The sequence below is a fragment of the Apodemus sylvaticus genome, chromosome X (genome assembly GCF_947179515.1).
Source record: "Apodemus sylvaticus chromosome X, mApoSyl1.1, whole genome shotgun sequence".
Lineage (NCBI taxonomy): Eukaryota > Metazoa > Chordata > Mammalia > Rodentia > Muridae > Apodemus > Apodemus sylvaticus.
This window is the reverse complement of record NC_067495.1, coordinates 128,283,981-128,356,069: the sequence shown is the minus strand read 5'-3', so window position 1 is coordinate 128,356,069 and position 72,089 is coordinate 128,283,981. Positions and strand designations below refer to the sequence as shown.

The following is a 72,089-nucleotide window of genomic DNA, read 5'->3' as shown; positions in this document are numbered from 1 at the left end:
GGGAACAAAAAAAAAAAAAAAAAAAAAAAAAAAAAAAAAAAATTCTACCAGAATGAGAGAGAAAGGGCAGTGTTTGGCAACCACGATGTGACTGACGACAGAGTCCACGAAAGAAGTTAACAGGTGCAAAATAAATTTTTAAAATATGTCAGGATAGAGTGCTGGTGTGTTAGAAGATGGATGGGAGGCTGTTTGAAACTCTTTTTATTTAGATTTCAAAAACCTCTGACAGGATTGTATTTTCAGAACTTGAATGGCCTCTGATGAGAGTGCGCCCTCTAGTGACTCAAACAGTGACTGACAATTGCTTGGGCACTCAGCATAAGAATCTAAGAAATTTTATTTCCTCTAAAAGTTAAAAAAAAAAAAAAGAAAGAAAAGAAAAATGACTTCCCTTACTGTAGCTTAAAAATCACCCTCCTAGAGTGGCCCCTGGTTCTGGAAAGACTCAGTGAAACAGTATTCAGCAAAACCAGAACGGGGAAGTGGGAAGGGGTGGGTGGGAGGACAGGGGAAGAGAAGGGGGTTTGCGGGACTTTCGGGGAGTGGGGGGGCTAGAAAAGGGGAAATCATTTGAAATGTAAATAAATTATATCGAATAAAAAAAAATCACCCTCCTATCAAAGGCTTACACCATAAAGAATATTCGATTTTAGTCATTCATTTGTTATTAAGGAAATACACTCAGTGTCACTGTTTTTAGACAAAGAATTCTTAAGTTATTTAATGTCATTTTTCCCTACAATAAGCATATATTCCTGTTAGTTCTTAACTGTTTTTATATTGGAATTTTTAAATTACATACAAAATTATGAGTATCATCATAATAAGAAATTGTGATCATACTACACAAGTCTCTAGAATTATATTTTACCAAATTCTATTTTGAAATGTAAAAAAAAGTTGTAAATATAGTTCACATTGTTTTACTGGCTTTTTTCAGTTTGACACTAGTACCACCCAAATCCTTCAATATTTAACATGAGCAAAAATATTTTCCTATATAAACCCAATTTTCGCAAATCAAAACAACCCTGAGATTTCACCTCACACTGGTAAACCCTCCGATTCACCAGTCAGAATGGCTAAGGTCACAATCTCAGGAGACAGCAGGTGTTGGCAAGGATGTGGAGAAAGAGGAACACTCCTCCACTGCTGGTGGGGCTGTAAGATGGTACAACCACTCTGGAAATCAGTCTGGCGGTTCCTAAGAAAACAGGGCACATCACTTCCGGAGGACCCTGCTATACCTCTCCTGGGCATATACTCAGAGGATTCCCCGGCATGCAATAAAGACACATGCTCCACTATGTTCATATCAGCCTTATTTATAATAGCCAGAAGCTGGAAAGAACCCAGAAGTCCCTCAAAGGAGGAATGGATACAGAAAATGTGGTATATTTACACAATGGAATACTACTCAGCAATTAGAAACAATGAATTCTCAAAATTTTTAGGCAAATGGTTTGATCTGGAAAATATCATCCTAAGTGAGGTAACCCAATCACAAAAGAATACACATGGAATGCAATCTCTGATAAGTGGATATTAATTAGCCCAGAAGCCCTGAATACCCAAGGCACAAATCGCATAACAAATGACTTCCATGAAGAAGTAAGGAGACAGTCCTGATCCTGGAAAGGATTGATCTAGCGTCGGAGGGGAGTATAAGGACAGAGAAAAAGGAGGGAGGTGATTGGAGAAGGGATGGAGAGAAGAAGGTTTATGGGACATATGGGGAGGGGGGAACTGGGAGAGGGGAAATCAATCATTTGGAATGTAAACAAAGAATATATATATACCCAATTTTCAGATCTTGGCAAAGTCCCACCCACTGTCCCAGATGCTCTGACAGATGCTAGGATAGCTGAAAATGCAGTCAATTTCTTCACCTTCCACGGACCTCGGCGCTCTATGAAAGGTCCCCTTTTTTTCATAGATGACTTTTCCCCTTTACCTGGGCTCTGAAAACTCACAGGAGATGCTTAACCTTCTCCCATGTATAACAACGACTTGCTCACTCTATTTAGGCTCAGAGACCTGACAAGCTTCTTCAAGCATGCTCTTCCTCCTCTGCCCAGACTCCCTCCCCAAGATTTTCCAAGCCTAAAAAGATCTAGCTTCCATTGTCCCATGCTGCCATGCTTTGTTTGAGTGTCCCATGCTTGGCGACCCACCTCACCTGATTAGGCTCTTTTGTGTGTTGAGAAATATAGAAAACCTCAGAACATTGTGGGTATCATTGACTGCTTTATGGTCATATTGGAGTATGGCAAGTCCTTAGACAACCAGTCGTGATATTTTGATAAGGCACTACATGAAAACCGACATATATAGGCAGAGTTTCATGCAATGAGAATTTTAAAAGGCAGCAAAACTGGGGTTATACAACAGTAAAAAAATGAAACATAAAGATTGCTGGTGAGTCTTCAGATGCTAGGGAAAGGCAATGTCCTCACCTTACAAGTTTCAGACGATTGTGGCCTGCTTGATTCCTGACTCCAGAACTGTGAGACAAGAAATCTCTAATAGTTTAGGTCAGTCACTGTACAACACTACATTTTATGACAGTGTTAGGACACTAACATAGATTGGGAACAGGGATAGCACTGTAACAAATACTTTTCAGTGTGGAAAGGGCTTTGGGATTAGGTACAGTTTGGAGGCTATAAAAAGTTCACAATAAAAGCCAACACTGCTGTTGTAATTTGGGTGTGGAGTGTTTGAATAAAAGGTTTATGTTGAAGGCTTGCTCCCCAATTAATAGTACAACTGAGAACGGACCCAAGAATGCTAACTTCATCAATGTAGTAAATCTACTGATGGCTTTATGACTGAATGGGCTGTTAGAAGATGGAACCTAGAAGAGTAAGTCACTGGAAGTGAGACTAGAAGTTGAGGAAAAGCTACCCCATAGGAAGAGCAGCAGTCTCAACTAACCTGGACCCCCAAGATCTCTGAGACACTGAGACACCAACCAGGCAGCATACACCAGCTGATATGAGCCCTCCCCCCTCTGGACACATATACAGCAGAGGACTTCTGGATCTGGCCTCAGTGAGAGAAGATGCACCTAACCCTCTAGAGGTTTGAGACTCCAGGGAATGGGAAGGTCTGATGGTGTGTGTGGGAGTGGGTATGAGGACATCCTCTTGGAGATGGGAGAGGAGGAATGGGATGGGGAACTGTTGAAGGGTAGAATAGGAGGGGGGTGACTTCTGGACTGTCAAAATGATTTACAGATAATAATAATAATAATAATAATAATAATAATAATAATAGGTATGTCTTGTTCCCAGATTCTTCTTTTCTTGTTCAGTTTCTCAAACACCATGAGGTGAGCCTCTATTTGTTATATCCTCTCTAACCAGAACACTTATCACAGTACCATCATGATGGGGGCAAAACAGCTATGAGCCAAGACTTTTGAAACAATAAACCCAAATAATCCTTCTACTATATTATTTATCTCAGATATTTTGCCATAGTGATAACCACAATTGTCCTAAAGTTATCACTTACAATATGAATGTTAGTGGTGCTTTTCCTGGGGCCCTAGGCAGAAATGAGGACCAAGTTATTGGGCACAGGAAGAACGGTTGTCCTTGTAACAAAGTACAGTGTTATTTTCCTTAACTACTACTAGAATTTCAAAGCAAGGATCCACTGTGTGTGACTGAGGTAATATGACCGCTGCCTGGGTCAGAAGAGTTCAGAGTCACAGCTAACACCAAGGAAGAAAGGCCATCATTTGAGTTCCAGAGAACAGGGTCATTGCCCTGGGCTCATGCAAGGAAAACACTATAATGTTTAAAGTCAGATGCCACTGCCCAGGCCTGGATGTGTGGAATCATTGACTGGTTTCCCGAAGACAGGTCTACTGTCAAGACCTGAGGGGTTGTGATTACTGACTGGATTACAAAGGGCATGACCCTTGATTTTAGAAAATGAAATGGGATCATTGCCACAGTTGAAAGTAAAAATCCAGGGCTGTGGGGATAAACACATTGACAGAGTTCCAGAGGCCATGCCATAGAGACAAGACCTGATCCTCAGGGTTCAGGGGCAAGGATCACTATGTGAGTTCCAGAAAGGAGGGCCACAGCAAAGGACAAAGAGGTTTTTGAAACAAAGCTAAGGAGAAAAGTTCCACTGCCCAAATCTGAGCAGGTGAAACCATTACCCAACTTCCAAGCAGAGGAGCCATTGCCCAAGATGAACAGGCTGAGATTACTTCTTAGATTCCAGAGAAGGGATCAGTCTCCCAGGATGGATAGATGAGACCACTTCCTGAGTCCAGAAAGAAGACTCAACTAGTGCAAGTGCTTCCAGGGTGGTAGAATACTTCCAGGATTTAAACTAAAGAGTCATTCCAGGGTTTAGGAGTGCAGGGATGCTGTCAGAGTGGCACGGGAGTGAGAGGGGTGGGTCTAGTGCCTAAGTTGCAGTGGGTAGAGGAAAAGCCTAAGGCTCTAGGAGGATTGCCACGTCCAGGCTCTCAATGGGTGAGGCCACTGCTTAAAGTCAGGTCCAGAGTTAAAACTCACTAGAAGACTGAAAGACTGGGACCAATGTCCAAGTTCCAAAGAAGGAAGCATTGATCAAGACAGAGATGAAGAACAATGTTTGACAGTTGTGGGGGATTACTCAAGGTTGAGGTTATGGAACCACTGCTGCAGTTTCAGAGGGAGGGTCCACTTCCCAGACCTAGGGGGAGGGGAGAGACCACCATCACAGTTCCAGAGGGAGGAACCACTGTCCAGGACTGAGTGGACAAGACCATTACCAGAGTTCCAAAAGGAGAGTCCACTGTCGCATCCAGAAGGGGTGAGACTTACTAGGGGCACCAGAGGAAGGGTCCACTGTCTAGGTCTGATGGGGGGAGTAACTATCAGGATTCCAGAGGAAGCATCCACTGCCCAGAGATGGAGGGGTAAAATAACTGCCAGAGTTCCAAAGGGAGGATCCATTGCCCGAGACTGAGGGGATGGGAGTCCATTGACCACAGTTCCAAAGGAATAGTCCACTGCCCAGGGCTGAAGGGGGAGAGACCACTGTCTGAATTACAGAGGGATTGTCCACTGCTCAAGGCTGAAGGAGATAAAGCAATACCAGAATTTGAGAGAAAGTTTCCATTGCCCAGGGGAGATGGTGTGTGGGGACCTCTTAGGGATAAGTAGTAAGTTCAGTGTCCAATAATGAGGGAGGCCAAACACTCTATCCAAAGCACTCAGAGAAGCAGCTTACGAGAGGAAAGCTTTGTTTTCCTTCCCAGTTTCAGAGGATTTCTTTCTGTCCTGGTTGGGAAGGCAATTAAGTCATGAGTCCAGGATGGCAGAAACCCGTGGCTGAGGCTGTTCACACTGTGGTGGACCCTGAAACAAAGAAAGACACTGGAACCGGAAGGGCCATTCCTTTATGACCTATCTCCACCAGCAAGGCCCCACCTATTAAAAGTTCCATAATTTCCCACAAGGGAACAAGTATTTAGTGCATTTGCCTAAGGTGAACATTTCCGATTCAAAGTGTTAACAATCTATTCCTGGTCATTTCATAATGCCAACTTCATTGTCTAGATTCCCCAAAGTTGTGATAGTTACAGTAATGTGGTGGTTAGGTTTTATGGTTGTTTGTTGTTTTTTTTTTTTAATTGTTTGTTTTGGGGACAAAATCTTACTATACAGCTCTGGATGGCTTGAAAATTGCTAATTAGATGTGGCTGACCTCAAACTCATGGAAATCTATTTACCTCTTCCTCTGCCTCCCAAGTGTCCCAAAAGCAAGCAAGCAAACAAACTAAACAGATTCTGGTTAGTGTTACTTGGACATATATACTTGCTTGGCTCTGACTTCATGTGATTGAGTTATCAGGAGCTTCTCCCCACAGAAAACTGACTCTCCCTTTCTCAGCAGATATTAATTGCCTGTAGCTCTTCATCTAGCGGTAGAGTCTTGTGAAATTTGTAGAGGGATATTTAGGTTAATTAATGTGCCCAACCTACTATGTGCAGAACCATTCCACTGGCTTGGGAGAAAGCTGGAGAATCACTAGCATTAATCCACCGTGCTCTGATCTCTGCTGTGCATGTGATGTGACCAGTTTACTTGAGCTCCTAATACCTGTGACTGCCCTGTCACAATGAACTCTAACCTGAGGAGTCATTCTTAATTCAATAGGGAGCAAAGGGAGGACAACAGTAGACAATAGAACTAAAGGCAGAATCAGGGGCCAGCTCTGTGCCCTAGAGCTCCATAGCCTGTATCTGGGACACATATTGGCATCATCGGAGCTCCGACAGGCTTGAATAGATTTACCTCTTTGTTCTTATAATTTGTAGCACATATAGCTTATCTCTTGGCAAGCTATAGTAACATATGCATATTTCTTCTGCAGATATTTTATTTTCTTGTCACCACCCTGAGGTCATGCTGAGCCTACACCCTTTACAATATAGACTTCACCCACTACTTTATGCCTCTGCCTCCCAGGTGCTCCTTGCAGAGGATCTGATTTAGTAACAAATTGCTTGCCTCATAGACATCCTTAAATATCTTGAGGCAAGACTCCAGAAGCCTATAACTCTTGTACTCTGCATGTTTGGAAAACCAGAACCATGTAGATGATGGCAAGTTCTACCACCAGCTCAAGTATTAGTTGTGTCTTCTTGGACTACAGCTGTAGTGGTCTCTTGTAGACTTTAATCCTTTAGGGGTTTTCCTCTGCCTTTGAACCTGCATAAATGCAAGACACTTTTACACATGCTTTAGCCCATTGTAGTCCTGAATAATGGGCACAGAGACCTGGTATTTTTATTAACAAGCTTCAAGACGAAACTGGGCAGCTTCTCAGTCATTCTAACCTGACTATGATGTTAACAACCAGATAAATACACTGTTACTTTCCATCTGATCTTGTGTCTGCTTGCTCTGTCCATGTATGCCCTCATAGCCGCTCTCTCATCACAACCTCATAGAGAATTCCATGGTAGTTTCTCCACATCTTCCTCTTCTTGTGGTTCTTCCTCTCCTCTTCTCTCTCTCTCTCCCTGGGACCCTGGCTGGGATAGGACATCCAGCCTTCCTATCTCCTCTACCCAGACATAGGCTGAGTCAGCTCTTTATTGGCCAATCAGAGATGGTGAAAAACAATTTTTACATAACATTGAGACCAAGATGCTTGACCATCATGCCATTGTCCAGACTGTCCACAGATATCCTGGCATAGAAATTCGCATCTGAATACACAGTACCCAAGACCAACCCCCAACACTCTCTGACCATCTTATTATGTCCTCCTGGAAAAACATTTTCATAGGATTCTCTGTGAGAGTAGGAGATCCCAGGGTTCACTTTCTAAAATTTCCTTCCAATGAGGGTACTGAAGTACAAGCTAAGAGCAGTTGTTCTTGGCATCGGACCCAGGTTTGGTTCCAAGCACCCACAGAGTGGCTCACAATCATCCATAACTCAAGTTCCAGAAGGTACAATGACATACTCTAATCTCCATGAGCACCAGGCACTCACATGATGCACATACATACATACATACATACATACATACATACACGCACATACATACATACACACACACATATACATACATTCAAGCAAACTATTCATACACATAAAATAAAATAAGTCTAAAAAATCTTTCAAATGAATTTATATTTCATTCCCTGCAGCCTGTGACAGGTATAGGTCCCCCTAATGAAGTACTTTCTGTTAAATATAAAAAAAAGAAGTTAATAGAAACTGTCAATCTGGAAAGAAACCTGGTACACAATTCATAATTCCCTTTAGATATGACATTTATAAGAATGAAAGGGACATGATTGAGGGTCAAAGTGGGAAGAAAAACATTAGATAGAATATATGGCTATTCAAACATGATGATGCCTTAAAAGGAAAGAGGGGTTTCCTTTAAAGCCTAGAAAGAAACTTCATACTGAAGGAGCTGAAGGGGTTTGCAACCTCATAGAAAGAACAACAGTATGAACCAACCAGTACCCCCAGAGCTCCCAGGGACTAAACCACCAACCAAGGAGTGTACATGGAGGGACCCTTGGCTCCAGTCGCATATGTAGCAGAGGTTGGCCTTGTTGGGGACACCAACGGGAGAAGAGGCTCTTGGTCCTGTGGCGACTCAATGTAGGAGAATGCTAGATTGGAGTGGGTAGGTGGGTGGGGCACACCCTCATAGAATCAGGGGGCAGGGGAAATGGGATAGGGGGTTTCTGGAGGGGAAACCAAAAAGGAGGCTAACTTTTTAAATGTAAATAAATAAAATAACAAATAGAAAAAGAAGAGAAAGAACCTTCACTAAAGAGAGAGAGAGAGAGAGAGAGAGAGAGAGAGAGAGAGAGAGAGAGAGAGAAAGAGAGAGAAAGAGAACACTACAGGGAATCAAGAAGTCTTTTCAGACTACCTCTCCCAGCAATTCTTCCTGAGGAGTCTCTCAGAACTAAAACCCCAGAGCAAAGAAAAGATCTAAACTTTTATAATCTTTTAGAGACATTAAAAGTTTTCACACCATGTGATTCAGTTCAGTACACAATATGGGACACAGAGTATGGGGGAGCCACATACTGGTTAGCATCATGAATAAGACTCTTCTGTTAGGCCACAGAACAAACAGCTTCTTAATGCTCTCCCAGAGAAAATTGTGTATATACATACCACCACAGTCCAGAGAGGAAGCCAGTCACAGTAGCAGAGAGGAAGGCCAGAATCAGAGTCTGAGCCATAGTTTCAAGGCCTTTCCTAAGTGACTTAGCTTCTGCTAGCTAGATCCCACCTTCTAAAAGTCTCACAGGCCCCCAGAGTAGCATCACTGGCTAGGAAATGGATGTACCAAAACATCAGTCCGTGGTAGAAATTTCAGAGTTGAACCTTGACACTTTGCCTCAATTCTAGAGGCAATAAAGCCTTATCTATTGATGAAAGTCTGTAGACAGGACAATGGGAGGATTACCACCTAAGACTGATATAACAAAATGTGTTCTAGGGTACAAGGGTCAGACTCCCAAAACATCAATTTGTCTTTCTACCTTCAAAGAATCAAGACCAATGCTTGTGTGGTTGTTCCCAACATCTCATTATAGCCTCTGTCCCTGCTCCAACTTTAGTCCCTGGGTTCTTCATCAAAAGAATTCAGGTGAGACACATTGTAGTAAATGAAAATGTCCCCATTAGCACATAGGGAGTGGCACTATTCAAAGGATTAGAAAGTGTGACCTTGTTGGAGCAGGTATGCTCTTGTTGGCAACTCCTTCTTAACCACTATGCCTGCATGGCAATGGCTTTCCCTCTGTGAGGATAACAGACTAAACCTCCAAACCTGTAAACCAGCCACAATTAAAGGTTTTCTTTTATAAGAGTTGACTTGATCATAGTGTCTCTTAACATCGAAAGAAACTCTAAGACACACACAAAGTATAGTGAAAAGGATAGGCAGAGTTTATTACCGAATACTATGAAATACTCTCAAAGGGTAAATGTGGGCAACAGCTATCTTTATATAAGCTGTGTACTAGTTTCTATTGTCACTGAAAATAGTGGCTTTCTTGTTCAAATTGATGATCAATAAATAGGTTCATTTGAATTAACTCTTAAGAAAGGGAGGACTTAATTTTTTACCATAAAAGTCTCCTAGATCATGATCATAAAATTCTTGAGGATGTTCATATCTCCACTCAGGGTCAGAGATGCAAGTCAAATCCTATTCACTTAGCAAAAAAATCATATAATGGAGTAGATTTTGTAATAATAAGGAAAGTTGGGGCTGGAGAGATGGTATGGCAGTTAAAAGGTAGTTTTTCTTGCAGAGGACACAGACTCATTTAAATAACATCATCTGTGTGATTGAAAGTTACCCCAAAGAAGCCATACTTTACATTGAACTATCTATGAGAACAATTCACTGACTGACTAGAACTTGTTGTAGGTCCAGACTCTAATGACAAATTGTCTTGGGGCATTTTTAAGCTCTTAATAGCCATTGCTTGCCCATGTCATTGTCTTACCAAACTTTCTTGTGACAATCAGGTGATGGAGCATACTAACCCAAAGGGCCACAAGCTTCCACCAATCCAAAAACTAAGAATGTTATCAGATAGCATCTGAGGCCTTATAGCAAAGGGTTCCCTGCTTTGTGGTAACTTCCCCCTCCCTGATGTTTCTGATATATGTGTCTTCATTTATGATATTCTTTGATCTGTTACTACAAAACATCATTAAATTACTGCCAGAATGAAATATAGAATTTAGGGACATACTAAGCCTGTATTTCTAGACTATCACTTCTCATATTTGGCTCTAGTATATCCCCTTTGTGGAAAGAGCTGTATTTCTTGCATAAACAGTTATGACATCCAATCTTATGGCTTAGGAATAATCCACTTTTCACTGGAGAGTTATCTCAACTGGAGACAGGTACAAACATGTGCCCCGTTTCCAAACTGCCATGCATTGCCCACTGTGAGTTATTTCTAGGGCTCTAGATTATTAATCATCCATATGGTGACTCTGAGTTGGTTATGTATAGAATACTTGTTTTTAGTTTTAGAGTTGGTTATTCAAGTTCCTATTTATTGAATTTCTGGTTATGGTTTGCTTTTAAAGTATTTATGGTATCTATATTGTTTCCTTTGAATTGTTTTGGTTTCTGGCCATTTAGTTTATTAAGTTGCTAACATTCAGTCTTTTCCTCTGAAAATTCCTCCAGTATCTAATAAGGAAGAGTTCCATGTTTGGAGACAAACAACAATTTGGTACTCTGCCTAGTTTTATATCTGATAAGTATGTTAAGCCAACTTGTATTTTTAATGGAAAAATATGACTAATGATAACTTGGTTTTGCATTTCCCTCAGTGGATAATATTTTTGGTTTAATTTTTCATGGTTAACTAAAAGTCATAGGAAATAGAATCATAACAAAAATCATAACTGGGCAGCCTGCTTTAATTAAAAATACTTTTATGACATCAGGTTAGTTAAAATTCCAGCATGACCAGGGAAGGGCTTTATGGGGGCCCCAGCCCCCAGACAAGAAGTTATGACAGTAGACAGAGGGACTTTGGGACTGTGACCATTGTTAGGTCAGCCATGCTCCAGTGCATGGCCCCATACCGTACACATACAGGCCATACTCCTTTGATGTAATGGGGTAAATGAGAGGAGCACTAAGTTGGGAGGAGTACACTTGAGGGGGAACTAGGGGGAATATGATAATAATCCACCACATACATGTATACAATTCCCAAAGAAGATATAGAAACATTACATAAATGAATTTTTTAAAGTTTTAGATGTGAGGACTAAAGATAAATTCTGAAAAATATTATCTCCATCCCAACCCTTCATTCTTTACCTTTCGTCAAAACAAAAATCTATATTGAAGGTAAAGAGTGTGGTGACTTGTTTTAGGAAAAAAAAAGCTGCAGGGGAGAATTTCTAAACTGTGTTAAAACTTCCAATTTAAAATGGCTACTCTCCCTCAGGACACACAAATTCCTACTTGGATGTGTCTAACTTTCTTCTTGGGTATTTTTCTGCCCCCTAACCCTTATATTTACTTACGTATGTGTTTATATGTACATGGCTAGCAGAGGAATTTGGATCCACTGGAACTGCGGCCATGAAGCAAGGTCAACTAAACAATGGTCACAGTCCCAAAGTCCCTCCCTCAACTGTCATCAACTGCCAACAGTTTTTTGCCTGGAGGCTGGAGCCCCATAACCCCTTCCCTGACCCCTGACCTCTGACCCCTGACTGTGCTGGAATTTTAACTGTTAAAGGCAGTTGTGAACCACTCAGTGTAGTTGCTGAACCCAAGTTCTTTGCAAGAGCAGAAAGTGCCCCTAATAGCTGACCTGTTTCTCTAGTCCTAGTTTAAGGGAATTCTATCTTTGAAGCCAATGACAATTCTTGAAGAGTAAATGGTTTCCTGGTCAGAAAAAAAAAAAAAAAAAAAAAACAGCAAGAGACCAAAGTAACATGCAACAATATCAAACTATGCTTATCGGGGAGGATCAGCCAAGCCATAGTCAGGGAAACTTGCCAAAAATGTTTCAAAAATGAATCCTGGAATCAGCCTCCAGAAAATGTCAGCAGTGGGGACCAGAGACATGGATATATACTGTCACTCTCTGCAGCCTGAAGAGGTACTTTAATTCTTTAGGGACTTTGACTCGGGCCATACTGGGATTTATTAAGTGAAGAAATCCCCTATACTATCCCTATCCCATTCCTGGGTCACAGGGAACAGTACATGGCTTTTCTGATCCTTCCAATATCCTATTCTATTCTCTTCCCTTCAAGAGAGCATTCTGAGACACGGGCAGAACTACTCTCTCTCTCTCTCTCTCTCTCTCTCTCTCTCTCTCTCTCTCTCACACACACACACACACACACACACACTCCCAAAGTAGATATATTTTGGATCCAAAACACATTCAAAATGGCCACTCAAACATCTATACTTTTCTTCAATCTAAAATCTTAATGAAGCTGATTAGGAAAATGGGAATTCTTCCACTGTGCCAGTTCTACCAAATTTCCGTTCTCACCTCAAGCTTTTTAATTGTGTGTCTCCATCTTCTTCTTTTGCCTTTAATTCTAGATCTTCAATAGACAATATTTTGAGGAAAGAGCTTCCATAACTCACATAATAAAAGGTTCAAAATTCCAGCTGCTATGTATGTAACTATGCCTTTAAACTTTCTCTTGGGGCTGGAGAGACGGCTCAGAAGTTAAGAGCACTGACTGCTCTTCCAGAAATCCTGAGTTCAATTCCCAGCAACCACATGGTGGCTCACAACCCTCTGTAATGAAATCTGATGTCCTCTTCTGGTGTGTCTGAAGACAGCTGCAGTGTGCTTATATACATAAACTACATAAATAAGTCTTTAAAATAAAAAATTTCTCTGGACAGAAGTATTTCCAATGGGGAGCTGATTCACCAATGGATAACTTTTCCTTGCTTCTGAGTCAAGGACCTCCAGGGATCTTCAGAGAGAAACCAGATATACCTGAGCTTTTGTGGTGGCCAGATGCAGTGGCTGATATGAGATGGACTACATTGCCTGACTCAGGAAGGGAACTATATTCCGGATTGCCACAAGGCAGACAGATGACCCAGGAATCAGTATTTCTTTTATGGACTTCTTACCATTTTTTTCTTTCAGATACAAAAACAAGCATGGAAAATACAGTTTGACCTCACTATTAATTGAAAGAGTAAAAAGTGTTAGCCCAATGTGATGCTGCAACGGAGATTTCATCTGTAGGGCGTCTCTTCTCCTGGCTATTTAGCTCTGGAACGAGAAGGCCTATTGCTTTAGATCTGTGTGACCAGCTTCACATTTTGATTTTTATTCTATTGATGCTCAGATTATACTCTATATTTCAGATATAGCTTTTCTTCCGGGTTTCTTAAAGAAAAAAAAAGAAAAGTAACACAGGTATAACTTAGTTAGTTATAATCAAAAGTTATTGAACTTTTTTTCAAGTCAAAATTTAATACTCTGAGATAAAAGCAATGCCAGGTTCTCTGCTGACAATAATATTTTCCTTAAAAATGGATCTGTTCCTGCTCTTAGTGTTTTTTTTTAAATAAAACTGGATTTTAAAAGGATTTTGCTTTATCCTTTTACTAAATGAGGCATTTAACACTTGTGATTAGATTTTATAGAAATGCTAAGTTTCTATGTTTTCCCATTGGGTGAAGCCTTCACTTGCTGCATAGCCACTCACATAAGCAGAAATAGGACTAACGAATGTAGACATAGGGGCACGCTGTTAGAATTGCCCCTATTCGGAGCAGTGCTGCTGAATGACACAGTCAACATGCAACTCATGCTAATGGACTACTGGTTCAACATATTTTAAAATTTGTGGTCTATTAAATAAACAAGTGACACTGACAACTTGTCATAATTAACTAAGGTTTTGACTTACTTCCAAACTCCTACTCATTTTGAAAGTTTTTCTTATAGCTTTATAAAATGAGTACTTCACATTATATAAAAAGTAAAAAAACTATATAAGTCATTTCCATTAATGGCCTGCATATACTCTAGAAAGTGATGTTTCTGTTGGGTTTTTGAGACAGCATCTCTTTACATTGCTGTAACTGTCCTAAAACTCACTATGTAAAGCAGGCTGGCCTCAGACTCACATAGATATACTTGCCTCTGTCCCTGGGATTAAAGGCAGCAACCCAAACACCCTCAAAAGAGTGTACTAAAGATAAAAAAGCTTAAGAACTATGCTATCCTCAGATTCCCCTTGACCCCCAAGTGAGCCATGAAGAAGACAGAGGACAACACACTTGTGTTCACTGTGGATGTCAAGACCAGCAAGCACCAGATCAAACAGGCCGTGAAGAAACTCTATGACACTGATGTGGCCAAAGTCAACACCCCGATAAGGCCTGATGGAGAGAAGAAAGCGCATGTTAGACTGGCTTGTGATTATGATGCTCTGGATGTTACCAACAAGAATGAGATCCCCTAACCTGAGTCCAGATGGCTAATTCTAAATATACACCTTTTTCACCATAAAACCTTAATACTGAATAACTCAACATTTCTCTCCTTAAGTCCTTTGAAATTAAATATTGATAAACTGTTTAAGATAATCAATATTTTGCTTGGTATTCCTAAGGCTAAAAATAATTCTTAGTTTTAGTGAACTTACGGATGAAGATGATATTGTCTTTTCATTGATCATATTTTTGTTATGACTGCTTATCTAGCCCCCTTACTTAAATCAAGTTTGCATTTCTAAAAAGATTCAAGAGTTTTCACCATCTTTATAAAATAATTTTCTCATTATTCAGTATAATATAGATTTTTAAAGATCTAGTTGTTAAATTGGCAAAAAGAACTTCCAAAATCTTCAAAAAGGAATTCCATTTGGGAGAATACTGTAATTTTAAATGCAAACCTTAAATCCAAAAATACATTTAAATTTTTCCTACTAACAAAAAGGAATATTAACGGAGACCAAGTAATTCTATTGCCATGCTTCTAATAATATTTAAAAGATTGAGGCACAGGGCCTGGAGAGATGATTTAGCTATTAAGGGCACTGGACCCCTGTCTTAGTTTAGGTATCTATGGTTGTGATAAAACATCAGGTCCAAGACAACTTAGGTAGAAAAGGATTTATTTCAGTTTACAGCTTTCAAGACAGCATAAGAAGTCAGAGAAGGACGTCAAGGCAGGAACCTGGAGGCAGGAGCTGATGCAGAAGCCATGGGGTAGTACTCCTTACCTGGTTTGTTCGTTATAGTTGACTCAGCATGCTTTCTGATAGTTCCCAGTACCAGCAGCCCAAGACTGGCCTCACCCACAGTGAATTCCCCTTCAATATCAATCATTAATCACAAAACTGCCCTAGAGTTGCCTATAGGCAATTCCTCAACTGAGGCACTCTCTTCCCAGATGACTCTTTGTGTCAAGTTAACAAAAACACTATTCATCATCTGCTAGTGTCACTTCATTAGGCCAGAATATACTCTTGATTACCTTTATTGTAAGTGGGATATTTGTATATGTCACATGTAAGCTATAGAAAAAATAAGAAAGAAAAATCAACCTTGGATCATGATAGCTAATGGACTTTGAAGATTGTTACAGTTTGGATATAAAATGTCCCTTATATCCTTATGTGTTTGAACACTTGGTCCTCAGTTGATGGTGGTATTTAGGAATGTTGAGGAACTTTTAGGAGGTATAGTTTTGCAGTAGATGTATATCAGTGGAGACCCTGAGGTTTTACAGCCCAGCTTACTTCCTCTTTTCTTCCTCTGTTTCCTGACTGCCAATGTGACCAGCCAGTTTCAGGATCCTGCTGTGGTGCCTTCTCTGCCATGATGGACTATATCCCCTTCCCCCAAGACTATAATCCAAAATAAGCCCTTTCTCCGTTAAGGTTATTTTTATCAGAGTAGTTTATAACATCAGCAGGAAAGTAACTGAGACAGTAACATATACAGAAGTTTCTTCCTTATAATGGCTTTATCAGTTATTCTCTACTGAAAACTGCTTTCCTGTCTTCTGCTTAGACTCATCTACACAATGAGTTCCCAGAGAAAAAGCCACACTTTACATTGAACCTACTATGGAGCTGGTTAACTGTCTAGAACTTCGGGAAAGGTGGCAGTTGAAATATTGCAGACCCAGACCCTAACTGCAAATTTTTGAGCTATCTGCTGTTCCTGTATACTCATTCCTTGCCCAATTCTTAGTCTGACCTAGCATCTTTTGGGCCATCAGGTGAAACCTTTTAGTACATATTAGCTCAATAGACCATCAGCTTCTACCAACCCAAAAGTTAGAATATTATCAAGCAACACCTGAGGCCTTTAGCAGAGGTTTCCAAACTTTCTCATAGCCTGCACAGCTGCTGTTTCCACTGATGTACTGTACTGGTCAAAGGGTCTTGATTTGAGACTGTCTTTGTTCTGTTAATAAGAAACATCCCTTTTGCCACACTAAAATACTGAATTTTTAAGATTTTTATTTTATTTTGTGCATGAATAATTTGCCTGCCCACATGTATGTATGCCATGTGTGTGTCTGGTGCCTGTAGAGGTCAGAGGTGTTGGTTACCCTAGAAATGGAGTTCCAGATGGTCATGAGCCCCTTGTGGAGGTAACAGTGGCCGGGTTCTTCAAGAGCAACCAGTGCTCTTAACCACTGAGCCATCTCTCCAGCCCTGAAATACAGAATTTGAAGTAATCTAATTCTGTGTGCCCAAGCCATGGTCACTCCTATTGTATCCATAATAAAGAATCTGAACCCACTAGGGTGAGAGTCGAGTTTCATGCATTGACTGCCTCTCCTTTCAGTTGCACAGTGCAATCCCTTCTCAGGAGGTTGCCCCACTGCAACCGTCTCTCAGTGTAGTTAATAAACTTTCTAGCTGTCCTTATTTCCTAGTCAAAGATTTTTATTACATATAAGGAAAATACAAAACTGATGCAATAGCTAAGTGGAAAGCACTGAAGTGCAATTTTTTAACAGTTATTTTAGTTTAAGATTTGTTCTTTGTCATTATAAGCATGCTGTGCTTCTTATAAAAAAAGAAAACACTGTTGTAATTAACATACAAGTAAGAACAACTGGTTCTAGGTTATGTTAGCCCTTCAAACCTTTGTCCTGTTCCAAACTCAATGCATCGATCTCCTGCATAGTAGAATGGCCATTCTGAAGCCATGGAGCTTTACTTAGGGTTTTACGTTTTCACTGTCAGTTACATTTTTTATGGTGGTATCTAGAGTGTCAAAGAAAGATCTATGATAGAGTGAAAAATAGAAAAAAATGGTAAGCTTTATGCCCTCTTTCATGACCTCTTTTCTTCTATCCTTCCTTATCATGTAATATTAACCTTTCTTGATATCCTTTCTAAATGTTTTATACCATACTTAACAGCTGTATATATATATATATATATATATATATATATAATATGCTAGGATCTACACACAAAGTTGAACATGTTGGTTTTTTGCTTTCTGCATTTGGGGATCCTCCCATTATTATATAAGTCCATCTAATTACCTTAAGTTTTCTGATTTAATTTTTCTTTACAGCTGAACAATATTCCATTTTATACACATGCTACATTTTCATTTCATTTGCTGATGGACATTATGCTGGCTAGTTTTATATCAACTTGGCATAAGCTACAGCTATCTGAAAGGTGAGAACTTCAATTGAGAAAGTGCCTCCATAAGATCAGACTCTGGAAAAACCTATAAGGCATTTTCTTAATTAATGATTGATGGAGTTCCTTAATTAAAGATTGATGGTGTGGTGCCATCCCTGTACTAGTAGTCCTGGGTTCTATAAGAAAGTAGACTGAGCAAGCCAGGGGAAGCAGACCAGTAAGAAGCACCCCTCCATGGCCTCTAGGTCAGCTCCTGCCTCCAGATTCCTGCCCTGCTTATGTTCCTGCCCTGACTTCAATTATGGACTACAAAAGTATAAAGCAAACTCCTTCCTCTCTAAGTTTCTTTTGATCATGGTGTTTCATAATTGAGACAGACATCTAGATTGGTTACATTTCATGGTTATCATAAAGCAGCGATTAAACACCAGTGTGTGACTATCCCTGTGGTAAGATATAAAGTTCTCTGTGTATATGCCCAGAAGAGGAAAAGCTGCTCAAGTAGGAGCACTGTGTGATCCAGCTTTGTCTTTTTTTCATAAATCCATTTACATCTCATGCTTCACCACTGTAACTATTGTAATTATATAGCATTTTGGTGGCCCATATGGAGTTGCTTTCAAGAAAGAAATAGGCAACATGATTCAGACTCTATCACTAACTTTGGCTTAAACTTGTTTCTGGCTCTTTTTATGGAGATCAAATATACAATTGCCATACCCTATGGTCACTAAATGGGGAAACAAAAGTCTCTATGGACTCCGAACATGAGAAGAGTCCCACCATGGAACAAGACAGAAACATTAGAGGAAGCACTCCAAACATCAAACTATGCTGCTTAGTTTTGTTCTTCATTTTGTCAGCCTACAGTCAAATCTGTAGAATACTTTTTTTCATAGATGACTGAAGTGGAGGGTCCAGATCACTAGGGATGTGTTGCCCCTGGGAAAGTAGTTCTGGGTTGAATTTTTAAGGCAAGCTGAATGAGCCAGAGGGAACAAGCCAGTAAGCAGCACTCTTCCATGGTCTCTGTTTCACTTCCCGTCTTCAGGATCCTGCCTTGAGTTCCTGTCCTCATTTCCCTTTATGATGTACTTTGTAAAGTTTTAAGGTCAACCTGGCCTGATCAATTGGACATCTTTAAAATAAACCCTTTACTTCCCAAGGCCATTTTCACTTCTATATCTTATCACAACAACAGGAACCAAAGTAGGACACAAAGTAAAACCTCTGAAATAGTCACTCGAGAACAAAGTGAGTGGCTATCATTCTTCTAAGACTTCTTGTATAGGATGCAATCTTCAGCTGTTTATTCTGCGGTTGTGCCCCAGATTTAGAATCCCCTTTCTTCCCTGGTCTGCCTCCCTGTCAACTCTCTCAGTTTAGGTTTGTTCTGCTGCCCAAATCATTGGAGACATTTTTGGGACACTTCTTGATTACTCTTGATTTTTTCATGGCTTCCTGGAAAAGATGAATGAGGGTAGCTAAGAAAACAAAGAAACAGGCATCTGATCAAGTGAGGAGAGCGCTTATAGCCTGCCCACCTGCACAGGTCTACCTGTGTGTGGCCTGCTGGGACTGTGTGCCTGGGCAGCATCTAAGGTTTTCCCACACAACCACCATTTATCTGCCCTCAGAGCAAATGCCTTCAGATCCTACCCTCTGCAAGACTTCTTCCCCTCCAACATTTGCCCCCTAGACAGGGAAGGAGCACATGAGTGGTATTTGCCTGTCACAGCTCTGTCTCTAGTCACACTTCCCAGTCTGAAAACATATGGGAAATCACGCTTGAACAGAACACTGCATTTCCCCCTTTCTCTTCTAACAGTTTTAGTTTGTAAAGTTTCCCTTAAGGTCAATCTTGCCTGATCAATTGGACATCTTTAGCTTTGAAGTGAAACAAGTTTAATTTCTATGGACTGAGAAGGTCCTTTTCCTAGAGATTCTCAGGAAAATAAACATTCAGGACTTACGATGGTGAGACTGGGTTCCACTTTGGATAATGAAAGCGGGTCACAGTCAAAAATGAATAAATATTCTACTTTCAGTAGGACCAATGTGAGAGGTCTGAGGCCCTATATCCCTTCTGATTCATACCTGAGACATATTTGTGAAAAGCTGGTCTAAGCTTAAAGCCAAGATCCTGACCTCAAAATGTTATCACATCTCTCCCTACCAAATAAGAAGGACCCAATTTTAGCTCACTGGTTGATTTATTTCCTACAAATACTTATTTAACCCATGTCTACATATGCTTACCTTTCAAATGTTTGCCATCAAAAGGTCTCTCTAGATGTTTAAGATCAATGTATTTACGATATAAATTGTCTACCTTGTTTCTATTGACTGGTCGGTATCTGACTAAAGGAAATGCTGTGTGTTGTTTGAGTTTCTTCTTCAAGTGTCTATGTAATTGTTTGTATATCATTTTGTCTGCTTGTCTATCTAGTCTGTATATATTTTTCTATCATACAGGTTTTGAGACTTTTTTTCTAAAGAATTATTTATTTATTTTATGTACATGAGTACACTGTCTTCAGACACACCATCAGAGGACACTGAATCCCATTACAGATGGTTGTGAGCCACCATGTGGTTGTTGGGAATTGAACTCAGGACCTCTGGAAGAGTTGCCAGTGCTCTTAACCACTGAGTCATCTCTCTAGCCCAAGATGCTTTCATATATGTGAAGAAATATCATCGTATCTACCCCAATTACCCCTTGCAACTCCCCAGGTATCTCTCAACTCTTTCTTTCTTTCTTTCTTTCTTTCTTTCTTTCTTTCTTTCTTTCTTTCTTTCTTTCTTTCTTTCTTTCTTTCTTTCTTTCTCTCTTTCTTTCTCTTTCTTCCTTTCTTTCTTTCTCTTTCTCTCTCTCTTTCCTTCCTTCCTTCCTCCTCCTCCTCCATCTTCCCACTAATCACATACACATACACATACACATACACATGGATTTGGAGATATTCTATTAAGGGAAAAGCACCCACAGTCTCTTATGCTCTGAGTTATGAGCCTCTGTACAGCAAAGAGAAGTCTCTGCACAAGGCTGTGAAAAGCCCGTGCCAAAAGACACTAATATAAATATTTGGATGGAGATTTGACAGCATGACCCTTTAGCAAAATAACAATAATGCTTTTACAGTCTATGACCATCCAAACCATGGACTTTTGGCCACTGTTATAGAATCAGGTATGATATTCCATCCTGTAGAAAAGAAAACTCAGATATAATCAGAAAGTGGTCAGTTACCCCAATAACAGTACTGCCTCTTTTGGACCAGTGACATATTTGCTTGGCAGGTCAATATTGTAGTTTGCAGTGCTGAGTAAGACCATTGATGTCTTTTCTTCCCCACCACCCTGTATAGCAATTGCCATCACTATAAAAAGACTTACTGCAAGTCAGAAATTTCCTAGTCAGTTTAATACTGTTTTCTTCTATGTTCTGCTAAAGTATGTGGTATCTTTAGCACTAGGATCTTACCATGTAGTTATATAATTTGACATTTTTGTGAGCACACTGTAGACATAAGCTATATAGTATGTTCACTTCAAATCAGTCTATAAGTAAACAAAAGTAAGTGAAAATTTAGTTCAAATTATTTTTTAATTCATAAGACTTAAATGAATCTAATGAATTATTTATTTTACATGTAAAATGAGAAGATATTGACTTGGCTTTATACAAACAATGTCACAAAACAATTTGTTAGATATTAAAGTAATATTACTAACAATTGACAATTTAAGCTTTAATACCTACCCAGGTAGCTCTCTTGGTTAAAGATTAAATATTGATGAGATATCCATCTTCCAGTTGCCATTTGAGAATGGCACTTTCTTCAGACTTCATCAGGCTTTCCTCAGGCTTCTTACTACAACAGCTGTCCAACATGCTGAGAATTAGTGATGGCAAAGTGCTCTGCCCCAAGTGGGACATCTGTACCATGCCATCCACAGTTCAGGGAACATCAGGAAAGAGGGCATGAAAAGGGAGATATGACATAGCTCCTGTACTAATGAACTCACTCTAGCTATGTTTATCTGCATAAGACTGTTCCTGTCAACATCTAATCATCAATGGAGGAAGGCTCCATGGGGTCTCACCCCTCCCTCATGGTCTATTGGCAGTTGATCGTTGCTGGGGGGTCACTATTCACAGTCACTGACTGGTTACAACTCTATTTTAACTCCGTGGATCACACTGAAATAAGACATAAAAGGAGGGGAAGGACTTATTGGGGAGAAGGATTTTAGCAGCAGAGGAGTGGGGCATGAAAATGACCCAAATTTCATATGTCAAAGAATTTTAAAAAGTAATCAAATGTGTCCAGACTTGTATGGTTTAAAAAAATAACCCCAAATTACATAAATAATTTTAAGGAGGGGAAGAAGGCAAAAAGGAATGGATAGGTATAAAAATGAGATATAAACAGTTATAGGTATGTAAATACATTTCTGGTTAGAAAACAGACATACTCTTTTGACTGATTGGTAGGTTGGATGGTGTTGATTTGTTTGTTTCAGGGAGATTGTTTTGCTTTTGGCATAGTGTCTCACTGAGGAAACTTGGGTGGTCCCAAATTCACAGAGCTCTTCCCACCTGTCCCTCTAGGGCAGAGATTAAAGGATGTACCATCATGCCCTGCTGTACCAAGTAAATTTTAAACTAGTGCTCATTTTAAAGACTGGTGTAACTGATCTGGCCATATATCAGTCATATTTGGAGGCCAAAGCCAATGAGGACAGAGTAGCTGAAAGGACAGGTACCACTTTGACCTTTGCCTCCCTCTTTCCTGGCTTCTCCAGGTCCTACAGGAACAAGTGACCATACCTCTAAAAGAACCTTACATGTCTGTTAAATTACATGCCCTCATGATCAGGGGTGCTGGAGAAATGACAGTGGTTGGATTCTGGGAAATGCAAACTCTCCAAAAAGGAAAGTCATTACAGAGGAAAATGTCCTCAAGGCTTCCAGAGGAAGCTGTGCGGTTAACAAGACCATGATCCATTCCAGAAGATGGGACTGAGGATGCTGCCACCATTTAAAGATACCTCACTTCCAATACTGAGATGACAGAATCTGTTTTCTGTAAATCATCTAGTTTGTGGTCCTACTACAGGCCCTGACACTCCAATATTTTCATACTTTGAATGTATATATTATATATCATAAAATAATAGACATTAGTGCTGAGCTGTTCTAGGAAATACAGGAAGAGAAAATGTATAGGAACTAATAAACTCAACTTTTAACTTATTTGCTGTGCAAATTTTTCATAGACATTCTTATGTGCTCATATATGTATGTGGATACATATGTGTGTATATAGTTGCCATGTTGCTCATATTCCATACACCAGCACTCTCTGATGTCCTAATTGCCCTCATACTCCAAATAAATAGTCCTCCTTCTGCTTTCATGCCAAGATTAGGTTTATGCACATTGGGAATGTGTATATATTAAAGAATAATGTAGGAGTTGGAGGCCTGGCTCAATAGGTAAGACACTTGCTAATCTTCCAGAGGATCTGAATTTGGTTCCCACTACCCACACTGGGTGGCTCATAACTGTCTATAACTTCAGCTTCAGGGGATCCAACATCCTCATCTGGCCTACTTGAGCATCCACACATGTGTGGTATATACACATACACCTGTGCTCATGTGAGTGCGCGTGCGCACACACACACACACACACACACACACACACAGAGAGAGAGAGAGAGAGAGAGAGAGAGAGAGAGAGAGAGAGAGATCCCTTTCTCTTTAAAAGGGGAATACAATAAAACAAAATCAAGGTTTCCATATCTTCTTAATGATTTCATTCATCTCTCTTTCTTCCTAGGGGGTACTACTGTTCTAGATTATTTCTACTTTGTTAGTTTTTCATCATTGTAACAAAATATCTGAAATATGGCAACTTAAAAAGAACAAAAGTTATTTTAGATTATATTTTCAAATACTTCGGTTCATACTCAATTGCCATTGTTGCTTTGGGGACTTTATTGAAGTAATATATCAGGGCATGTAGAAGATGAAAGAGGTTCATGTCTGGAATTGTTTCCAAGAAGAAAAGTACTCAAGGTAAGGACTGGGCTAGTTGTAGCCTTCAAAGGTATGACCTCAGTGACCTCATTCCTCACCAGACCCAATTTCCTGACTTTTTCACCACTTCCCAGTAGCACTCCAGTCTGGAAGCCAAGTCCTTAACACATGTCCTTGGGAGGAAATTTAGATCTAATTATTTTATAAACGAGTATCCATAAGCATGATTTAAATGTCGAGGATATCATTCCACAGCTTCTTGGTTTTCATTCAATATTATTGTTTTTCTGAGGAACACATTATATTATGTAGGTACAAATATTTTAAACTGCTGAATAGGCAATAGTATAATCTAAATTTTATTTGTATATTCTTCTATTGGCAGGTGTTTAAAGTATTTCTGTAACTGTAAATGTGTCTACGTCTCCTTTTATCTCTACTATTTTCTGCTTTATGTATTGGGAAGCTCTATAATCTAGTATATAGACACTTAGAATTATGATATTTTCCTGATGGGATGATCTTTTTGTCATTTCAACTGCCTTTAACAGTTAACATGCACTTTAATATATTGCCATACTCACTTTTTATGAGAATTGGTTTTGAATATGCTTTCCATCCTACTTTCAACTTGTGTCACTACATTTTATGAACATATCTATAGACAATATATAGTATCATGTTTTAAATTTATTCTGCCTATCTCTGTTCCTTAATTGTTTGGTTTAGATAATTTAAATGTAAAATAATTACTGATATTTGAGAGATTAAGTCTTCTATTTTATTATTCATTTCTCTCTGCATCCTTAATCTATTCTTGGTTTCTCTTTTCTTATAGTCCTGTAAGTTTTTTAAGCACTCTTAGAAAATGATCTTAATTTTTGATGATGTTTTGAATTACCATTTCATATAGTTTTTAATGATTACCATAGAACATATTAAACTCATAAAGTTTCCTGGGTCTAATATCTAACAGCTCTTCGGGTTTTGTTTCATTTTGGTTTGCTACTTAGGGACAGGGTACCTGTGACTCCTTATGCAGTCTAGGTTGGCTTTAAATTCATAACAGGTATCCTGTGGTGGGCTCCCAAGTGCTGATCTAACCAACATTAGATGCTAATGTGAGAAACAAAAATATTAAGAAGTGTGCTACTAGTTTTTGTCAGGGACACAAACTCAGATTATTTGGGAAAAACTACCTCAGTTGAGAAAAACATCCCATCAGATTGACCAGTAGGAAGTCTAGCAGGTAGTTTTTTGTTTGTTTCTTTAATGGTTGATGTTGGAAGGCCTAACCCACTGTGAACAGTCCTGCCCCAGGCAGGCAGTCTTGCCTGGCAGCACCAGGCAGGAAACTACCATTACTCTGTGGTCTCTGCTTCAATTCCTGCCTCCAGGTTCCTGCACTGAGCTCTTGCTCTGGTTTCATTTGATGATGGACTGAAAGCTATAAACTGAAAAAAGTCTCTTACCCTCCAAGTTGTTTTTGGTTGGTATTTTATTATGGCAATAGAAAACAAACTAAAACAATGGGTTATTTTAATTCATAGCTTCAAGCTAAACAGGACAAAGTGGGGGAAACTGTTACATGATCATTTACTATACATTGAACATTTCTTTTCCCATCATCCATTAATATTTCATTCGTTTGTTTCTTTTTGAAGTAGGGTCCTACTATGGGAGGCCCAGACTGACCTCAAAATTTTAATAATCTCCTGCCTCTGCCTCTCAAATACTGGGACTATGTATGTGTGCTATCAATCAGTCTCACTTTCTGCTTAATTTTTTTTTTTTTTGCAATCTCTTGCAATCAATGTAGCTCAGTGTTCCAGAATTTGACTAGTGTGACCAAAGTTTCTAACAACCACCACAAACAACCTATTTTAAGGTTGGACATTGTGGTGTATGTCTGCAATCCCATCCTTCAGGAAGCTGAGACAGGAAGATCTGTGATTGTGAGACTAGTCTAGGCTACTTAGGGAAACCCTGTCTTAGCAAAAAAAACTTTATGGACTAACGTATCCTAGGACTTGACCTGCTTTCTGTTGTCTTGACCTAGGATCAATGTCAATAATTCATATATTTTACCCATAATATTGTTAAACACCCAGCCTCTTAATTTCAACTGATGTTTTTCCAGCTGCTATCTGGAAATGCTGCTGATAGGTTTGTGAATTAGTCCCACAACTGTCCCACAACTGGTTCTTTCATCTTGGCTAGCATCTAAATCAGTTCAATAAAGTGGTCCAGAAAACTATTAGTCTAAAATGTCTGTTTTAACAAAACTTTTGTCTCAAATAGGACTGGAAATTTACATATCTAGGAGCAAAGGAAAATAAAGGGGATGGACAGAGAAAACCAGGAATGTGACTCTAATAAAAATTGCACAATTGTTTATGAATCTGGATGCTTGTTGAAAAAAAAAAAAGATAGCTTTGGTGCATTTGGTGAGAGTGTTCATTTCAGAAAGCTGGAATCCAACCCCCACCCCTGTGGTAAACTTTAGGGGCCTTTCAGACTACTTTCCCAACTCAAATCAAACTGCTAGGTTTGGATGGTGTGTGTGCGCTCCCAGAGAGGCAACTGGGTAATGCGCATGCACCCTCAGAGAGGCAACTGGGTGATGCGCATGCGCTTTTAGAAAGGCAACTTCAGCCTTGCCCCCACCATCCAGAATAACGTCTATTAATGCGACATCCATTAGGATGACGTCCACTGGGGCGACATCAGTTGGGGCAGTTTATGAAGGGGATGTCTGTTGGGGTGTTGGCTGTTGAGGCAACGCCTTTTTTTGGCAACGTCTTTAGAAACCAACAACTGTGAATGTAGCATCTGTTAGAAATACTTCTGTTGGAGCCATGTCTATTATGGAAACTACTATTGAAGTAACCGCTACTGGACTACTGGTGTGACGTGTTTTAGGGGCGACACCCACTAGGCGTGGCCTTGAGGGCACCTACTGAGAACGCCAACAAAGCAGCATTGTGACGAATGCGTCCTTGAGGTCCTGTTACCCAGGTGTCTAGGGCCTTGGCTCAGTCTTGTTCTGGACACTGGAGGAGAAGGTCGCAGAAAGAGTCCGCTGAAGACAGTCCGCTACCCCAGTCCCCAGCCCTTGGGGGCTGCTGGGTAGCCATGGACTTGTACCTAAGCAACTGTATAAAGGCTGCTGAAGCCGCTGCCAACAAAGCAGCTTCTGGCAACCTAACAAACAACAAAGAGACATGTAGTACAGTGAGTGGTCGCCTATCCACAGTGTCCATTAATTCATTAACCTTCTTTCTTGCCCAGGGCGGGTTTCTGGCCAGCAGGTGGAATAATGGGGAGAAAGAAAGTCTGGGTTGAGGGACAGAAACAGGGCAGTTTGGGTTTTTTGGGTTTTTTTTTTTTGTTTATTTGTTTGTTTTATTGTTTTTAACTAAGGTTCTGACCACGGAAATGGGTGATTGAAGGTGCCACTGGCTGATATTCTTGGGTAGGACCCAAAAGTAGGGTGGTGGCTTAGAAACTGGCGAGGCATGGCCTTCTTGGTTCATGGGCAGGGAGTTTCTTCCACCTAAGTGCCTAGCAACCTGGGTTGTGCTATCAGGTTGAAGTGAGGCAACTGATGTAAATGAACACTTCCTAGTAGAAAAGACAAACATTTCACTTTTCTTTCCCACAGAAAAAACAGAAACCTATCATTCCAAAGATTGGACCATCTAGTCTGTTAGATTTGCCTCTTGGGGCCAAACTGCCTGTTATCCCAGGAAGTACCAATATATTCTACACAACAAATATAAGTGAAAAGGTAAACTATGTTTTAATGGTGTTTAAGTGGCTTACTTTACCCTTTTTTGCTGTTAAATCTGCAACATTTTGCTATGATTACAACTTGTGCATCACCTACATTTTCACACAAATGGAATTAAATGAGCTACAATGTTTTAACCTTCTTAGACTCACTTTAATAATAAAAAGCCCCAAAAAGAACTGCAATCACTCTCTCCAGCCTTTTCTCCAACCACAGCATCAACTTGACAAACTGAAGGCTTTCTGGACTACTCATATACAATATGCAGAGTTCTGCTTCTGTGCCTTGGTCCATATGGCTCCCAAAACCTACCATGTACTCTCTAGTCGCTCCTGACAGTCTACCCTGACCTATGTATACAGGAATTAGACTAAGGTTGAGGTCATATAGGTAGATCAAGCACAGAGTTCATAAGCAATATTCCACATGCTAGTGTAAAAATTAGACCAGGAGAATAGAGGGAAGTTGAAAGGTAATGTATTTAGCCAACCCAGCTAATCACATTCTCTCACTTTAGTTTCTACTTATACATTTTTTCAGTGAACATTATAATTATTTCAATAAACTGATGTTTTAAAATGTGATCTCATGAATTTTGCAATTGCATTAATTTCAAATTTGTTTCTTTTTGCAGCTTTACCAGCCTTCTTTTGGTTTTAACCTTAGTGACCCATATTGTAAACTCATGGAAACCACCTACAAAAGTCTTCATGATCCACACCTAAAATCATACTTCAAACGAAAAGACCTTCTCAAGAAACTAAGAAAGGAAGGATACATCACCGGAAATAATAAAGTGCGTTGAGGCCTACTTCTGTCCAGCAAAAAAAATCTAAGCACTTTTTAAGTGCTTTGATACTGTGCCAACTTCTAGTTGACCACTTATAGACACTACAGACGAAATTCAATAAAATGCTTAGTATTGGGTGGCTCTTTTTCTTGTTAAAACATTCTAGTTGACATTTTTGAATGATAGGAAAGATAATCACCAAACCATTTTGGTATGCAAACACATCCACCAATACATTTATTTTTCATACATTTCTAAGAAATTTTTACTTGGAACTGTACTAGTGAAATGATATTTAGAAAGTTTTTGGAGGTTCAATTGCCTAGAGATAGTGACTACAAAAAAAGTTACAAACTGTATTATTATACTTGATCCTAAATCTGTTAGTAAAATGAATGATCTTATCCTCTTCTCTAAATGCATTACAAGTTGTACAATTTTGTAATAATGTTTTTCATATTTGGATTTGTAGGTCGTATGTTCATTAAAAGAGCTCAACAAATACAGACAATATCTTACCACTTTAAAAATTGACTTTGAACGAAATTATATAAGAGAACAAGTAAGTTAAACATTTCAGTTTGTTTTATTTGGGACCCATAAAAAACTTTGTGAAAAGGTACACCCTTTGCACAATATTTCCTTAAAATATTGTTGGAATACATTTTAAAGAATTTGTAAAAGACAGCCCATTTGATTTTTGCATTAAAAAGTTGACTTTTGGGAAGGGACCATGCAAGGCCTAAAAACAGCTTAGCAGAATTAGCAGCTTTTAAAACTCAGAACATTTATGTAAGCTTGCATTTTGTGAAAATATGTCAAAGGATGCATTTATTGTGGTAAGTATATAACATCCAATAATTATTTTCTTGCAGAAAATAATAGAAAATCAAGTTAACAAACTGAACGAAGAGAGACGGGCCTGTGACAATGCTGCCGCTGCTGATTTTCAGCGGTGGTTGTTACAAGAAGGGAAAAAAGCTAGCCCTCATCACGACCGCTTGATTAAACTCAGGTAGAGTCATAGTTCATGAATTTTTCATGGGTACAGTATAAACACCCAAAACCACAAAAACATGAGAAATAATTGAAGATAGATTCGTAAAAGTATTAGATACATTTAAGTCCCTCAGAGTTTTCAACATGAAGAGCCAAAAGGGTACATCAAGGCAGGCTGAGTAGATGGCTCAGTACTATATACTCTTCCAGTGGACTTATTTCCAGCACCCATGTAGTGAGGTCACAACCATCTTATAACCCTGTTCTAAGGGATCTGATGCCCTCTTTTGGCCTCCATGGGCACGACATGCATGTAATGCACAGATTTACATGCAGGCAAAACACCCATACACATATTTTTTTAAAAAAATTAAAAGGTACATTAAGAGGTTCAGAAATTAAGAACTTTAATAACAATGCTAGGAAGGTAAGTTTCTACCTGAGATATTGGAGCCAGCAGAGCCCAAGAGGTAAGTCAAACTGTTCTAGAAATCCAAAGTAGAAACCACCAATCTTATGAGAGCTAGGCCTGAGGTACCAAAGGAAGAGAGAGCATTTTTAACACAGTTTAAATATAAGTTTAAATTATTTTAAAGCCACAATGAGCAAATGACAGCAACTTTATCTAAAACTACTGTAACTATTCCATTCCTCTACCACACAGGAGTGTGCTCTTCCTCCTCCCTGGAGTGCATCTTCCTTCACACATCACACATTACAATTTAGAGATCAAACCTCAGCCTTAGAAGGGAAAAAGAGGAATGAGAGGTATCTTAATTAAAATCCAGTTCATTATCTGGCTCCTATAATCCATGGATTTAACTTACACTATACCAGAAAGCATGTTGCTATACCACAGTTGTAGAGTAGTAGGTATCCTGAAGGAAACATCCATTTTACATTCCTTTATTTCACTTTTATTTAGACATCTAAATATGATTAATAAAGAACTAGACAAAATTGAAGATACCTTGGGAAGACGAAGTACATTACAAATGAAGGAAGAAGACCGTCAACATTGGGAGGAGGTCAGGAGAAAACTGAGTCTACAACAACAAGTTGAAGAGGTAAGGGTCAATAAATTTTGAATGGGAAACGTGTATGGTTGTTTTATTTGTAAACAGTTGGTTCACTATATCTCATGTGTAGTTCTTTCAATTTAGAGAAGAAGCCCGGGAGAGACAGATGGATTCATGGGTAAAGGCACTTCCTATACAAGACTGATGGCCTGAGTTCAAGCCCCAGAACTTACGTGAAATTAGGAGAGAGCTCACACTATGGAGTTGTCCTTTGATCTTCACATGGGCTCTTTCATGGCTATTTAGTTTCTCTGTCAGAATACCTTTATGACCACTTTACATGTGATGTCCTCCCTGACTTCAAAAAAACTCTCCCCTTTGCCAATATCTTTTGAGATTCATCTTTAAAGCCATATTGTGCCAGATTCATGCTTGTAATAACAAAGTAACATCACTCCTTTTCCATTCAATTGGATCTACAAGACATTCCCAATTGATGTCAGATAAGCACATGCAAAACCCAATGTAAGATTTGCTTTATTATTGGCCCAAATGTAGTTAGGGCATTGATTTGATCTAATTGGTATATTGGTTGAAGAAAGAGAAAATACTTTTAGAATGAAATAGACATAAGATGATCACTGTAATGGCATGTCCTTTAGGAATGGCAATTCAAGGAGATGTCACTTCTGTCAAAGATCGGAGAAGAAGTTAAGAGAGAAACAAAAGTTGAAGAACACCGCCGGAAAATCAGAGAAGAAATTAACCGAAAGGTAGTCAGCTTTTGCTGGACTTGGTCTATTTCTAGATAGGTTCTTGGCACATTTTTATATTTTAAAATATGAATTTTCAGAAGATAGTTATGAATGAAGAGACCCATTCTAGCCCAAATCTGTAATTCAAAAAAGAGTCCTCAGAAAGTTAAATTAGAGTTATGAAAAATGCTTTATCTAAGGAGTAAAAGGATTTCCTAGCATGCACAGGACCTTAGCTTTAATCTCCAGCTGGCTCTTGCCATGCAAACGGACAACTACGCTTTGAAAACTTACCTCTTACCACATGTTTTCACATTCCTTGTGAATTTAAACATCCTCAGACAGACACAAAGCTGTACTTCAGGTGCATCTTCACATTTGAAATCATCTGTGTTATATTTTTACTGACAAGTTTCTATTTGAAACATTTAACATGCTTTTAATATTTTATAGAAACAAGCAATGCTACATAAAAGAATTGCCTTCCATTTACAAAAACTTCAAGAGAAAGATAGTAAAGAAGAAAAGCGGGAATCAAGCGTGTCTGAAAGCAAAAGACAAAGCGAAACAGGTGAGAGAAAGAGAAAAAGAAAAGACAAAGTACACAAGTGGAGGCCGAACAACCACATAGTAAACATTAGTTTCTCTTTATAACCACCTTATGCTCACATGATTATAAAAACAAAAGCCCCATGCAAAAGTAGTAGGAGCCCACAATACCTGTGTCAGGTACTGTGGGAGGCACTCTCCAGTTACAGATCCAGTTAATGAAAGGGTATGAACACACACATAAGAAGCATATGAGAGAAATAAGTTAAGACAAAAAAACATTAAAGGGTGAAATAAAACAAGCCAGTAAGAGGAAAACAGTCAGAGGGTAAAGAAAGGGATAGTATACAAAGATTGAAGGAGAGAAGTACAATGTACAAAGCAAAGAATAGTAAACAAGGACAAAAAATCTTGAAAAGGGGGAAACACCTAATAGATAAAGGTGATATGAAAGAAATAGGGAAGAGTGAGACATGAATATCAGTAGAATCCAGCTTTAGTAGATTTAATTGTGTGGTGGAGAGGAATGAAGAAAATAAGAGCTATGCAGAAGTAGAGAAGGAGGAAGAGTAGACAAGCAAGGAAGAGCTAGTGAAAAAAGAGTGAAAGATTATGGTTGTGAGAGAGCGATTTGAAAAGAATTAGTATGGAAGAAATCCCAACACACTCAGAGAAGGTTATGTAGGGTTTATCCAAGACACTTCAGCCCTACAAAGCTAAAGAGGTGGAGCAGTAAAAAAAAAAGTAAGTAAAAAAGGTAAGGAGGGGAAAGAGGGGACGAAGTTACAAAGGGGAAGAGTCTGGACGGAAGTAACCCTTAAAGGAAGTGAGGACCAGGACAGCATCTTTGCTGAGGCTCTAGATACAGTGGGAAAGATGGTGTCTGAAGGAGGAAGAAAGAGAAAATGAGGGTGCGGAGGAAGGAGAGAGGCAGGAGGGAAGGTGAAAGGGAGGTATAAAAGGAAAGGGGGAGAAAAAGCAAAGGAGAGAAAAAAGGAAGGAGAAGAGGAAAGAAGATGAGAACAAGAAAGAGGAAAAGAGACGAGAAAAAAAGGATGAAGCAAGGAAGGAAGAAGAAGGAGGATTAAAAAGGGAAAGGGGGAAGAAGGGAGGGGAAATGGATAACAAGAAGAGAGGTAAGAGGAAGGGGTAAAAAGAGGCAGAGGGAAGGGTAAAGATGGGAGGAGGATGGAAAAGGTAGGAAGGAGGGGAAAGATAGGAAAGAGAAGAGATGGGAAGAGAGATGGGAGGGGGAGGGTAAATATGGGAGAGGGGGGTGAATGTGGAAGGAGAGAAGGGTAAATGAGGAGGGAGGTGTAAACACGGGAGGAGGGAGGTATAAACATGGGAGGAGGGAAGGCTAAACATGGGAGGAGGGGGAGGAAAATGGGAGGAGGGAGGGGTAAAGGGGATGAGGGAGGAGAGGTGGGAGGAGGGAAGAAATGGGAGAGAGAAAGGGAAGTAAAAGGATCACAGGGAGGATAAAGGAGGAAAGTGGAGAAAAAGGAGATAAAATGGAGAAGAGAGAAAGTACAGGTGCAAGGGAAACTAGCAAGGATAGGAAAGAAAAGAAAGCCAAAAAAGAAATTAAACGTCAAAGACAAGGACTAAACAAGAGTAAGAAAAAAGGAAGACGAGTTGTTTTTTTTTTTTTTTTTTTTTTTTTTTTAAAAGTCAGTGGGGACAAGATTAAAAGGGGGACCTATGTTTGAAAAGAAGTCCAAACCTTGTTGGGGGAAGGAGTATCATTTTTTTTAAAAGACTAAAACATGTAGACAGATCAGAAAGAAATCAGAAAACAGCAGAGCAGGAAAAGAAAAAGGTTTAAGAGGAGGAACTAATAACATGTTAACTCATAAAAGGAGATGAAAGGAGAAATGCAGGAAATGAACAGTCCAGAGAGGGAAAAGAAAAGCAAAAGAAAGTTTTGAAAAGCCCGAGACTGGGGAAACAGCTCAGCAGTTAAAAGAACTGTCTTCTCTTGCAGAAGACCTAGGTTTAATTCCCAGTACATAAATATCGAATAAAAAAAATGGCAGCTCAGCACTGTCATTCCAGATCCAGGGGATACAAAAAAGCCCTTTTCTGGCCTTATGGCACCAGCTTATGTGGTTCAATGACTATTCATGCAAAAACAGTCATATACATAAAAATGATTAAATAGCAAAAAATGCTAAAAGAAATGGAAGGAAAATTTTAGTGTGTGGAGCTAATGGAAAGTGTAGAGAAATAAAAGGCAGGAAAGGACTGGGTAAAGGTGTGAAAAATTGTGAGAAAGGAAAGGAATTGAAGATCAGGGGAAAGGGAAGAGAAAGGATGAAAAGTAATCAAGAATGAAAAGGAAGCAACGGAGATAGGGAAAAGAAGGGAAGGAGGAGGAAGGAAAAATAAGGAAAAAACTTCAAAAAGAAACAGTCAGACCAGCAAGACAGGCACATACCCCTGATCCCAGCACCTAGCAGTCTGAGATAAGGTGATTAGGAAATGAGGACTACAAAGTAAGTCTGTCTCAAAAAACAAAGGAGCCCAGCAAAGGAGACCAAGCACCATTGTCAATGAAAAGCAACGGTTTAAGGGTACACACTAAAATACAGAATGAGGAATGGTTGGTTGGAATAGATGGAGACAATAATCCATTTTAAAAGGGACTTTGCCCAGAAGTAGGAAAAGAAGAGAATGACAGAAGCCAGGAAAGATAATAAAGAAGGAAAGGGGGTTTGAAAATCAAGAGCTAGACAGCAACTGTGTTCCAACTGTGTTCTTGGGCATCTGCCAATAGAGAGCTGGACTCTGAACGGGGCACAGGCTAGTGGAAACAGTTAAGGGATCAGTGGAGCTTGGCAGATACAAAATTGAGGAAGAGATTTCAGAGGAGAGGTGAGGAGAATCTGGTCAAAGTGACCTACTGACTTTGGCTGAAGGCCAGGGAGATAGAATATCCCCTGAGGATTGGAAGCAAACAAGGGACCAGGCTGGCCATTGAGGTAGTCAAAGGTAGGCTTGGGGGAAGTGGCTGCTGAACTGAGGCAGCAAGACCTGTCCAAACTGGGTTTTCTATGGAGGTTCAGCAAGCAAGAGAGTTAGGAGCCAATAGTGAAAGAAGTAAAGAAAGTAAAAGAATCAGTAGAGGAAGGTAAAATAGTGGTTGCTACAGATGTATGTGAGAAGATGGTAGATGTGAGGACAGACGTTAAAGGCAGAACCCAGGTCCAAAGAGTAGCTCAGGTGCTTCATCCCATAACCAGTCTACAAGAGGGAGAGGAGGGATATAGTCACATAGGAAAATTTAAACAAATATGAACCAAGTCAGGAAAAAAGGCAAGAAAAGAAAATGGAACAGAGGAAAGGAGAAAGGCAGGGTGTAGGGGATGCATATAAAATGTCAGGGAAGGATGCAGAAAAGAAAGGCATCCTGTAAGCAGGCAAAAGAGGAACTGAGAATTAGAGACACAAAAACAGAGAGAGAAGGGAGGCATTTGGGGAGATCAAGTAGGAAGAGTTTTTAAAGGGGCACATCCACGGTAATGAAGAGGAGAAGGCTACTTTTTTAAAAGCCTATAAAACATAAAGATGTTTGACAGTTCTGAAGGCAAGTGGTTACTTTGGCAGGCAGACATGCAGGTAAATAGAACTTTAAGAGGAAAAAGCAGTAGAAGAAAATACTGCTGTGAGAAAAGGAGGGAAAGAATGGGGAAAGGAGAGAAATTGGTTCAGTGATATTTGTAGAAAGGAAGTATAGATTCAAGATATGCTGTCAGTCTCTCATCAGTTAAGAGGCCAGGGTTCCTTGCTTAGTAAGTACTTACTAAGAAGAAACGTTTAGCCTTTTCCTCTCTTATTGTCCTTTTTAAAATCAAGAAGCCAGTAGTAAATACAGGATTAAATTACAGAGAAAGGAAAATAAAGAAAAATGTGTTAAAATATGAGCAGTATGAAATTTTAAAAAGCTAAAATGAGTGAAGAGACATAAAAAGAAGGAAAGTATATAAGTAAAGAGCTGGAGAGAATGGAAGACTGAGATGTAGGAACTGGTATAGCAAGGAAATTTTATTGTAGGGGACAAATTTTAAAAGGGGTCAAGAAAAAGAGCAGAACCCTAGAAAATTGGTCATTGATGGCAGATGGATAGATAGATAGATGGACGGATTGATATAGATAAGCAGTAAGGTAAGCAAGTAAGTAAAAGGTGGGATGAAAGAAAAGGCAAAACAAAAATTAGTCTAGTGAAATGTCATATACATCTCAATCATTTTAATAGTTTATAAAATAATAGTATATAACACTATATAGTACATAATACATAATATTATATATAACAATATATAATAGTTTATAAACTAGTTTAATTATATACAAAACTATTTGAACAAGACAAAGGGAAGCGTTTTTGAAGCTAAACCTAATAAAAGATGGAAGGAATGATGCAAGTCTGAGGGCAGCAGACGGCAGCAGACAGCAAGCTGAATTGCATAAAGTTACAAGTTGCTGGATCCTGTCTTCTGGACAATAAAGAATGAAGCCCTTAGACTTGAGTGCTCCCACCAGTTTCTTCATTTATTAGGCAACTCCTAATGCATGAAGAGTTTCAAGACAGGACACCATTAAGTGCCGAGGACTACGCATTTTTTCAAATGGTTACAGAACAAAGAGGAAGATAGGAAAACTTTAGGTGTGGAGTTGAAAGGTGATTTGTCTTGGGGTGCATAAGATGGCTTTCCTGACCCCAGAGGTCCATAAGTAACGAAAATAATATCCAAAGGTCATAAGACTTCACATGGGATTAGTGTCAGGAAATTCCATTGAAGTAATTGAAGTCAGGGGGCTAAGTGCCTAACTGCCTCTTGTTCCAATCCCCCCTAACTGCCTAACTGCCTCTTGCTTCATTCCATGCTAATACTAGGTGTCCCTAACTGCCTGCCTAACTGTCTTTTGCTTCAGTACCTCCTCAGAACAAGTGGCCCTAACTGCCCTTGGTATTGGGGGAGGAGGATTAGAGCAAAGACAGTTACAACCATTTCAGGCTAAGAAAGGGGATTGAAGATTGACAGCTGTCAGGAGTTCCATTTAGAGGTTTTTCTAATGAGCTATGGTAAAAGGTAGAAGACCTATTTCAGATTATGTGGACAAAACCATCTGGTGTCTAATGGATCTCAATCACAATACAAAGTACACTCAGAAGTGAAAAAGGCTAAGGCTCTCCAAGTTTAAAGGACAACATACGCCATTGAGTTAAGGCATTACTGTTGAGCTTTAATAGCCTGGATGGTGGAGGCCAAGTAGACTGTAGAATTTAAGGGAGATAGTGAATATTTCATTGGAGTTCAAGTGTATTAAAAGTGAGTAGACATAAAGAAACTCTAAGGACACATCAAGAGGTTGTGGATGGTTCCAAGGAAGGGCTTGGAGAATTGGAAGATTGGTCACATTTGGAAAGTTATTGAAGAGATTGCTTTAGAAAAGAACGGAAGTTAGAAAAGGCATCAGATGAGGGAAAAAGCTTTAAGAACCTGTGCTCTGAAGGGGTTTACTGTGGTGGAGTCCAACCCACTCTTCTTACCATTGTTACAGAGTCCAAAGGGTAAGTATCCCACAAATGAGGACACCTAGGCAAAAGAAGCCTACGGTTGCAAGTTGTAATCTAGTTTGTGCAGGTGTTGGCAAAGGGAGTCTATTTTAAAAGAGAGTGGGGTCATGTCCCTAGAATGGAGGAAGTTAATCTATAAAAGTTAAGAGGGCTAGAGAGGACAAGGGTCAGTCCTTATGGCAAGAAATTGAAGGTATTCACAGAACATCAGTTTACTTTGAAGAGATACCTTTGGTCATTTATAAGCAACATATTCACAAGAATAAGGCTTTTCTTGGGTTGGAGTGCCCATGGAGAGGGTCTGGTCCAAGGTCTGAGGCAGCTGCGGGAGTCCTGACATCAATTTGAGGATCTTTTACTGCATAAAGGGCAGAACAACTTATTATAGAGTCCCTTCCAGATGGGTCTTAAGGATAGGAACCTATTAGACACTGGTCAGATAGTCACCACATCCCCCCAAGGCTGAAGAGGGCCCACCTTTCTGATAGTAAGGGCTGTTTTTGAGCAGTTGTGAAGAATTTGTTTTAAATGATCTAAAGTTGCATGATTACTTAGTCTTTAGTTGCTAAGAACTCATTAAGAAGAAAAGGTCTCCCACATAACATTTTATTGTGACCACAGCCATGAGAGTAGTTTCTGATCTGGATCAGAGGCAAGGGGAAGACAGAGGTTCAGAAGAGGCTAACTTCTTGGTCAGTTTCATTAAGTTCTGTTGAAGAGCTCATTACTTTGACTGTTTTTGTAAGATTGAGGTCTCCAGACACAATTGAGTAAAATCTCCTTTCATACCACTGTAAAGGCATGGAGGAATAAAAGGTTATCCTTAGTGTAAGATAGTGACTTTTGTTCTTAACTTTAGAGCTCTGGTTAAAGCTATTAATTGTACTAATTGAACCCTGTTCTTTGGAGGAAGGGCTTCTATTTCAAGGGTGTCAGCAAGGGTTACTATAGAAAATCTTGTTCTGTGGATCCATATTTAAGAAAGGAAGTCCCATCTGTAAAGAGAGCCAAATCAGATTTTTCAAGGGAATCATCAAGCGAGTCTCTAGATACCTCGCCTGTTTAAGGCAAGGAGTAAAATAGGAAAACAGGAAGCAGAAAGCAGAGGTGAGGGAAGACAAGAATTTTTAGAGAGTTCAAGTTATGGGGGAAAGGATCAAAATGTAAGAAAAGAAGAGAATATGAGAATGAAAGACCCAGAGAGCTTAAAGGGGGCGGGCTACTGAGGAAATTAAGTACAACTGAAGTCAGGGAGAAAGCAAATAAACTCAGGATGGGAATGGAGGACAGCTAGGCGGAGGGAGACAATTCCATAGACAGATGGGTAGATGATAGATGGAAGAAAGAAGAAATAAAAAAGAAAATAAGGAAGAGCTTTAGAAAGATGTTTAAGTCAAGAATAGTTTGAAAGAGAATATGAATATTGGAGAAAGGAGGCAATATAATTGTGCTGATGCAAGAGAGATTTGAAGAGTCAGGGAAAAGGAAAACTATATATGACTATATACACACGCAAGTGGGGAAAGAATAGGTAGAAACTGGAATTTAAAAGATGTCTTTTTGAAATCCTAGGGATTCAACAAAAGTTACAGATAAGTGAAAATATTTTAAAGGAGCTTCAGAAGATGGAGGAATGAAATCAGAAATATAAAGGGTGGCATGGAAGAAGGAAGAGGAAAGTGGGCAAGATAAAAGAATGAAATGAAGTGAGAAAAGACAAAGGCAGTGAAGGAAGAAGGAAGGGAGGAGAGAGGATGAGAAAGAAGTTTCAAGCGATAAGTGTAGAAAACAGCCAAGTGTTAAAATGTGAGAGGGAAACTGAAGTTTGAAAATGCTAGGCTATAAGAAAAATAAAACTAGCTGGCAAGGCCATAAGAGACATATATGAAAGGATTATCAACATATCACAGGAATGTGCAGGATGAATCAGTAACCACTAGACAGGAAGGGAATGAGGATAGGTGGAAAAAAGAAATAGGAAAAAGACTGAGGGAGGAGGATCATTAGTTCAAGGCCTGCCTGGGCAACACAGGACAAGAATAAGCAGCTCTTCTAAGTCTGAAAGCTTCTGTTACAAACCCTAAGACAGCTCATGTCATTGCCACTGAGCTGGACACATACCAAGGAGGCCACGAGCCAAAATTTGGTTTTAAGTATGATGACGAATAATAGAAAATTGTAAGCATACTCAATTTGGTCATGATATCTGTTGCTTATAAGGCAAATCAATCTTCTCTTTAGCCATAACATGGTATATTACGTACAGTGCTTATACAAACCATATTACATAATCATTGGATTCAACACCCTAATTACTTGGTTATATTACTGCATCTACATTCACTTTGTGTAGCTGACAGTTCTCAAGGGCAGGTCACAACACTAACTTTCCAACAGGCCGTGCTAGTGAATGTGTCTCTCTCTATATATACTAAGGTACTTTGCCTTACCAATAAGATCCTGAGCTCACCTTAGCCTATGCCTCTGCTTTCCCCACCCCTTGCTTAGCATCTCTGCATCCCCCCCCCAAGTCTGCTTACTGAACTATTCATCCAGATTGCTAACCAGAGGTTCTGGGGATTGCTCTCAAACCTGTGCTCTCAATAACAAGGGCATGTGCTTTCTTAATCTCCACTTCCTTTTGGTCCGGAGCCTTTGAGACCTACAATAATAATATATCATGCCACTAGGAACAGATATATTTTATTGGCCACATAAATTTCTACATTGTTGTTATCTTGGGCCGTTTAGGAAAGCACCACTGAGTAGTACTTGTCGTTTTAATATTTGACATTTTATCATTTTGTCATCTCCATTGATAAAAATAAATGTCTTTTTTTAAAGCTTCTTCAACAACTCAAAGACAACCAAGTCTCACAGAGCCGAAAACGTCTCAAGAACATCTGGAACGAAAATGTAACTGAAATGTTATGATTAGAAATTAGTAATTTTTAGGAACTCTGGCTTTGGTAATGATCACTTCTGCTTAAAACGCACAAAAATGCTCTATCCTTTTCCATCAAATGGTGTCTTGTGGGTAACACTCATGAACAACTGTCACTGTCTTCACTCCTCTAGGCCAGACTTCCTAATTACTCAAGCATGTCCTCCCCACACTCCCAGTGCAGAGCACACCACTGCTTTTACAACTGACAACTCTCCAATCCTAATTCAGCACCCTGGCTTTCTCATGACACCCACTGCTGGACTCATCTCTGTACTGTTATTATAGTGAGAGACTGAAGCAGCTCTTCAGTATGTGCCTCTGTTGATGGCAGCCCTCTGCCTCCGATCCCTGGAGAACTATCCTTCCAGATTACTCAACAGAGGCTCTCATCAAGCATCTGAAGCCTGTGTCCCTGTGAACTTAGGGCCAGGCCACTACCAATGCCTTCTCACTCCCTACCTTCCCTTGTTCTATGAGTCTCTGATATAACACAGGAACATACCCCATTGGCAGCAGACATATTTTTAACTTACCACATGTATGCAGTAGAACAGCGTTCCTCACTATGGTCCCCCTGGTTCTTTAGGCAGGCACAATTAAGTAGTATTTGTTTTTAATATTTGTCATTAACTATTTTGTCTTTATCACTGTTAAAAATAGATGTCCTTTTTTTGTTAAATAGTATCTACATCAAGTATACGGACAACTGTCTCTGAGAGACTGATGCAAGAATCGAGGGAATCAAAATGTAACTATTGTTTTGTAATTTTAATTTTTATGAACTTAGTAGGAATCACTCCTTCTTAGCATACAGATGAACCCACTGTTTCCATCTATCAAATGATGCCTGGCGATATTCTTTGCCAGTGGTTCTACCATCTCTACTGCCCTCTAGATTCGACTTTGGAACTACTACTCAATTTGTGTCACTTTCTCAGCATTTCCATGAGCAGGAAGGCCCACTCTTTGCAACTGACAACTCTTCAAGCCCAATTTAGATACTCAGAGACACTGTTACTTAACTTCACCCCTGTAATTTCCTTACTAAGAAGATCCCAAGGCAGATCTTCAGCTGTGTCTCTACTGTGCCACCTCTGGCTCTGCGGCTCTGCCTCACAAGGATTTTTTACCTCCACGTCTATTGCTCTGTCTCAACAACCAACAATACAGATTATCGAATGGAGGTTCTGCTACCACTTAGTACTACTTAAGTCTGTAAACTGATGAGACTAGCAAAAATCAAGAGTCCTTCCTGCCAATGTGCCATCTCAATCCTGCCTTCCCTTTGGCTTTGGGCTCTTGAGACCTCTATGAATATGTCTTGTTACTTGCAGTAGAAATACCTTATTCACCACATACATTTCTATATGAATAGAATGTTGCCCTCTCTTGTTCCCCTGATCCTTTTAGAAATAAATGCACGACTGAGTAGTAGTCAGTGATCCTTTTAATATTTGTGATTTTTCTAATTTTGACATCTCCATTGTTAAAAACAACTATCTTTTTTGTTTTATAAAGCCACCTCACAAATGACAAGGACCAGTTTCGATGAGGACAGAGCTTCACTTTATGAACTTCTGGAAACAAGATGTAATTAAAATTTTGTAATCCTTCTTCCCTTTCTATTAAATGTTACCTTGGGGTTAATGCTTAGGAAATGTCTCACCTTCTCTACTGCCCCCTGAAGAAATGCCTTAACTATGCAGTGATATTCTCTCCTCACTGCTAGAGCAGGGTACACCATGTTTTACAACTGACAACTCTCCAACCCCAATTTAGAATCCCAACTTCCTCATGACTCCCACTACTGGACTCTGATCCCTTTGTCTCACCTGGAAAGCTGTCCTTCCAGATTCCTCAACAGAGGCTCCCCTCAAGCATCTGAAGCCTGTGTTCCTGTGAAGTTAAGGACCAGGACCACTACCAATGTTCCTTCTCACCCCCCACCTTCCCTTGTCTGTGAGTCTCTGATACAGCACAGGAAGGTACACAGCAGACAGAGTTCATTTCTCATTTACATTTCTACAGCACAGAATATTCCCCCTGGCTCTTTTTGGGAAGTCCAGATTTACTATTTGCCATAGTTTTAACATTTGTCATGCTATCTTTTATTCTTCTCCACCATTAATAAACAAACCCCTTCCCTTCCAGTTTCTCCAATAGACACAAGGAGATCGAGTTTGGCTGAGGATCAGATATATCAAGAAATTTTGGAACCTAAACGTAATTGAAATTTTATCATTAGAAATCAGTAGTTTGTGGGAACTCTAGATTTGGTAATATAATGATCTCTTCTAATTATACAGCAGAAAATCCTCCACACTCATGCAAAATGGGATATTTGGGGTAATAACTCTTACCATCTAGTGTCTTTCTGAGTCAGACTCCCTAATTACTAATTTGATGATAACCCCACTGTGCTCTAGAAGGAAAATAGGTCTTATCTTGTGGGTAACAACTCTCCAGGCCCCATTTATAACCTCGACGTTGCCAATAGTCCTTGCTATTGAACTGCCTCTGTACTTCTCTACTGCCGATGTGATTCTGAGGCAGAGCTCCAGCCGGTGCCTCTGCTGCAGCCACACCTTGCTCAGCAGCTCTACCTCCCAAGGAGGTTTTACCTCAAACGTCATTTTTCTACTCAGATACATCCTGCCTGTGGCCAAGGATAGCTACAAATGCTACCCAATTGAAAATTATAAACTTACTTAAAACAATACAGATATTTTTGGCATTACAATTATTGCAGATGACAACAATGTGTCATATCAGAAGGTTGGGCACACCTGCCTAGAAAATTATCCTTTCATGTTGCAGATACTTATGAAACTTGTGACCTTCCCAACTTGTCACATCACTCCACATGCAATAGAAATAGGTTAATTACAGTATGTGTTTCTACAACAGGAGTGTCCCTCATTCTTACTTCCTTTGTCTTTTCAAGAAATTCTAACTGAGTAGTAGTCATGATTGTAATATTGGACTTTTACTCTGTCCCTTGCACAATTAAAAAAATAAATGTCTGTTCTTTCTTTTAAAGATTATCAGCATTCCAGTGGGAAGAAAACAAGTTTCGCTGAGGAGACGTTGTTTCATGAACATAATGAACTAAAATGTAATTGAAATGTTAATCTGGAAAGTTAGGGACTAGTGGGAATATAAAGTTTGGGAATCTCTTCTGTTAAATGAAGAGGGAAAACACTCCTCTGTCGTCCTCTGCCAGCTGACGTAGTTTTGATAGTGCTCTTGAACAATGTAACCATCTTCATGGCCTTCTGGGTTAGACTCCTAATTCCACCCTCTCAAAACAGGGAAGCCTTCCAAGGTCATTTCAAAGCCCCAACTCTCCTGCATTCCCTGATCCTTAACACCTCTCTGTACTTTTTCTATTATCAATGAAACTCTGGAGATATACCTACAGCCCATCTCTGCTGCTGCCACTCCTTGGTCATCAGTTTTGCCTCCTATGTGGGGGTTGCCTCAAAATGCTTTGTTGTATCTTGAGAACTCTCCTTATATATTGTTGAATGGAGACTGCTGTTTCTGAAACCCAAGGCCCTAGGAACCTTAGAGGATCAAGCCTTTTGCTAGTGTACTTTCTCTATTGACTTTGACTTCTCTTGACTTTGAGGGTTTGAGATCTACTCTATCAGTAGTTTCCAAGGCTGCACAAATGATATTCATCACATAGACTTTCTGTAGCAGGACAGTGTTCCCCAATTCCTGTTCTCTTAGTCTTTGGGAAAACCTCAGCTGTAGTCAATTGTCATGTTAATATAATACCATTGTATCAATTTGTCAATTCTATTGCTAAAAATAGATGTCTTTGTTTTTTAAAGATGGTCCACCAACCACCAAAAGAACGAGTTTTGCTAACGATAAATTCATGGAAGACCTTCTAGAAGCAAAATGTAATTGCAATTTCTTGCTTAGAAATTAGTAATGTATGGGACTGGGTAATTTATGGGATTTGGTATTTATCTCTAGTGCATACAATGCAGATAATCCACTATCGGCAACCAACTGGTATATTTGGGGGGATGGATATAACTCTGCTACCCTTTCTGTCACCCTTTTAGTTCCACTCCCAGTTCACTCAATTGTTGTGGCTCTTTCCATTTTTTCGGAGTGGGGTAAACTACATACATACCTGTATACAGCTCTCCAATTCAATTAGAACAATGATCCCCTGCCTTCCCTATAGTCCATGCAACTGAACATGTCTCTATACATTTCCATCATCAAAGAGAACTAAGACAGTCCTTTAGCCTCTGCTCTTGTTACCCCACATTCAGATGCTCTGCCTGGCAGAGAGTGGGCCTCTAACTTATTTTTTTCTACCTAGTCAACTCAGCTGCTATGCTGCTAACAGAGGACCTGGGACCCTGGAAACTGAATATGGTCTTACACCCTCAACTGCTATCCTTTGTCAGTCCTGCTCTTCCTTGGCTTTATGCTTTTGAGACCTACATTAACATGTTACAACATCCCCCATGGCATAAATACTTTGCCCCACATTTTTTACCACTCATGTTCCCCAAGGCCTTTTGGCAAAACCTGTCTCGGAGTAGTACTAAAACTTGGCTTTGTAACATTGGACATTTTACCATTTCCACTTTTGAAATTGATGTCTCTTTTTTTCCTTTAAGATCTTTATCAGAATACTAAAAGGACAAGTTTCACCGACCAGAGACCGATGGAAGAAAACCTTGAATCAATATGTAATTGAAATATTATTATAATTTCATTAATTCATGGTTGATAATGCTTTCATCTATGGAGTGATGTATCCCATAATAGTGCTTGTGAAGTGTCATCACTTATGTGGTCCATTGTATTAGCTTCCCCAATTAGTCAGTTGGTGCCTCTCTCTTAACTGCTAGAGAATGCAGCTCAGTTTTTTGCAGATGACAGTTCTCCAATCCTAGTTCAAAGCACAGCTCCCACTTCTGTGGAATTGACTTTGGTCATTTCTGCCTCCAACAAGATCTAGGGTCAGATCTTCAGCATCTGACCCTGCTGCCACCCCTTTCTCAGCACCTAGACCTTTCAGAGGCAGTTTATCCTGAGTCTTTGTTCCATCTGGAAAACTATCTTACCATATTGCTGAACAAAGGTTCTACTGGCTCTCTGAAGCCTGGGGCCCTAGAAATCAAAAAGGATCAAGGTACCAGCCAGTGTGCATCCTATTCTTTTTTTTCTTTTCCTTTTTGTTTTGAGACAAGGTTTTTCTGTGTATCCATGGCTATCCTACAACTCAGTTTGTAGATCAGACTGGCCTCAAACTCACAGAGATCTGCCTGCCGCTGCCTCCTAAGTGCTGGGATTAAAGGTGTGTGCCACCACTGCCCAGCACCTGTGTGATTTCTTAGCCTTGCCCCTCTTTTAACTGAAGTGGCATATTCACCACTGGAGGCAGATGTTTATTTACCACCTATATTTATTTCTTCAACAACATAGTGTTCCTCAGTCTTACTCCTTTAGTCATTTTAGAAAAGCCTAACTCAGCAGCAGTCAGTGGCCCTTTTAATAGCTCCTGTTTTCTCCTGTTGGCAATTTGACTATTAACTCACTTGTCTTTTCTTTTAGTGACTTCACCATATGCAAGGAGAACAAGTGTTTCAGACCAGAGATTGTTTTATGAACCTATCAAACCAAAATGTAATTGAAATTTTATTATTATAACATAATAATTAGTGGGCATACTGGATTAGGTAATGAGCTTTTCTGCTAATAATGCAAAGAAAGGCCTTTAGCTTCTTTCATCAAATGATGGAGTTGAAGCAATGTTTACCAATGATTGTGCCCTCTTGGTCATCCTATGGATTGAAAATCTGATGACTTAATTGGTGCTCCTAATCCCATATTCTCATGAGTAGGGCATGCCACTTTTCCCAGTTAGCATCTCTCCAAGCCCAGTTCAGAACAGTGGCTTTCTGTAAAGCCTTTGTGTCTGCTGGTGCCTCTGCTGCTGCCACCCCTTGCCCTTTGGCTCTGTTTCCCAGGGAGGTTTTATGTCCATCTCTTTTTGGTTCCCCTAGAAAACTCTCCTCACACTTTACTGACAAGGCTGTCTACTGATGCTTTTGAAGCCTGGGGCAATATGAACCAAGCAATAGCCAAGACCTCTGCTTATGTGCTTTATTAATCCCAACCTCTCTTTAGCTTTGTGCTTTTGAGACCTAAAGTGACAAAGTCATGTCGCTGGTAATGGAAATATTTTGGGAACCACATATATTCCAACCGCAATAGTTTTGCCTACTCCTTTTCCCTCTTTTTTTTTTTTTTGAAAAGTCCAACACTAGCACTCTGTAATTCCTTAATATTTGTTATTTTATCCTTTTCAGTGCACAAATTAACTGTCCTTTCGGGTTTTTTTTTTGCTTGTTTGTTTAAGCAGCACCACCAATTATAAAGAAAACAAGTTTTGCTGAGGAAAAATCATTTCAACAACTTATGGAAGCAATAAGTAATTGAATTTTTATTATTATAATTTTAAAATGTATGGGAATACTGGATTTAGAAAAGATCTCTTCTGCTTATAATACGAAAAAGAAATCCTCTAATTTAATTGCATGATTTAATTTGGATAATGCTTTTGAATAGCATCCATGTCCCTGTTGCCCCCTGGATGAGACACTATAATCTTCAGTTGGTGTTGCTCTCTCCATAGCCCTCCCCTTCAGACTAGACCACTATTTGCAGCTTACAAGTCTCTAAGTTCAACTCAGAAGAGTGACCTCCCAGACCCCTGTCTTTTATCTCTGTACCTTTCTATTCCTAAGATCCAAAGGCAGTTCTTCAGTCTGTGCCTCTGGGGCTGCCATCTATTAGGATGTCACCCACCTTGTTGCTCCATAGCTGTGTCTTAACTGTCCTACCTTAGGACAGAATGATCTACTGAGGCCATTGAAGCCTCTAGCCCTAAGAACCTAAGGAGGATCAAGAGCCCTGCCAATGTGCTTTCTGGGTTTCATGCTTCATTTAGCTTTGAGCTTTGGAGATATACAGTAACAAGCATACCACTGGCAGCAGAAATACTTTATACACATAGATTTCTGAAGCTGTACATTAGGCTCTACTCTTGTTCCCCTGGCCTTATTCTAAAAAGCCTGAGTAGCAATGACGTGCCAATTTTTATTACTTGCCATTTTATCTTTTGCCATGACCATTGTTAAAACTAAATGTTTCTCTCTTTTTTTAAAGCGCCTCCACAGTACATAAAGAAAACAAGTTTCGCTGACCAGAGATCATCTCAAGAATCTCTGGAATCCAGACGTAATTGAAATTTTATGGTTTAATGTTAATTCGTGGGAGTACTGGGTAGAGAGAAACATAAGGAAAATTTTTGTTGTGATGAAAACACTTGTTGGTTCTCATGATTGTTTCATGAGTTTAATATATCAAAACTAAAGAAATTACACATTTTGATTATATACAGCTTATTCTACTTTAATGATAATAAACTTCCAAAATCATATAATTTTCTTTTGGTTTACCTTAGGATCAAGCCATCATTCTCAAAATAGCATGAAGGTTTTTGTTAAGACATCAACGACTTTACCACCTCAACAGAGGGATATGCAAAATGCAACTGATCTTAAGGTAGAAACTTATATCACATATGTTCTGCATTGATGGTGAATGTATCTAGGTTTTGTTTGTATGGGACAGCCTCTTCCTTAATTTGATATTGTCTAGTCAGAAATTACGGAGTTCTAGGTGGGTCTTTGCCATCTCTATGAAATGGTATGCTGAGTCAGCTTCATGCTTATGAACTTTAGCAGAAACGAGTGAGAGCATTAGATGATGGTGGTGATCATGATCAGGATGCTAATGACAAAGACAATAGCTAACATTTATTGAGAGTCTACTGTGGGCCAAGTCCTGGGAATGAAAAAGCCATGTGGGTAAGCTAAGATACGGAGATATGAGATGGTTACCATCTAAGTGTAAAGCACACTTAAAACTTCTCACAATATTCCAAAAGATTTTATTTGTACAAACATCAGTGGGTGTGCAGAAGATATAAAGACTAGTCCTGCTTTGAGAGGTCTAAACAGGCTTTACTAAAGGAAGATTTAGTTGATTTAAACTTTGAGATATAAGTAGGGTTTTCCCACATTGATAGATGTGAAAATATATTGAGGCAATATTGAAGACAGTTAAAGTATGGGAGCATGAGGCAAAGAAATGAGGGACATGACCCTGTAAAGGTAGAATGAAGCCAGAATTTTGTCAAAGTATGAATTTGTCCTCTCAGTAATAAAGACATTGAAATTTTTTGTTGCAGTGTGAAAGGAAGAAAGAATTATTTGGATTCTAAAATGAAAATCTAGCTGCTATTGAGGAAAGGATAGTAGAGGAAAAAAAGAATGAGGGGTACTGTGTTGGACTGCTGTAGGGTAGGTTAAAAGTCCCTTTTAGAAGCATAATTACTAATGTTGTCTCTTGAATGTTGTACCATACAGCATGATAAAGGACCTACAAGGTCATCACATCATTCACATGACAGAGGTAAGAAAAGGAACAACATCCATGTTTTTTCAGTCAAATAACTAGTTTTGTATTTTTCATGATTATAAACTTCCTGTTTCCTTTGCTACAAAAAGCATAAAGTATAGTGGTATTAATGTCACTCTTCCATTTTAGAGCAGTGACTAGGTAAATAGGCCCTTTTTGGGATTTGTAACATAGAACGAACTTAGGGTCTTTGCAATATCTGTCTATACAGATAGGCCAAGTTCTAATATTATACTGTGGATTGGGAGTTTTGATGAAGAAAATTCTCCCAAGAAGGTATCCACCCTCCATTGCTTCCATTGCTTAACTTTTCTCATAGGCATAACAGAATGAAGCCTATCTTCTATCTCCTGAGGGCTGGACTTGAGATTAGGTACACCTCTGCTAGCCTCAACAAAACTTTCCTAAGTATATTGCACGAGTACGGCGCGCACACGCGCGCACGCACACACACACACACACACACACACACACCTATGAAGAACATTATTTCAGACATCACCACCTGGATGGTTATTAAGTCCCTAATATCTACTATGAACAAAACCAAATGTTTCACATTCCACTAAACCAAAGCCCTGTTTCTTCATTCCTCCTATTCTTGCTAAGGCATAAATATAGGATGTGAAATATAAGCCTAACTCCTTTTTTACTCTATTGCTTATATTTCACATCCTACATTTTTTTATTCTGATCTTAAGCTCTCACAGCCCCAGTTCCTTTCTCTCTGTGTTACTCTGCTATATGCTCTTGCACTAATTAATACCTATTCTCCACTTCTTCATCTCAGCTGATCCTACATGTCACTGAATATAATCTTTCTGAAAGGCAGCTTTCAACATAGGATTCTTCGACTGGAAAGTCCCCAGTCATTCATTCCCCTGAGCGAAGCGTGAAAGAGCTTTTCCTTCTGGTAGGCTACAGGGACAGTAAGGGTAGTTGAGACTTCCAAATAAAATTAGGACTAGACATTAGGGAGCACTGGGGCAATGGCAGTCATTGGATTTTAGTAAGACTTTTTTTTAAAGCCATGGATTGTCCTATCTTCAGAGGGTCTGTTCTGTCTTCTCTAAATAATACCCCCTTGCATCCGGCAGGACAGACATTCTGTATTCCCAGCAAGTGAGATTGTTTGCTATTTTTATATTTAATGGTACCTTTTTTTTCATTCCAGGCATTAGAAGAATCTCAAATGCTGCTCCATCTCACTCTCAATCAACAGTACTTTCCAGACAATCATGTCATGATATTCCAACACAAGAGATCGATCCGTCCTTTCGAAGAAACACACATAAACAGAGCAAGTGACTCATGAAATTATGGTCATGATTAATGTAAAAATTTCATTCATTAAATGGCAGTTTTAAAAACCTCTCTTCCAGGCGTTTGTGAATTCTAGAGAAAGGGCTGCAAAACGTATGCATGTGGACACTCAGTGCTCCTGCAGCCAGACTGAGCACACCACAAGGAATGCCGCCAACCATCTGTGAGCTCACAAAAGCAGTGAGCTTTGGGTTTTAACTTTGCTGGACAGATTTGAATTGGGACACTATATTTGCCTTCTTTTTTCATTGGGTTGTACTGAAGATTGACTCTAGTGTCTTGTATATACAAAGAAAGCACTGATCTACATATCCCCAGTTTTACTTTTTATTTTGAGTTGTGGTCTTAAGTTATTCCTGCTAGCTTCAATTGTCACAATATGGCTCAGGCAGGCTCACCCTCCCACAAATAGTTAGAATTACAGGCCTGGATCTCTAGGCCCAACTTGCCAGGATTCTTAATAGTGATCATCTGAATGAAGTTGTGTGTTCACCTTAATAACAGTCAAGTTATAGAGCTCCTCACTGGTAGGTACAAGAAATTTAAGACACATGCTGTGCCCTGCAGAGAAAACATCCAATTAACTGTGAATTGTTTTTCTTCTACTGCTGACAGAGTGCAGGGACAGCTGTATTGTCTCATTTGTCACCTTTGGCACTGGTACTCAGCCATCTTGGAAAGTTGGATGTTGCTACTTTGTTTCCAACCCAATTACCCGGTAAAAGAAATCCTCAACTCCATCAGTAACAATATAAGCTATAAGCCTAGATTGGGCAGATCTCCCACTACACTACTCTATCCCCATCTATATTATCCCATATAACGTGTGGTTTCTCCAAGCTATGAGCTTCTCTCTCTCCAGCCTCTCTGTCCAAAATCCCCTGTAGCTCTTCTCCCTTCCTCCTGCCCAATCATTGGCTCAAGCCTTTATTCGAAAAGCTAAGGCAGGGAAAAGGTTCACAAGGCAAGTCCTCATCTGCAGCCTTTCTGAGTAGTGGAATTAGCATCAAAATACAAACTCAGGGCTATCCACAACTTTGGCAACAGATACACATAGTGAAACCTCTGGTGGCAACAAATTGTCTCTAGGGAAGTGGTTCTCAGCTTTCCTAATGCTGTGATTCTTTAATACAGTTCCTCATGTTGTGATCCCCCAATCATAAAATTACTTTCATTGTGACTTCTTAACTAATTTTGCTACTATTTTGTATTATTATGTAAATATCTGATGTGCAGAATATCCAGTATGTGATTCCAAAGTGTTTATAACCCACGTGTTGAGAACCAATGCTCTGGGGGCCACCAAATCATTCTTACAGCAGTCAAACCCATATCAAATCCATGGCTCTGTAGGTACTGGGTTAACTACTTTTGCTGCTCTGAAAAGCCAACATGGTTTGAGGTCACTGTTATCAAGAAGGAAATTTTCTGAAGTCTCCTAAAACGAATCCTACATAACTAAGGTAGAAAATGGCACACTATACCTTATCCTATGCGAATGACAGTGACAGATGTATTCACCTGTAATGGCAGCAGTGGCACACATAACCCCCCCCAAAAAATCCATATAAACAAATATGAAACACATGCAGTTTGTAGAAATCTGCAATACTATGTCAACATCTATGGACAATATGCACCATACCTGAAGAAAGAAAAATAGCTGTTTTGAAATGGTTTAGTGGTCATCTATCAATCTTTTTTACTAGACTTAATATGGAACCAGAAAAAAGTTTCTTCTGGTATTTTAACATGAATGAGAAGCAATACTATATGCACTTTACCTCAAAGTATACTGAACCACTTTTTATTTTTATCCTTTTATTTAATTCTTCATTTACATTTCAAAGGTTATACCCCTTCCTGGTTTCCCACTCCCCAAAAATCCCCAACCCATCCTCCCACCCCCTGCCTCCAAGAATATGCTCCTCCACCCAACCCACTCCTAAGACCCCCCCACTCAACTTCCCCACAATGGGGCCTCTATTGAGCCTTCACAGGACCAAGGTCCTCTCCTCCCAATGATATATAACAAGGCATTCCTCTGCCACTCTTTTTGCTGGAACCATGTATACCCCTTGGTTGATGGATTAGTCCCAGGGTGTCTGACTGAACAACTTTTTATTTTTATTTTTTTATTTTATTTTATAACATTGGGAATCAAATGCAGGGCTCTGAGCATGCTACCCAAGCTTGGGACCAGTATCTCCAGTCACAATTAGTTCACATTAGAACATAAATGCATTCCATTTACCTTTTAATTCTCCAAATAATAATACATACAGCATAATCCAAAGAAAACATGAGTTTTACATATATACTTAAATACACACACAGTTCAAAGATTTCCTGGGTTTTTGTATGAACAACAGGACACAAGGACACAGGAACACAGGAGGCCTGCCCTAACCAGAGACAGCATTGCCTGCCTTTCAGGAGACCTTCCCTAAACTAGATTACACAGCTCTACCTGCCACCAAGAAGGCCTGCTCAAGTCTGAGACACCCAGGCCAGTTAACACAAAAGATAACCAGATGGTGAAAAACAAGCCCAAGAATATAACCAACAGAAAGCTTCTTTGAGGAGATGTTTCATTGTTTATATTTTTCTTCTGACATATCTGACACACAGTAGTTTCATAGATAAAAGACAAAGAAATCAAGAACTACACATGAGTCATATAAACATTAGCAATACTTAAGTATATTCTATGACCCATTCCCTCACAATATTTATTGAGCTTCTGGTACATACCAGATTAGATATTGGGCATTCAAAGAAGCAAAACTATGACCCCACCCACTTTATTGTATAGTTTAATGGATAAGTCATGTCAATAATCACAGTTCCATATGCTGTGTGTAACAAAGGTAGATATACAAAACACCTGCCCCCTTCCTATCAGCACCTCCACCTGGACCTGTAGCAGATTGGTGAGCCCAACCCCCTTCCCAAACGTTCCACAGTCTACCTGTCTCCCAGGAGGTCTACCATAACCAAGAAAACAGGTGAGAGACCCCCTGATACCATGACATATGGGACCCCCCACAGAGCCCAGCTGAAGTGGGATCTATCCCCCTCTGCCTGAGTATCATCCCCCTTCCAGTCTGCACCTCCATCTGAACCCACAGCAGATTGACAACCCTGCTACCCCATGCCTACCCCACAACCTACCTGTCTTCAAGGAAGTCTGCTATAACCAGGAACACAGAAGGCCTCCCATAACCAGAAGCACAGACTACCTGTCCCCAGGAAGACAGAATGACATAGACCTAGACCCCAAAGTCAGCCTGTCTTCGGGGATTTCTGCCCTAAGCAGTGACACAAGGGCACAGGGAAACAGGAGGCCTGCCCAAACCAGAGACAGAACTGCCTACCTCCCAGAAGGCCTGCCATAACCCAGGTTATACAGGGCTACCTTCCTCTAAGGAGGCCTGCTTCAATCCAAGACACCCAGGCCAGTTAACACCAAAGATAGCAAAAGGCAAGCACAAGAATTTAAGCAACAGAAGTCATTGTAGTTTGACACCCTCAGAATCCAGTTTACCTACCAAAACAAGCCCTGAATACCCTAACACTCCTGAAGAGCAAGATTCTGACATAAAATCCCACCTCATGAAGATGATAGAGGCCTTTAAGGAGGATAAAATAACTCCCTTAATGAAATACAGGAAAACAGGCAAACAGGTAGAAGCCCTTAACAAGGAGACAAATAAATCCTTTAAAGAAATTCAGGACAATACAATCAAACAGATGAAGAAATTGAAAAACAGTCCAAGAACTAAAAATGGAAATAGAAAGAAATCATGAATGGAGGCAACTGTAGAGATGGAAAAGCAAGGAAAGAGATCAGGAACTATAGATGCAAGCATCACCAACAGAATACAAGAGATGGTAGAGAGAATCTCAGGAGTAGATGGATATTAACACATCTATCAAAGAAAATATGAAGGATAAAGGGTTCCTAAACCAAAAAATTTAGGAAACCTGGGACATAATGATAAGACCAAACCTAAAAATAATAGGAATAAATGATGATGAAGATTCCCAGTTCAAAGGGCCAGAAAATATCTTAAACAAAATCAAAGAAGACTTTCACCTAAAGAAAGAGATGGCCACAAATGTACAAGAAGCCTAGAGAACAACAAAATAGATTGGACCATAAATGAAAATCCTCCTGACATATAATAATAAAAACACTAAATGTACAGAACAAAAAAGAATATTAAAAGTGGTAAGGGAGATCCAGATCAGCCTGGGCGGCAACACCACATCTCCAGGTCCTTCAAGAGGCAAAAGGGGCTTCTGGGCTGCCAGCAGGGAGAAGTCAGTGTGCTCCAGTGAATCCAGCAGGCCCCAGCAGGAGCCTTCAGGTGCCTGATTTGGGATCTGAACAGCCTGGGCCACAGCACTCGGTCTCCAGGAAGTGCAGGAGACCTGATGTGCACCCAGAGGCAGTCTGGGAGCTCACAAAACAGCTTGCTCCTGTGGCACAGAGCTTGGGCTCCAGTCCGGAGGCCTCTGGCAGTAGCCCTCAGACCTCTCCGCTTCCAGATCCAGATCAGCCTGGGCGGCAACACCACATCTCCAGGTCCTGCAAGAGGCAAGAGGGGCTTCCGGGCGGCCAACTGGGAGAAGTTGGTGTGCTCCAGTGAATCCAGTGGGCCCCAGCAGGAGCCTTCAGGTGCCTGCTTTGGGATCTGAATAGCCTGGGCAACAGCACCCTGACTCCAGGCAGTGGAGGAGGTAAGCTGTGCACCAGAGGCCACCTGGGAAGGGGCAGCTTGCACTGGTGAGTCCAGCATTGACAAGACCAACTAACACCAGTGAGAACTAGATGGCAAAAGGCAAACACAGGAACATCACTAACAGAAATCAAGGCAATATGGCAACATCTGAATCCAATTCTCCTTTACCAGCATGTCCTGGATAGCCCATCATAACAGTAAAACAAGATTTGAATTTAAAAACACTGGTCATGATGCTGGTACAGGAACACATGAAGGACATACTTAAAGAAATTCAGGAGAAAATGAATCAAAAGTTAGAAGCCCTTGCAAGGGAAACATAAAAATCATTGAAAGAAATCCAGGAGAATACAAAAGCCAATAATGAGGAAACGCAAAAAACACTTAAAGAAATACAGGAGAACTTTGGTCAACAGGCTGAGCTCATGAAAGAGGAAACACAAAAATCTCTTAAAGAATTACAGGAAAGCACAAACAAGCAAGTAAAGGAGCTAAGCAAAACCATCGAGGATCTAAAATCAGAAGTAGAAACAACTAAGAAAACTCAAAGGGAGACAACTTTGGAAATAGAAAGCCTTGGGAAGAAATCAGGGGACATAGATGCAAATATCAACAACAGAATACAAGAGATAAAAGAAAGAATCTCAGATGCTGAAGATACCATAGAAACCATGGACTCAACAGTTAAAAAAATGCAAAATGCAAAAAGCTTGTAACCCAAAATATCCAGGAAATCTAGGACACAATGAGAAGACCAAAACAAAGATTATAGGCATAGAGGAGAGTGAAGATTTACAACTTAAAGGGCCAGCAAATATCTTCAATAAAATTATGGAAGAAAACTTCCCTAACCTAAAGAGAGAGATGCCCATGAATATACAAGAAGCCTACAGAACTCCAAACACACTGGACCAGAACAGAAATACTTCCCGTCACATAATAATCAAAACAACAAATATACTAAACAAAGAAAGAATATTAAAGGCAGTAAGAGAAAAGGGGCAAGTAACATATAAAGGAAGACCTATCAGAATCACAGCAGACTTTTCACCTGAGACTATGAAGGCTAGAAGATCCTGGGCAGATCTCATGCAGACTCTAAGAGAACAAAAATGCCAGCCAAAACTACTATATCCAGCAAAACTTTCAATCACTGTAGATGGAGAAACTAAGATATTCCATGACAAAACCAAGTTTACCCAATATCTATCCACAAACCCAGCCCTACAAACGGTAATAGGAGGAAAACACCAATACAAGGAGGGAAACTTCACCCTGGAAAAAGCAAGATAGTAACCTTCTCTCATGAAACCCAAAAGAAGTTAACCAATCAAATTAAAAAAAATAACATCAAAAATGACAAGAAGTAACAATCACTATTCCTTAATATATCTTAACATCAATGGACTCATCCAGCATTGCAGAAATAGCCCTAGAGCCTCTCAGGAGGCTGAAACACCAGCCGGAGACAAGACCAATTAGCTCCAGAGAACAAGATGGCAAAGGGCAAACGCAGGAACGCTACTAACAGAAATCTAGGCAATATGGCAGCATCTGAACCAAACTCTCCAACATCAGTAAGTCCTGGTTATGCCAACACACCAGAGAAACAAGATTTGGATTTAAAATCACTGTTCATGATGCTCCTAGAAGAACACAAAAAGGACATGAATGAATCTCTTAAAGAAATACAGGGGAACATGAATTAGCTAGAAACCCGTATAATGGAAACACAAAAAACACTTAAAGAAATGCAGGAGAATAAGGCCCAAGAGATAGAAGCCAATAAAGAAGAAAGGCAAAAAAAAAAAAAAAAAAAAAAAAAAAAAAAAAAAAAAAAAAAAAAAAAAACTTAAAGAAATGCAGGAGAACTTGAGTCAACAGGCAGAAGTCATGAAAGAGGAAACACAAAAATCTCTTAAAGAATTACAGGAAAACACAGACAAACAAATGATGGAACTGAGCAAAACCATCCTGGACCTAAAAACAGAAGTAGAAACAACTAAGAAATCACAAAGGGAGACAACTTTGGAGATAGAAAACCTTGAGAAGAAATCAGGGGACATAGATGCAAATATAAACAACAGAATACAAGAGATGGAAGAAAGAATCTCAGATGCCGAAGATACCATAGAAACCATTGACTCGACTGTCAAAGAAAATGCAAAATGCAAAAAGCTTGTATCCCAGAACATCCAGGAAATCCAGGATACAATGAGAAGACCAAACCTAAGGATTATAGGTATAGATGAAAGTGAAGATTTACAACAGAAAGGGCCAGCAAATATCTTCAACAAAATTATGGAAGAAAACTTTCCTAACTTAAAGAGAGAGATGCCTATGAATATACAAGAAGCCTACAGAACTCCAAACAGACTGGACCTGAGCAGAAATACCTCCCGTCACATAATAATCAAAACCCCAAATGCACTAAACAAAGAAAGAATATTAAAGGCAGTAAGAGAGAAAGGCCAAGTAACATATAAAGGAAGACCTATCAGAATCACAGCAGACTTCTCACCAGAGACCATGAAAGCTAGAAGATCCTGGGCAGATCTCATGCAGACTCTAAGAGAACACAAATGTCAGCCAAGACTACTATACCCAGCAAAACTCTCATTCACCAAGATATTCCATGACAAAACCAAATTCACACAATATCTTTCCACAAACCCAGCTCTGCAAAGAATAATAGGAGGAAAACTCCAATACAAGGAAGGAAACTACACCCTGGAAAAAGCGAGATAGTTACCTTCCTTCATCAAACCCAAAAGAAGATAACCACTCAAATATAAAAAGAACATCAAAAAATGAGAGGAAGTAATAATCACTATTCCCTATTATCTCTTAACATCAATGGTCTCAATTCCCCAATAAAAAGACATAGACTAACAGACTGGATAAGGAAACAGGACCCTACAATTTGCTGTATACAGGAGACACACCTCAGTATAAAGATAAAAACTACCTTAGAGTAAAAGGCTGGAAGACAATCTTACAAGCCAATGGTTACAGGAAACGAGCAGGAGTAGCCATTCTAAAATCAGATAAAATTGACTTTCAACCTAAAGTCATCAGAGAGACACAGAAGGACATTTCTTGCTGGTCAAAGGAAAAATCCACCAAGAAGAACTTTCAATTCTGAACATCTATGCGCCAAATGCAAGGGCACCCTCATTCGTAAAAGAAACTTTACTAAAGCTCAAGGCACACATTACACCTAACACAATAATTGTGGGGGATTTCAACACTCCACTTTCCTCAATGGACCAATCGGGAATACAGAAACTAAACAGGGACACAGTAAAACTAATTGAAGCTTTGGACCAATTGGATTTGACTGATATTTATAGAACATTTCACCCTAAAGCAAAAAAATATACCTTTTTCTCAGCACCTCATGGTACCTTCTCCAAAATCGACCATATAATTGGACACAAGACAGACCTCAACAAATATAAGAAGATCGAACTAATCCCATGCCTCCTATCAGATCACTATGGAGTAAAAGTGGTCTTCAATAGCAACAAAAACAACAGAAAACCCACATACACATGGAAACTGAACAATATTCTACTCAATCATACCTTGGTCAAGGAAGAAATAAAGAAAGAAATTAAAGACTTTTTAGAACACAATGAAAATGAAAACACAACATACCCAAATCTATGGGACACAATGAAAGCAGTGCTAAGAGGAAAACTCATAGCCCTGAGTGCCTCCAAAAAGAAAATGGAGAGAGCATACATTACCAGCTTAATGACACACCTGAAAGCCCTGGAACAAAAAGAAGCTATTTCACCCAGGAGGAGTAGAAGGCAGGAAATCATCAAACTCGGGGCCGAAATCAATCAAGTAGAAACAAAGAGAACCATACAAAAAATCAACAAAACCAGGAGCTGGTTCTTTGAGAAAATCAACAAGATAGATAAAGCCGTAGCCAGACTGACCAAAGGGCACAGAGAAAGTATCCAAATTAACAAACTTAGAAATGAAAAGGGAGATATTACAACAGAAACTGAGGAAATTCAAACAATCATCAGATCCTACTACAAGAGACTGTACTCAACACAACTGGAGAATCTGGAGGAAATGGACAATTTCCTTGACAGATACCAAATACCAAAATTAAATCAGGACCAACTAGACCATCTAAACAGTCCCATAATGCCTAAAGAAATAGAAGGAGTCATAGATAGTCTTCCAACCAAGAAAAGCACAGGACCAGATGGTTTCAGTGCAGAATTCTATCAGACCTTCAAAGAAGAGTTAATACCAATACTCTTCAAACTATTCCACAAAATAGAAACAGAAGGAACACTACCCAATTCCTTCTATGAAGCCACAATTACGCTGATACCAAAGCCACACAAAGATCCAACAAAGAAAGAGAACTTCAGACCAATTTCCCTTATGAACATCGATGCAAAAATTCTCAATAAAATTCTTGCCAACCGAATCCAAGAACACATCAAAATGATCATCCACCATGATCAAGTAGGCTTTATCCCGGAAATGCAGGGTTGGTTCAATATAGGGAAATCCATCAATGCAATCCACTACATAAACAAACTCAAAGAACAAAACCACATGGTCATTTCATTGGATGCTGAAAAAGCATTTGACAAAATTCAGCATCCTTTCATGCTTAAAGTCTTGGAAAGAACAGGAATTCAAGGTCCATAACTAAACATAGTAAAATCAATATACAGCAAACTGGTAGCCAGCATTAAACTAAATGGAGAGAAACTTGAAGCAATCCCACTAAAATCAGGGACTAGACAGGGCTGCCCCCTTTCTCCTTATCTTTTCGATATTGTACTTGAGGTACTAGCTCGGGCAATTTGACAACATAAGGAGGTCAAAGGGATACAAATTGGAAAGGAAGAAGTCAAACTATCATTATTTGCAGATGACATGATAGTCTACCTAAGTGACCCAAAAAACTCCACTAGAGAACTCCTACAGCTGATAAATAACTTCAGCAAAGTGGCAGGTTATAAAATCAACTCAAGCAAATCAGTGGCCTTCCTATACTCAAAGGATAATCAGGCTGAGAAAGAAATTAGGGAAATGACCCCCTTCACAATAGCCACAAACAGTATAAAGTATCTTGGGGTGATTCTTACCAAACATGTGAAAGATGTGTATGACAAGAACTTCAAGACCCTGAAGAAGGAAATGGAAGAAGACCTCAAAAAATGGGAAAACCTCCCATGCTCATGGATCGGTAGAATCAATATAGTTAAAATGGCCATTTTGCCAAAACCAATATACAGATTCAATGCAATCCCCATCAAAATACCAACTCAATTCTTCACAGAATTAGAAAGAGCAATTATCAAATCCATCTGGAATAACAAAAAAACCAGGATAGCTAAAACTATTCTCAACAACAAAAGAAATTCTGGGGGAATCAGTATCCCTGTCCTCAAGCAATACTACAGAGCAATCGTGTTAAAAACTGCATGGTATTGGTACAGTGACAGGCAGGAGGATCAATGGAACAGGATTGAAGATCCAGAAATGAACCCACACACCTATGGCCACTTGATTTTCGACAAAGAGGCTGAAAACATCCAATGGAAAAAAGATAGCCTTTTCAACAAATGGTGCTGGTTCGACTGGAGGTCAGCATGCAGAAGAATGCGAATTGATCCATCCTTCTCTCCTTGTACTAAGCTCAAATCCAAATGGATCAAGGACCTCCACATAAAACCAGATACACTGAAGCTATTAGAAAAGAAACTGGGGAAGACCCTTGAGGACATCGGTATAGGGAGAAAGTTTCTGAACAGAACACCAATAGCATATGCTCTAAGATCAAGAATTGACAAATGGGACCTCATAAAATTACAAAGTTTCTGTAAGGCAAAGGACACCATCAAGAGGACAAATCGGCAACCAACAAATTGGGAAAAGATCTTCACCAATCCTACATCAGATAGAGGGATAATATCCAATATATATAAAGAACTCAAGAAGTTAGACTCCAGAAAACCAAACAACCCTATTAAAAAATGGGGTTAAACAAAGAATTCTCAACTGAAGAACTTCGGATGGCGGAGAAGCATCTTAAAAAATACTCAACTTCATTAGTCATTAGGGAAATGCAAATCAACACAACCCTGAGATTTCACCTTACACCAGTCAGAATGGCTAAGATTAAAAATTCGGGAGACAGCAGGTGTTGGACAGGGTGTGGAGAAAGAGGAACACTCCTCCACTGCTGGTGGGGTTGCAAATTGGTACAACCACTCTGGAAATCAGTCTGGCGGTTCCTCCGAAAACTGGGCACCTCACTTCCAGAAGATCCTGCAATACCACTCCTGGGCATATACCCAGAGGATTCCCCACCATGTAATAAGGATACATGCTCTACTATGTTCATAGCAGCCCTATTTATAATTGCCAGATGCTGGAAAGAACCCAGTTATCCCTCAACTGAAGAGTGGATGCAAAAAATGTGGTATATCTACACAATGGAGTACTATTCAGCCATTAGAAACAATGAATTCATGAAATTCTTAGGCAAATGGATGGAGTTAGAGAACATCATACTAAGTGAGGTAACCCAGACTCAAAAGGTTAATCATGGTATGCACTCACTAATAAGTGGATATTAACCTAGAAAACTGGAATACCCAAAACATAATACACACATCAAATGAGGTACAAGTAGAAAGGAAGAGTGGCCCCCTGTTCTGGAAAGTCTCAGTGAAGCAGTATTCGGCAATACCAGAACGGGGAAGTGGGAAGGGGTGGGTGGGAGGACAGGGGGAGAGAAGGGGGCTTACGGGGCTTTCGGGGAGTGGGGGGCTAGAAAAGGGGAAATCAATTGAAATGTAAATAAAAAATATATCGAATAAAAAAAATTTAAAAAAAAAAGTGGTAAGGGAAATGGGCCAAGTAACATATAAAGGCAGATCTATCAGAATTACACTAGACCTCTCAAGAGAGACACTAAAAGACAGAAGATCTTGGACAGATGTCATGTAGACCCTAATAGACCACATATGTCAAGCAAGGCTACTATACCTAGCAAAACTCTCAATCAGAAACAATATCTTTCTACTAATCCAGCCATACAGAGGATATTAGAAGGAAAACTCCAACAGAAGGAAGGTAACTACACTCAAGAAAACATAAGAAATTAATCATCTCATAACAAACCCAAAAGAAGACAATCACACACACATCACACCACCTCTAAACAACAAAAATAACAGTAACTAGCAATCCTTGCGCTTTAATATCCCTCAACATCAATGGACTCAATTCACCAACTAAAAAGACATAGGCTAACAGACTGGATACTCAAACAGGATCCATCATTTTGCTGCACACAAGAAAGACACCTCAGAAACAAAGACAGACACTACCTCAGAGTAAAGGTCTTAGAAAAAAATTTTCCAAGTAAATGGCCCCAAGAAACAAGTTGGAATCGCTATTCTAATAATAAATAAATTAAAAAAAGAGAGAGACTTTCAACCAAAAGTAATCAAAAGAGGTGGAGAAGGAAATTTCATATTCATTGAAGGGAAAATCCACCTAGGTGAACTCTCAATTCTGAACATCTATGCCCCAAATGCAAAGACACCCAAATTTTTAAAAGAAACTTTACTAAATAGTAAATACTAATAATAGTGGGGGACTTCATTATCCCATTCTCACCAATAGATAGACAGGTCACTGGAACAGAGAGTGAAACTAATACAAATTATGAACCAAATGGATTTCACAGTTATCTACAGGACATTTCACCCCAAATCAGAAGAATATACACCTTCTTCTTGGTACCTCAAGGAACCTTTTCCAAAACTGACCGTATACTCACAGAAAACAAGGCTCCACAGATACAAGAAGATTGAGATAATCCCATGCACTCTATTAGCTCACCAAGGACTAAGGCTGGTCTTCAACAACAACAACAACAACAACAACAACAACAAAACCCAAAAAGCCCACATACTCTTGAAAACAGAACAACTCTCTATTCAATGATAACTTGGTCAGGGACGAAATAAAGAAATTACTTTCTATAATTCAACGAAAATAAAGGCAGAGCATACCCAAACTTATGGGACACAATGAAAGCAGTACTAAGAGAAAAATTCATAGCACTGAGTGCCTTCATAAAGGAATTGGAGAGATCCTATAATAGCAACTTAACAGCACACCTGAAAGCTCTAGAACAAAAAGAAGCAAGCACACCCAAGAGGAGTAGACAGCAGGAAACAGTCAAACTCAGGGTTGAAATCAACCAAGTAGAAACAAAGCAAATGATACAAAGAATCAACAAAACCAAGAGCTGGTTCTTTGTGAAAATCAACTAGACAGATAAACCCTTAGCCAATATAAATAAAAGACAGAAAGACAGTATTCAAATTAACAAAATCAAAAGTGAAAAGGGAGACATAACAAGAACTTAGGAAAATTTAAAAAACATCAAATATGACTATAAAAGCCTATAGTTGACAAAAGTAGAAAATCTAGATGAAATTGATTTTCCTGGAAAGATACCACATGTCAAAGTTAACTCAACATTATGTAAACTATATAAATAGTCCCATAACCCCTACGGTATTGAAGAAGTTATTAAAAGCATCCCAACATAAACAAGGCCAGTGCCAGAAGGTTTTAGTGCAGAATTCTACCAGACCTTCAAAGAAGAGGAAATACTAATACTCCTCAAAATATTCCACAAAACAGAAACAGAAGGAACACAACGTAATTCATTCTATGAAGCTACAAATACTGATACCTAAACAACACAAACACCCAACAAAGAAAGAGAACTTTAGACTAATTATGAATATATAAATGCAAATTATGAATATAAATGCAAAAATATTTAATAGAACTCTTGGAAACTGAATCCAAGAATGCATCAAAACTATCATTCAACAAGATCAAGTAGACATCATCCCAGGGATGCAGGGATGGTTCAATATACAGAAATCCATTAATGTAATCTACTGTACAAGCAAACTCAAAATTAAAAGTCACATGATCTTCTCATTAGATGCTGAAAAGCATTTGACAAAATACAATACACCTAAATATTAAAAGTCTTCAAAGGATGAGATTTCATGGCACATACCTAAACATAGTAAAAGCAATATAGAGCAAACCAACAGCCAACATCAAATTAAATGGAGAGAAACTTGAAGCAATCCTATTAAAATCAGAGACAAGGCTGCCCACTTTCTCCCTTTCTTTTCAATACAGTACTTGAAGTTCTAGCTAGAACAATTAGACCAAAATAAGGAAATCAAATGGATATAAATTGGAAAGAAAGAAGTCATGACTCAAAAATTCTACCAGAGAACTCCTACAGTTGATAAACAACTTCAGCAAAGTTGCTGAATATTAAATTAACTCAAACAAATTAGTAGCCTTCCTCTATACAAAGAATAAACAGGCTAAGAAAGAAATTACGGAAATAACACTCTTCAAAATAGCTACAAATAATATAAAACATCTTCCTATAACTCTAATCAAGCAAGTGAAAGATCTGTATAACAAGAACTTCAAGTCCCTGAAGAAAGTAATCAAAGACCTCAGAAGATGGAAAGATCTCCCATACTTATGGATTGGTAGGATTAACAGTAAAACTGGCCATTGTACAAAAAGCAATCTACAGCTTCAGTGCAATCACCCTCAAAATTTTTACACAGTTTTTCACAAACATGAAAAGAGCAATTCTCAAATTCATATGGAAAAACAACAAAAACAACAACAAAACACAGGATAGGAAAAACAAAAGAACTTCTAGGGGAAAATCCCTTACCTCAAGCATTATTAAAAAGGATTACAAAAAAGCAATAGTGATTAGAAAGACTCAGTGAAGAAGTATAGGGCAAAACCAGAACTGGGAAGTGGGAAGGGGTGGGTGGGAGGACAGGGGGAGAGAAGGGGGCTTATGGGACTTTTGGGGAGTGGGGGGCTAGAAAAGGGGAAATCATTTGAAATGTAAATAAAAAATATATCGAATAAAAAAAAGAAAAGTAAAAAAAAAAAAAGAAAGAAATACATAGTATTTGTACAGAGACAGACAGGTCGAGGATGGGCCGATCAAAGGAATAGAATTGATGACCCAGAAATAAACCCTCACACCTATGGACACTTGATCTTTGACAATGAAGCCAAAACCATATGTTGGGGATAGGGGGAAGCATCTTCAAGGGCTAGAGCTGATCCTCTGCCAAAGGGCTCCATACCCAAATAGCACCAGGAGACAGAGAGCCTCCCAACAGTGCAGACAGGCCTGTGAGTATAGGTAGGACCACCACTGCTGCTTTTAAGCACCTGCCCAGAATCCTACGTACACAGGAACCGAGGAACTCCCTCTCATAGGAGCCTTCAGATATCTGTCTGCACCCAAAGCTGATCCTGGGCCACAGAGCTACATACACAAATACCACCCAAGAGAACTGGTCTCCCAGGAGTGCCTACACACCTGCAAGAATAGGTAAGAACACCACTTCTCTTCAAATACCTGGCCAAAGAAGGACCCTCTCAGACCCATAAGGACACAGGAACCAATAATCAGCAGGGGACAGATGCTTCTGGTATCTGTCTGCACTCCAGAACTGGCCCTGTATCACAGTTTTCCATACCTAAATTCCTCCCAGAGAGAACTTGTCTCCCAGGAGTACTGACACACAGGCTGGCAGGAGAGACATGCCACAGTCAGAAACAGCAAGACAGCTAACACCAGAAATAACCAGATGGTGAAAGGCAAGGGAAAGAACATAAGCAACAGAAACCAAGGCTGTGTATCATCATCAGAAACCACTTCTCCCACCACAGTGAGCCCTGGATATCCCAACACACCAGAAATGCAAGACACTGATTTAAAATCACATCTCATGATGGTGATAGAGAACTGTAAGAAGGACATAAATGACACCCTTAAAGAAATACAGAAGAACATGGGTAAACATGTAGAAGCCTTTGAAGAGGAAACACAAAAATCCCTTAAAGAATTACAGGAAAACACAACAAAACAGGTGAAGGAACAGTACAAAACCATTCAAGATCTAAAACTGGAAACAGAAACAATAAAGAAATCAATCACAAAGGGAGACAACCCTGGAGATGGAAAACCTTGGAAAAAGATCAGGAGTCATAGATGCAAGCATCAACAACAGGATACAAGAAATAGAAGAATGAATCTCAGATGCTGAAGATAACATAGACATCATTGACACAACAGTCAAAGAAAATGCAAAATGCAAAAAGCTGTAGCCCCAAACATCCAGGAAATCCAGGACACAATGAAAGACCAAATCTAAGGATTATAGGCATAGATGGGAGTGAAGATTTACAACTTAAAGGGCCAGCAAATATCTTCAATAAAGTTATGGAAGAAAACTTCCCTAACCTAAAGAAAGAGATGCCCATGAACAAACAAGAAGTCTACAGAATTCCAAACAGACTGGACCAGAATAGAAATTCCTCCTGTCACATAATAGTCAAAACACCAAATACACTAAACAAAGAAAGAATATTAAAAGTAGCAAGGGGAAAAGGGCAAGTAACATATAAAAGCAGGTCTATCAGAATTACACCAGACTTCTCACCAGAGATGATTAAAGCTAGAACATCCTGGGCAGATCTCATACAGAACCTAAGAGATCACAAATGCCAGTCCAGACTACTATATGCAGCAAAACTCTCAATAACCACAGATGGAGAAAACAAGATATTCCATGACAAAAACAAATTTGCACAATGGCTTTCCACAAAATCCAGCCTTACAAAGGGTAATAGATGGAAAATGTCCATACAAAGAAGGGAACAACACCATAGAAAAAGCAAGTAAGTAATTTTCTTTCAACAAAACCAAAAGAAGATAACCACACAAACATAAAAAAAAACATCAAGAAAAATAGGAAGCAACAATTACTATTCTTTAATATCTCCTAAAATCAAAGGAATCAATTCCCCCATAAAAAGACACAGGCTAACAGACTGGATACATAAGCAGAACCCAGCATTTTGCTGCATGCAGGAAATGCACCTCAGTGACAAAGACAAACACTCCCTCAGAGAAAAGGGCTGGAAAACAATTCTTCAGGCAAATGGTCCCTGGAAACAAGCTTTAGTAGATATTCAAATTTCAAAAAAAAATGACTTTCAACCAAAAGTCATCAAAAAATACAAGAAAAGACAGTTCATATTCATCAAAGGAAAATACCACCAAGAAGAACTCTCAATTCTGAACATCTATGCTCCAAATGCAAGAGCACCCTCATTCCTAAAAGAAACTTTACTAAAGCTCAAAGCACACATTGCACCTAACACAATAATCGTGGGTGACTTCAACACTCCACTTTCCTCAATGGACCAATCAGGAAAACAGAAACTAAACAGGGACACACTGAAACTTTGGCCCAATTGGATTTGACTGATATTTATAGAACATTTCACCCTAAAGCGAAAGAATATACCTTTTTCTCAGCACCTCATGGTACCTTCTCCAAAATCGACCATATAATTGGTCACAAGACAGACCTCAACAAATATAAGGAGATCAAACTAATCCCATGCCTCCTATCAGATCACTATGGAGTAAGTCTTCAATAGCAACAAAAACAACAGAAAGCCCATATACACATGGAGGCTGAACAATGCCGAACTCTATGATAATTTGGTCAAAGAAGAAATAAAGAAGGAAATTAAAGACTTGAGAATTTAATGAGAATGAAGGTACAACATACCCAAAATTATGGGGCACAATGAAAGCAGTGCTAAGAGGAAAACTAAGCTCTGAGCACCTCCAAAAAGTGACGAGAGCATACACTACAAGCTTAAGAGCACACCTGAAATATTCGCTCCCTGCCAGGACAGAAAAGGCTCACTAGGTACTATATCACCCTGAGCTTTAGATCTCTGGGGGCACAAACGCTTATGTGCCTGCCCCAAAGAACTGAGCACATAAGCGGTTTGTCTGCCAGTCCGCCGGGCATGGGGGCCTGTGTCCTGCCCAGAGAGCAGCGGAGGAAGAGATTCCCTGCAGCCATATTCACTGCCTGCCAGGACAGAAAAAGGTCACTAGGTACTGTATCACCCTGAGCTTTAGATCTCTGGTGGCGCAAACCACCAGGGGTCTGCCTGCACTCAGGAACTGAGCACATAGGCATCACGGGACCTGTGTCCTATGTGAGAATCAACAGAGGGAGTGACCCCTCACTACACCATCTTTGCTTCATAATAGAGCAGACAAAGAACACCTGGTTGACCTTGAAAATCTAAGTATAACATTGCTTGAGGCAAGACTGAGCAGGGCTCCAAAGGCACAAAAGAGGAAGGCAGCATATCAGTAATCTGTGCCAGAGGAAACCCAGTCATCCAGTGTCACAGAAATAGACCTAAAGGTCCTCAGGAGATTTAAGCACCAGTCAGTGACAATAAGACCATCTAACACCAGTAAAAACTAGATTGCTAAAGGCAAGCTTAGGAACATTACTAACAGAAGCCAAGGCATTATGGCAGCATCTGAACCCAATTCTCCAACAATAGCAAGTCCTGGATACCCCAACACACCAGAAAAACAAGAGTTGGATTTAAAAGCACTGGTAAGGATGCTGTTAGAGGAACACATGAGGACATAAATAAATCTCTTAAAGAAATTCAGAAGAAAAATGATCAAAAGCTAGAAGCCCTTACAAGGGAAACACAAAAATCACTTAAAGAAATGCAGGGGAATATGGGTCAGAAGTTAGTAACCAATAAGGAGGAAATGCAAAAATTACCTAAAAAAAAAATACAGGAGAAGTTTGATCAACAGGCAGAAGTCATGAAAGATAAAACACAAAAATCGCTCAAAGAATTAGAGGAAAACACAAACAAGCAAAGACTGAACTGAGCAAAAACATCCAGGATCTAAAAACAGAAGTAGAAACAACTAAGAAAGCACAAAGGGAGACAACTTTGGAGATAGAAAACCTTGGGAAGAAATCAGGGACCATAGAAACAAATATGAACAACAGAATACAAGAGATAGAAGAAAGAATCTCAGATGCCAAAGATACCATAGAAACCATGGACTCAACAGTTAAAGAAAATGCAAAATGCAAAAATCTTGTAACCCAAAACATCCAGGAAATCCATGACACAATGAGAAAGCCAAATCTAAGGATTATAAGCATTGATGAGAGTGAAGATTTACAACTTAAAGGGCCAACAAATATCTTCAATAAAATTATGGTAGAAAACTTTCCTAACCTAAAGAGAGAGATGCCCATGAATATACAAGAAACCTATAGAACTCCAAATAGACTGGACCAGAACAGAAATACTTCCTGTCACATAATAATCAAAACACCAAATGTACTAAACAAAGAAAGAATATTAAAGGCAGTAAGAGAAAAAGGCCAAGTAACATATAAAGGAAGACCTATCAGAATCACAGCAGACTTTTCACCTGAGACTATGAAGGCTAGAAGATCCTGGGCTGATCTCATGCAGACTCTAAGAGAACACAAATGCCAGCAGAGACTACTATACCCAGCAAAACTCTCATTCACAATAGACGGGGAAACCAAGATATTCCATGACAAAACCAAATTTACCCAATATCTTTCCACAAACCCAGCCCTACAAAGGATAATAGGGGGAAAACACCATTACAACTAGGGAAAGGATACCCTGGAAAAAACAGGATATTAAGCTTCTTTCATCAAACCCAAAAGAAGATAACCACACACGTATAAAATTAAAATAAAAAAATGATAGGAAGTAATAACTACTACTCCTTAATATCTCTTAACATCAATGGACTCAATTCCCCAATAAAAAGACATAGACTTAACAGACTGGTTACATAAACAGGACCCTACATTTTGCTGCATACAGGAAACACACCTCGGTGACAAAGACAAACACTACCTTAGAGTAAAAGGCTGGAAGACAATTCTACAAGCAAATGGTCCCAGGAAACAAGCCAGAGTTGCCATTCTAATATCAGATAAAATTGACTTTCAACCCAAAGTCATCAAAAGAGACTCTGAGGGACACTTCTTGCTGGTCGAAGGAAAAATACACCAAGAAGAACTCTCAATCCTGAACATCTATACTCCAAATACAAGGGCACCCTCATTCATAAAAGAAACTTTGCTAAAGCTCAAAGCACACATTGCACCTAACACAATAATTGTGGGTGACTTCAACACTCCACTCTCACCAATGGACCGATCAGGAAAACAGAAATTAACAGGGAGACAGTGAAACTAATTGAAGCTTTGGACCAATTGGATTTAACAGATATATATAGAACTTTTCATCCCAAAGCAAAAGAATATACCTTTTCCTCAGCACCTCATGGTACCTTCTCCAAAATAGATCACAAGACAGACCTCGACAAATATAAGAAGATTGAAATAATCCCATGCCTCCTTTCAGATCACTATGGAGTACAAGTGGTCTTGAATAACAATAAAATCAACAGAAAGCCCCCATACACATAGAAACTGAACAATACTCTACTCAATGATACCTTGGTCAAGGAAGAAATAAAAAAAAATAACAAAGATTTTTTAGAATTTAACAAAAATGAAGGCACAACATACCCAAATTTATGGGACACAATGAAAGCAGTGCTAAGAGGAAAACTCATAGCTTTGAGTGCCTCCAAAAAGAAAATGGAGAGAGCATTCACTAGAAGATTAACGGAACAACTGAAAGCCCTGGGAAAAAAAGAAGCTAATTGGGATTGCAATATGGTGCAACCACTTTGGAAATCAGTCTGGCAGTTCCTCAGAAAACTGGGCATGACACTTCCTGAGGACCCTGCTATACCTCTCCTGGGCATATACCCAGAGGATTCTTCAGCATGAAATAAGGACACATGCTCCACTATGTTCATAGCAGCCCTATTTGTAGTAGCCAGAAGCTGGAAAGAACCTAGGTGTCCTTCAACGGAGGAATGGATACAAAAAATGTGGTATATTTACACAATGGAGTACTATTCAGCCATTAGAAACAATGAATTCATGAAATTCTTAGACAAATGGATGGAGCTGGAGAACATCATACTAAGTGAGGTAACCCAGTCTCAAAAGATCAATCATGGTATGCACTCACTGATAAGTGGATATTAGCCTAGAACTTTTGAATACCCAGGACATAATCCACAAATTAAATGATGTCCAAAAGGAATGGAGGAGTGGCCCCTGGTTCTAGAAAGACTCAGTGCAAGAGTATAGGGGAATTCCAGAACAGGGAAGTGGGAAGGGGTGGATGGAAGAACAGGGGGACGGAAGAGGGCTTATGGGACTTGAGGGGAGTGGGGACCCAGAAAAGGGGAAATCATTTGAAATGTAAATAAAAATATACCAATAAACAAAAACGAAGCTAATTCACCCAGGAGGAGAAGAAGACAGGAAATCATCAAATTCAGGGCTGAAATCAATCGAGTAGTAACCAAGAGAACCATACAAAGAATCAACGAATCTAGGAGCTGATTCTTTGAGAAAATCAACAAGATAGATAAACCTTTAGCCAGACTGACCAAAGGGAACAAACTCAAAGAAAAAAACGACATGATCATTTCATTAGATGCTGAAAAAGCATTTGACAAAATTCAGCATCCTTTCATGCTTAAAGTCTTGGAAAGAACAGGAATTCAAGGCCCATATCTAAACATAGTAAAAGCAATATACAGCAAACCAGTAGCCACATCAAACTAAATGGAGAGAAACTTGAAGCAATCCCATTAAAATCAGGGACTAGACAAGGCTGCCCCCTCTCTCCATATCTTTTCAATATAGTTCTTGAAGTCCTAGCTAGAGCAATTAGACAACATAAGGAAGTCAAAGGGATACAAATTGGAAAGGAAGAAGTCAAACTATCACTATTTGCAGATGATATGATAGTATACTAAAGTGACCCAAAAAACTCTACTAGAGAACTCCTACAGCTGATAAACAACTTCTGCAAAGTGGCTGGCTACAAAATCAATGCAAGAAAATCAGTAGCCTCTATATACTCAAAGGATAAGCAGAGTGAGAAAGAAATTAGGGAAATGATTCCCTTCACAATAGCCACAAACAGCATAAAGTATCTTGGGGTGACTCTAACCAAACATGGGAAAGGTCTATATGACAAGAACTTCAGATCTCTGAAGAAGGAAATAGAAGAAGATCTCAGAAAATTGAAAAATCTTCCATGCTCATGGATTGGCAGGATTAATATAGTTAAAATGGCCATCTTGCCAAAGGCAATCTACATATTCAATGCTATCCCCATAAAAATCCCAACCCAGTTCTTCATAGAGCTAGAAAGAGTAATTCTCAAATTCATCTGGAATAACAAAAAGCCCAGGGTA

General features: G+C 39.4%; 1 protein-coding gene across 1 annotated transcript; it reads left to right on the top strand.

Annotated features, from left to right (window-relative positions):
* Positions 1-26,859: 26,859 nt before the first annotated feature.
* LOC127675192 (fibrous sheath-interacting protein 2-like) lies at positions 26,860-49,991 on the top strand. Its single transcript, XM_052171209.1, has 21 exons — positions 26,860-26,958; positions 27,389-27,514; positions 28,152-28,313; positions 28,780-28,869; positions 29,183-29,322; positions 30,232-30,373; positions 30,988-31,098; positions 31,534-31,651; positions 40,058-40,129; positions 40,843-40,908; positions 41,679-41,750; positions 42,312-42,383; positions 43,201-43,275; positions 44,000-44,071; positions 44,810-44,881; positions 45,750-45,821; positions 46,558-46,629; positions 47,367-47,438; positions 47,665-47,765; positions 48,632-48,677; positions 49,858-49,991. The coding sequence occupies exons 1-21, from the start codon at positions 26,860-26,862 to the stop codon at positions 49,989-49,991; spliced, it is 1,986 nt and encodes a 661-aa protein (XP_052027169.1).
* Positions 49,992-72,089: the final 22,098 nt, after the last annotated feature.

What these genes read in the sequence shown, in the direction of transcription:
- LOC127675192 (XM_052171209.1), top strand. Translation starts at nt 26,860, where the DNA reads ATGGACTTGTACCTAAGCAACTGTATAAAGGCTGCTGAAGCCGCTGCC. An exon ending in TACAACAACAAGTTGAAGAG is followed by an intron (nt 30,374 to 30,987) that starts GTAAGGGTCAAT and finishes CATGTCCTTTAG; the next exon opens with GAATGGCAATTCAAGGAGAT. An exon ending in AGAACATCTGGAACGAAAAT is followed by an intron (nt 40,130 to 40,842) that starts GTAACTGAAATG and finishes TTTGTTAAATAG; the next exon opens with TATCTACATCAAGTATACGG.